The following is a 68,347-nucleotide window of genomic DNA, read 5'->3' as shown; positions in this document are numbered from 1 at the left end:
CTACAATTGATGAACTACAGCAGAAAAAGAAGCGATCTAATCGCCAAATCACCTGTACTGAAGGTTTCTCAGTCCAGGAAGCTCGGGAGTATATACAGCATGAAAATGAGGCTAAAGAAGCTCAAGATACTATACTTATAGATCAAGAGCCATCTCCAATTAGGCCGCGCGTACGAGCGCCCCCGCGCTGTAGTGATTGTCATATTCTAGGGCATACTCGCAGACAATGTCCTAATTAATATCCTAATTCGATTTTATATAGAAATATGATTGTTTTGTTGATAAAGGCCCTAATAGTTCAGCCACGGGCAGAATTTTATATGAGGTGCGGCGCTCGGTCGGGTGCGGCGCTCGGTTGGGAACTACGTTATCCCAGAAATACGCCCCTTAGTCAGCTGGCTAGCTGACAACGAATACCCTACAGGGTCAGATTATAAATTAATATTGTTTATGGAGCGGGACCTAGAAAATAGATTTATAGAAACTAGTAAATAAGTGACTGGATAGTAGATTTAAGGTCTTCAGGCAGATCCTGAGGCTCTGGATAAGGCCAGTTTGTTATGGAAAGCCCCAGCCGCGTGATAACCTACTCTATGAGATACCTGTAGTAGAGTAGAGGTGGAAGACGAAGCAATATGTCTTCAAAGTACCCTAACTTGGGTTTTTCATAAACACGCTAAGCCTAGGTGACCGCATTCTCCAAGCGATGGGGAGGGGGGGGGACCAGAGATTAAAGCTAGCCGCCAAGGATATACTAGAGCTAACCGAATATGGGGAAACAAGCCTAGAGGCAGATCAGGAGTTAAAAAAGCTCGAAATGGCTACCGTAATACTATTTATAAATCAAAGCGTGAATACTAGGAGGTCGTTTTAAGTAGATAAAAGAGGTTTAATAGAGCTTTAAATAAAGTCTAAAGAAAGATAGAAGCTAGACAATACCGCTTAATACTGGCAGGCTTTAAGATACAGCAAGCCCTAGTTACAGGGGATATACTGGTCCTTAAAGGGCTCTAAAGGGGGAAGTAACTATCCTGGAAGCTTGATTCTGAGAGATTTTATTCTCTACTCTCTAGAGGTAAAGCAATAGAGGTAATTCCTTAAGGAAGTATATATCCAGGGATTAACTAAAATAGAGTTTAAACTAGCTTTATTCAGTCAGATATTCTAAAAGATGCCTGGAATAGATCAGCTCAATTTCCGTGCACTGCGGCTACTATAGGAATAGCATAATCTGCGTCGTAACTTCTCTCCAGTTCGTTTCTCGAGAAAGCCGAGGGCCAATGACTACATCCTAAACCCTACCAATCATCACCTACTAATCTCTATGTTTCTCAACAGCAAGGACCTATCAATGACGTGGAGAGGCCAATTTGATTAGCTGGAGGATGTGACCTTTGCACATGTGGAGGCTCCTGGAGCGGATACGAATACTGGGCTTGGCATGTTTTACTTGGATCCTGTATACAAAATGTACTTCCCGGCCCTTGGATGAAAAAATGATGATGGACTTTCCCTATATAAAGGGTAGCTGTAGGAAAGTATGAAGTCTTCAAATCGCCTTCATTAATTCATTCTGCCCTGGTACCACTATGTCGACTACAAGCCAACCTCCCACGCCAAGCATCATCACCGTACCATGTACACTTCAGACATGTCCCCTTGACTGGGCCCTTATTCGATACATTCCGAGTCTACCAGGGAATGCCTTCTACCTCGCTCTGTTCATCCCAATGCTTTTAGCTCAGGTAATTTGCGGAATTCGTTATCGTACCTGGAGCTACCTGGCCGCCATGTCCGGTGGAATATTTCTCGAAATAATCGGTTACGGAGGACGAGTAATGCTCCACTCTAATCCATTCAATTTCTCCGCCTTCCTGCAGTAAGCCAAAGTACTGCAAGTAGACGTGTGCCATTGACTAACTCTAACAGATACCTCATCTGTCTTACCATTGGACCAGCTTTCATAACGGCGGCCATTTACATATGTTTCGGGCGAGTGATCATCCTCTACGGTGCTAGCATCTCGAGAATTAAACCGAAGACTTACGCCCGAGTCTTCATCACCTGTGACCTGATTTGTCTCGTCTTGCAGGCCGCCGGCGGCGCCATCACAGCCACGGCTGGCCAAAACCAGGACGGACTGCGCCACACAGGCATCAACATTATGATTGCCGGCTTAGCATTGCAGGTTGTAGCGCTAGGATCCTTTATGATCCTGTGCGGCGACTATGTATGGAGGCTGAAGCGCCATGCTCCGGTGGTTCTTCAACCGGTCGATGGTGATTGGAAATGGAAAGGCTTTCTCATAGGTACAGTCGACCGCAAAAGCCCTGGTGTGGTGCTCATAAATGACTAATGAATCTATTAGGTTTGGTCTTAGCAACGCTTACAATATTCATACGGTCCATCTTTCGCGTTGCGGAGCTAAATGGTGGGTTTAGCAGCGACCTGGCAAATGACGAAGTGGCTTTTATGATTCTCGAAGGCGCTATGATGGTTATTGCTTGTGCGTGCATGAGTGCGTTTCATCCGGGATACTGTCTTATTGGGCAGTGGAAGGACCTCGTCTCGCTTTCGGCTAAACAAAGGGAGAGCGACGACATGGCGTTAACTGCGATATCAGACTCGTACACGACTACAGCGCGTGGGCGGGTCCCTGTCTAATCAGATTTAGTTCTTATCCTTGTTAAGGCTTGTTTAATTTTGGAGGGTCAGGTTATGGTACTTTTACAACCAAATTAGTCTAATTGGTAACTCGGTATCCTTGGCTGATTTGGTTTTTCGAATGAGAAGTGGAGCAGCTTCGTATATACACCAATTTTAGCTGTAATGATCCTAAAGGTACATTTTTCGGCACTAGCCTCAGGCTAAAACCAGCCTAATCGAATTATAGAATGCCAAGTCCCCCCTCCGTTTTACCGATTGGCTAGATCGTATTCTGCTTCCAGAAAAGGTAAAGTCCATGGTGCTACAGCTGATGTAGGATGCCAAGAGTGTTGTTGCCAAAAGGCGTAGTGGTCCTTCAAGGAAGGGAACGAGGCTGGGAGTCAGCTGTGACATCTGTTAAGGTTGCTTTCTTGTATGTTCAGGCAGGTAGTTACAATAGAGGATAACGGCAAGGTGCAAAATCCGCTAGTCACACGGCGAGAATTGGAGATCAACCATACCTATTCCTTTTCTGTTAGCCGAAGTCAAACGAAATGGCACGAAAAACGCATACCAAATCCCGGACTGGTTGCCAGACCTGCAAGTACGGACCTCACCTAGATCAAGCTCTCAGATGGAGATGCTGACATGATTGAAGGGCTCGCCGAATCCGATGTGACGAATCCTGGCCGGCCTGTAAGCGGTGCACCTCCACTGGTCGTCGCTGCGACGGGCCCTCGAAAGCAGTGGCGGCTGTAACAGTCTCATTCGCCCACGTGTTGACTATTCCGACAATGCAAAAGCCACTGGCAAGGTTAGTCTATGAAAATGACCAAGAAGCTCGATATGTTGCATATTTTCTGGAGCGCATTGCAACCAGCCCTCGAGGTCAATCCATTATACCTCCTTGGCGGACACTAATGATTCAAGGAGTCCTTGGAGATACCGCTGTTCGACAATGTGCCTTGGCAATGAGTGTACTTATGCTGGAGGAGAATGCCGAACATCAATCCACGGCATGTCTCCTGCCTTCTCGGCGTGGGGATGCCAGATATAAGCTCGCGTTGAAGAAATACGGGAAAGCGTTGTCTTCTGTACGAGCGCTGCTGTCTCATAGCGACAGGCGATCGGTTGAAGCTGCTTTACTATGTGGAATCATCTGTATCTGGTTCGAAATCCTAATTAAGGATCATCTAAGTGCCTTAAGTCACCTCGACAGATGTCTGAATATTGTACAGATGTCACGATTCCTGGGTAGAGGTATGTTGGGACCCCTGGCCGGGAACGTCCTTCGTGCTGATGAATGTATTACCTGCTCAGGAGATATCGACGTTGATATCAAAGAGGCCTACGTAAAACTTGACATACAAGCGGCAATATATATTGGTGCACGGTCTCCTGTTCTTCTCGTCGAGGAGACAAAGCCAATCCCATACATATTCGACACGTTCAGACAAGCGGAGCAGATCTTCAATGCGGTATATGGTAATGTCATGTATCTTTCACGCAAGGTAGCTTCACAGTATCGCTACCATCAGCCGGGTCTGATTCCCCTAGAGCTCCTCGCGGATACGCAGTTATTGCAACAGCGCCTAGAGCAATGGAACTCTGCATTCAACTACTCTTACTCCTGCCAAAAGGCACAAGGAGACCCTCAGATGACCCCACAAGTATCCCTACTGTTGATCCAGTATCACATGGCCGTCATAACCGCCTCAACATGTCTTTACACCGAAGAAATGATCTACGATCGGTTCTTACCTGATTTTGATCATATGATACGACTTGCAGATAAGCTAGTGTCGTGGTGGCACAGTCAACCCGCAGGAAGCACACTGGGAGTCCCTTTGGACATGGGTGTCGTTCAGCCTCTGTACATGATTGCCACTAAGTGTCGGACCAGCTTGCTTCGTCAGAAGGCGATTGACATGCTGCTTTCAATGCCAAATAACGAGGGAATTCGGGAAGTTCCGCTCTTGGCTTCAGTGGCACGGAGAGCAAAGGATATCGAAGAGCTGGGGTTGGACGTTGAGATAGATGGTGTGCCTGAATTTCGCAGGATACATGCAATTGGATTTGATGTCACCCAGGGAACTAGCCGGGCCCATGTGGAATTCCGTAGACGTCCAAATGGAATGGACGGAGAATGGGAAGGGTGGAAAGAATTCGTATCTTATTAACGGTTGTCATGAGTGTGGTCTTGACGCAATGCCAATATTATCAACATTTATGTCTATCGGACTCGAAGATAGAAGACTAGTTCACTTTCAATTGGATCATGGTGATGCTTCTCTAAATGGAACTCGAACTGTGTAGTGCTTATTACAACTACAGGTACAGATGCTTCTGGTACTGCCATATTAAAGCCTTAGAAGAATTAGGTCTAACGTAAATTAATCACCGGGCCGGCCGCCTCGCGCGGGAAACGCGCTTTGTTTATTTTATATTGAGACCCACCACCTTGCCACTAAAATCGCACAAAAATATGAAAAGGATACCAGAGCAGGAGGGTAGGAACTTGTTAGTATATTCAGCTTTAAAAATTGGGAAATGGCCAATATTCTACTTTCTAGGCGTGGATCTACAATTGAACCTGTTGGCCAGAACTGGGTAAATAAATTGACTAAACGTCGAAATGAGCGGGAAACCTTCTATTCTAGGCGGCTTCATTATCAGCGTGCAAAATGTGTCAAGGATATCTACTATTCAGGGCAGAGGACCTGTCAACTAGGTAAGGATATGTAGGCCAAAGAAGATAGAAAGCTCAAAGGCAGGCAGCAGACACTATTCAGATAGGAGACTGATTCTTGACCTCCTACCACTACTAACAACTTTATAATTCATAGCTGGAGGCTTTATGCCTAAAGAATCAAAAATCCCGTTAAATCCCGTTGAGATCCTGACCATTGAGTTCTCCGCTATTTTCTCATCGGTGGCCCTTCGTGGGCCGATTGTCCATGCACCTGGGTCAGGGTATCCTGTACGGTCATCTGGCCGAATCGCTATCCGATCTGTGACGAAGTTAGTAAACAAGCGGACTGTAGGCCGTTCTCTAGTAAGCTCTTATATTTAGTTCTAGATATAGAAGACTACAGAATGATTGAAAAGTTTCTTAAATAGACTTACTGGTGTTTTTAACTTGCTGTACTATTGGTCTTGAGTTTATATACCACAGAGCTGGTTTTGTATTTAAATATTCTTTACACTTCACTCTTCTAGAAAGAAAATTAAAGGATCTGCTTATACAGGGCAGAACGCCTGTCGATTAGGTGAGAATCACTAAACCGAGCAGTAGAATTGATACAAGACTAATACTTACAAGAACCCTCCAGACTACGCCGGGGTTTCGGTACATTACGTCCATGAATAGTAAGTTACATCGCAGTAGTCATGATATTGTAGAAAGGGTCCCGACTCAGTTCCTTATAGTGCCAGAATCACCGCGCTCCCCGGAATTTTCCTTTATGCTATATAACTGTATTTAGTATGTATAATTTAATTATAGAAGCTTTTCTTCACTAGGGTTTCTCTTTTTATTCTGGAAAGCTATTTTAATGCTCTGGTAATAGAACCTAAGTAGACTGTTCCCTATAGGAAGTTAATATGTTATAGAATTTAATCTTTTAGTATTTTAGATAAGAAAGTTTTTAAAAAGGTCCTTAACTTGCTTGTTATTGAGAATATATTACTTTCTATACTGATTGTATTTTATGCCCTGTACGCCACGGTAATGTCTTGACAATGTTATTTGGTTGACACCATGAGCCTTAGCAACTTTAGTAAGATTAATCGATTCTTCTAGCTTTAAGAACTCTCTCTGCAAGCGCCGCGTCGATAGGGCCAATTATGAATAAGATATGATAGTTTAAAGCTATGTCGAAAAAGTCGGTGTATGTAGAAAATCAGGTGGCAGGTGGGGCCCGTCGACAGGTGATCAGGTTGGTACCTGAATCTATAATATATGTGCTGTCGCAGTGCCCCACCCGACGTTTGACCCATTCAAAACTTCAGGCTCGATTCAGCTGTATTAGTGAAGGCTCTGAACAACGGTCTGTATCAATCTAAACTTGAGCAATACTTCCATTCTCTCTCCCTACCGCGCCGTCGCGGTCGAAACTTTTTAGATCTGCCATACAATATCCGATGCCGGATTTACCGCCTCGCGGGCGTAGTTCGCAAATGCCCCATCTACTTGTATTGTGATCCACGAGTGTGTCTCTATGATCTTGATTATGATAAAAACCCTATCGGCTGCTTTACAGCTGGTGCTTCTGATCTTGATCGTGATTGCCATGAAGATATGAATTCCGGTTTTTATCGACCGATTTCAGACTCTCTTTTCTGCTGTGGCCGAGATGTCTCCCTGGAGGTCTCAGCGCTCTTCTACGGCGAGAATTGATTTTACATTCTATATACGGATCTAGGAAGCTTTTGATGCAATATTGAAGCTGCGTCCGACAACTCTTGCTATGATATGTTACCTGTATGTTGTGCTGCACCAGGCCAGCAAAGACTCAAGGCTTAGTGATTGCATTTGTGATGTTCGCAACAAACAACAGTGTCCCTTGCGGTACACGCCTCCTCGGCATTATCGAGACCTGATCAATGGATGGGAAGCTGTCTACATGCGACTCGCTGAGTCTATCGCTCTCATCTTGAGATGTATCTTATCTGCGACACCGATAGCACGAAGGTGGCAGCCTTCTCGGTGCGGTTTGCTCTACCGCGGAGAACCTGGTGTATTCTCATGGACAGAAGTCTCTACGTCGATCTCTACCACATGGCAAGTGATATGTCTATGCAGATACCAGGGCGCATGGGTAACACTCACCGACAAGTCTTCCGGTACGACCTCCTGTGCTGTCTCCCAATGCTTCCCAAGGGCGGAACGTGGGCGTCACAATGTAATAAGTGCTGGAAGCTTCCCGTGATCCTTCGAGAGGACTGTATGAGTACGAATACATGACATATATTAGCGAGGAGGAGAAAGACCAAGCTTGTTAGCAAGTATATGCACCGCCTGTGGTAGTATGTGGATTGCTGAATACTATGGTAAACAGGCCACATATTAAAGGCCTCACAATTCCCACCTAGGTAGGCCTTCTAGATAGTTGAATAGGGATCTTAAATATGATCGTTTTGATATCATGTCATACGAATATCATACCAGATATTCTACGTAGAAGAGTTATTTAACGTAATGGAGTTTAGCCTGTCTTATGATATAATAGACTCGCGGTACTGTTTTAAATGCTATCTACTACACTGGCATGTTGGTCAGCTAGTTATTTTGTAGATAAATATATTTTCGCTTCCTGAACCAAATCTGGCTAATGACTGTGAAGTTGATCTCTTAAATATATATTGGCTTTTAGAGCTGAAAGCCTACTGGTAAGCCGGCTAAGGGTGGTGTTCGCACAGAATAGTCTATCACTACTACGGACTGTTCGAGTGTTCTAGATAGCTTGCCGAGTAGTTATCACAAGAGCTAACTGATTCTTCTTACATAACATATCACCTATTAAAGGACCTTAAGCTAAGAAGTTCGCTGGTATAAGGATTATGTATAGCAGGCATTGTTTCGGTCCTATGCCCTGGGTCGATGGGATAGGATTAGGGGTGTTTAGCATCGCGAATCTAAAAATTGTTAATGATATATAACGCTAGACGGACTGATAAGAGAAGATAACCTTTAAAGATATTAGGGTGAACCAAGAGATAATTAGGCCCTGAGAAAAACTAAGAGAAGGAACCAGAAAGAGGAGTAAAAAAGCAATGGATAAAATACTCAGATAAAGAAATTATATTTACAGAAGATAGAATACTGTACGTTAGCGATTTTAAAGATAGTTACCCTAAAAACCATAGTGAGAAACCGAGATAGCCCGTAATCCGCCCGCAAATGACTATAGACCTTGGTGGCATCCTGTATATAAATGAGCATGTGGTGGGTCTATAGATGGCCTGGTAGGTTTTGAGAAGCACCTCTTTGGGTCCACTGACCGTTGCTCTATTGCTTATATATAAATGTCTCCGACAATAGTTATATGTAGTTATTATCATCGTTAGCCAAGGTGAACCTTCAATGTCTGAAAGGTGGGGTGCGGAGTAGCCGGTGCACACAACACGAACTAGTGCCAATGTAAATTACCCTAAAGTAGATATACATACTCAGCACGTGCCGCTTTATTATACAGGAACCAATACATACAATGGCTGCTATCGGCCATGTCCAGTAAACAAAAGTAGACATGACCCTCTAGGACAATATTTGCATGTCTGTAAAACAGCACAAACCAGCCAGTAGATCTGATCGCGGAAAAGTGAAAGGATTATTCAGTTAATAACTTATGTAGAACAGCCGACCTTCATATCGCTGTAGCAGGAGATCTAAAAGTTTATCAGAGAATAGCAGGTATGGTAGACAGTTATATCCCTGGGCACAGTACCAGCTATCATACTCTGTAGATAAAAGAGTGGCACTGCAGAAGATACAGGTCTTGGACTAACACTGGAAAAAAGAAGTCATGATTATGGCTACCAGCTAATTCTACCAGTAGAGAATCAGTCTGGGTATTGCGTGGGATAAGTCTCTCCTAACAACAGCGGCCCCTGGCACGGCAGTGATAGCACACCTGATGTGCTGCCGCTGCCAACAGCCATGGTTGCTCACACTGAGAGTAAATACCCTGCTGGACAGACTCAATCAGGGGTAGCTGTGGCAATGCTGCAGGCGCGCAGTCTCCTGCCGAGGAAGGGCCGGTTAAGTCTCTGGTACCAGAAGATTCAGCGGACGTTAACGCTGGGCCTAATCTGGCAAGAGCATCGTCTGCAGAGGCGGGAGTACTGTGAGGATCTGTAGCGCTGGTAGGGCGGCAGATATTGATGCTGGACCGGTGGTGGAGCAACAGGGGCTATTTGGGATGGACAGTGCTGGCAGGTTCCACGGGTCCTGTACCGCGCATGCTTCTACTAGCGCAGGCAGCCATAGCAGGCAGATATACAGGAAGAAGGAGTTATATCAGAGATATAGTAATATCTAGTATAGCTCTCTCAAGTCATGGAAGGTTTTGTAGAAGAGGCTAAAGAGAAGACTATTTTAATACAGTAAATAGAACTGACTATTATACTGAGATATATATTTATACATATAACCAGATTAATTATATAGTAAAGAGGTTATCTATAATAGATAAATTATCTACTCTCTCTTCCTCTTCCTCTTTCTCTCTTCCCCCTGGCGATATTTCTTCGCAGTAAAGTCAGTCAAGTATCCCTATTGGCAGCGGACACAGTAAATGACAGTTCAGAATGATGCCTGCAACACTGTAGGACGGACACAGATCGGTGGCAGGGAGGGCCTGAACCAGTGAGAGACGCAGCCGCAAGCCGGAGAGGTCATATTGCGTTTCTAGAGGGCCAACCAGCGAGGGCGCCAAGCGAGGCCACATGAGGGCGAAACACCTGTTATAAGTTTCTCATTATTTTAGCTAACGTATAGAATAGTAACGACGATTAGACTAGGATTGAGATCATTAGTGTAGCGCGACATTGCATCATGCTTGTAGAAAGGACCTAGATGGCTTATATGCACTAATCAGTTGCTAAGTTACTGTACTTATGCCTTCCCATATATGAAAGGCAAAACGAGCTGAGTGAATAAAATCCCCCCGAATTGGGATTTTGCAGAATTGCTAGAACGACAAAGTCTACGATATTCTTCTAGGAGACAAATACCAGGTCCTTTCCTAGCCCGTTATTGGTAACTGTATAGGATTTGGGGGCGATAAATGAGTGGACCCAGACGGAAACCAACAGTACAGTAAACTTTGCACCAGGTTCGTTAGAACTAGGCAACATTATTCCTTCCACTTAATTCAGCCCTACAGGGCACTACTCCACCTAAAGAGCGCACTTCATTGGCTTACCCTTTAAGAGTATTTATTACTTCGCAGGGCTGTATTTCCGCCTTGCCGATAAGCCGTTGGAGCAGTCCTAGGGTTTGCTCGGAAGCCAAAGCAAAATCCCGCGATCCATATCATTACGTGGCTTCTACCGACTAACCAATACTTAATTTAAGGAGGCATTGTCACTTATCTCACGTGTTTTGGCCTATCTAGCATCTCCGCCTAAACCTCGGCCAAGTGCGCTTTCTCTCTCCCCCTCAAGCGGCGGCCTCAGACTTAGCACTATATAGAGAGCAAGCAATCGGCTACATTACGAGATGCCGACTAGCCGATTGTAATCCCTTCAGTGGTCGTGAAAAATACACAATGATAGCATGCAGATCACTCTCAAATCGGAAAAGGATTAGTTATGAGACTCTCCAAACCCAATTGCCTTCGTGTTCTCAGCTAAAAATAATAGGAAGAGGGCCATCCCCTCATCCCCTCATTTCCCTCATTCCCCTCACTCACCATCACAGATTCCCTTCATTCATAGCGATAATACCCCGCAAGGCTAAGAGATGCTCTCCACATGTGTGACGGAGGAGCCTAAGTTGTGTCAAGTTGGCGCAAGCAGGGCAGCCTAAGCTTTTGCCGATCTGTAAAAGTGTGGAATAGTAGGTATCTATTTTCTCAAACTATGACGCCTTATTTCCGCTGTAGGCTGGGGCTCTAATAACCAGTGCTTGAAATAATGGGAGTGTAGTGTAGTAAGTGAGATCCAAATAGCTATATAAGGGCACTATCTCTCAGCCTTCAAGATGACATGGAAATATCTAAGCTAGATTTCCTGCTATAGTTATTGTCATCTGCTTACTAGTCCACTGATACGTCATGCATCGTCACTCAAGTATCCTTGATACTTTGGTTCAACTCCTAGTGCTTGCGAGCTATTTGCAAGTGGTATACGCGTTTCCCGCATCCGGGGCACCTTATGGATGGGCCAGTCGAGTTGGCGATGAAGAGTCGAACGCGGGCCCTCCCCTCCGTGGCAGCTCGTCGTTGCTAGGTGTTATTCCGGATGAGGTTAACCCGTCCAATAGCGCCCAGGTCCCGAAGTCCTCATATGAGCTCGCCCCAGGCCAGAGTGCCAACGCGGATATTGGCATCCCATTCACCTTCAAAGACACCACCAACCCCCAACCCATCCGTGGAGACCTCGGTTCCACCGATCCCGGCCCACGTACTTATGCCTATGACCGCCTCAACCCAGATACGCTCGCTCCCCCTGCCTCCGACAATGGTTACGTCAAACAAGCCAAATGGCCCATCGGCTTATCACACAACCGTATCCTCCCAGGAAATGCCGGATGGACGCGCCAAGAGAACACAGACAATCTTCCAATTGCCACCGCCATGGCAGGAGTAGACATGAAGCTCGCCCCTGGCGCATATCGCGAACTCCACTGGCACAAGGCCAATGAATGGAGTTTAGTCCTCAACGGAAGTGTCCGCATACAAACAATGGATGAAGACGGCCAAACTTTCATCGATGATGTCATGGCCGGCGACGTGTGGTACTTCCCCGCTGGCGTTCCACATTCCCTGCAGGCATTGGATGAAGGCGCAGAGTTTATGCTTGTCTTTGACCAGGGAGATTTTGACGATGGCGGTACAGGGCTTATTACTGAAATGTTCCTGCGCAACCCTAAAGAAGTGTTATCGAAGGACCTCCAAGCGCCACTCTCGGACTTTAATGAACTCCCCAAGGACCAGTTATATATCTTCAATGGAACGCCCGCACCCGCGAACCTCAGTGAACAGACTGTTATAGGTCCTGGGGGAGTCGCATCCGGTAACTCCAGCTACACATACCATTTGTCAAAACAGGAGGCATACGAAGTCCCCGGTGGGAGCATCAAGATCATTGACCCTCAGAGCTTCCCCATCGCGAGGATGTTCAGCGCTGCATTGGTAACCATCAAGCCTGGTGCAATGCGCGAAATCCACTGGTGAGCATAACTCCCCCTCCAAACTATCAGACATCCCACGCATGAACTAACCATTCACTTAAACCAACCCAGGCATGGCACAAGTGACGAGTGGGGCTTCTTCCTCTCCGGCAACGCCCGCGTCAGTGTATACCAGGCACCAACGGCGGGCGCGACATTTGATTTCTCGGCGGGCGATATCTCATATGTTCCTGCCACTGCGTCCCACTATATCGAGAATACGGGTGTCGAGGACGTTGTGTTCCTAGAAATGTTGCAGGCGCCACGGTTCACTGATATCTCAATCGGGCAGTGGTTGAAGCTAACGCCAAGGCAGATTATCAAGGATACGTTGCATTTGCCGGATAGTTTGTTAGATAATCTGTCGGCTAATAAGCAGTATGTTGTGCAGGGCGATTGCAATTATACGGGTGTGGAGGCGGGAAGCGGAACTGCGTAAGCAAGTGGCATGTTTTATAAGGGGCAGGGGCATGTAGCCTTTGTGCTTGTATAGCGAGGAGGTCTAGTTAGAGGAGCTGTTGTTGGTGGATGGAGGATTAGAAATCTAAATATATCATTATCTTGGAACATAGTATAGCAATATAGGTACCTCTGGGGATCATGCGTTAAGTGCTAGGAGTATGCTTTGACATAGGGATAGGCAGCAGACATATCCTTCTTCATGACAGCTATTGGGCAGGTCTATGTGAATGGCCGTGTCGATGCCTCCGTGGAGAAATGCCGTTATGATACCAGATATCCAACCGATCGATAAACCGGAATTATGGAAACTGAATTTCACTATTATGCGGATGATTATATGCTTCATAGTTAGAACAGGACAACTTGGAAACGCCAAGAATGTTAAAAAAAAAAAAGAAAGAAATGAAAAACATATGTATATACATATATTTATCTTAACTACTCTATACATACTTGCTAGGGGGCTACATGCGGCCTTCGTGGCGAAGAGCCCGAGAAATTCCACTACACTACTACCACTATGCATGGACTACGCATATGACTCCATGGCCACTTACCAGACCTGCTGTCGATCGTGAGATGCTCGAGACAGCAGGAGGTTCTGTCGAAGTCGCAAGGGTTAAGCACGTAAAGCTTAGCACGAGAGGGAAGCAACCCGGTAACCTCAAGAACGTATACACGCTCCGCGGGTCAGGATGAACCTAATCGGCGTGTCGAATCTCTTGAGGGACCCTATATAGTAGTGGCACAACCACGAGAAATTTCTGCGTCACATAGAGTACGTGTTGTGGGAAGCACCCAACATACCGAAGAGTATCTCTTTATCCTTTATTGCCATGCGGGCCGCTGACCTCTCGTTTATATATATCTGGCCAGATATGCCCATGGATTATGTTCCGCCTCGAGAGCCTTCAAATATCGCCATGGTCGATAGGTATCCTCTGGAGTTAAGTAGTTCGCAAAGCGCGGCAGCCATCTCTGAACTCACCAGTGGTGAAGTATCAATACTCGAAGAAGATACGAATATACGGGTAACCTAGGTAACGACAGAAAACTCTGTCTAAGTGTCTTTTCCACGCTTATCTTCAGGTTTTCTAGCTGTCTACGCAGAGTTTCATTCTCTGCTTTAGGGTATTTTGAATATCCTGTAATTTTCCGTGTTCGGTTTAACAGCAAGGAAGCTAGTCGGATTTAGGAGTCATGAATCCTATCTAGGTTAGCTATCGCTCCGCTGAGCGTTTCAACTTGCTCACGAAGCCCTATCGATCCATTTCTTCAGCACCCCCCGAGAAACAAGATGATATAAAGGTGCATAGATCAGATATCTAGCCCCAAATAAGACACCGGGGCTTGTAGTTCCCCTGAAAATCCTTCTCTTTCGCCGCATTTGTCGAATGTAGAATCATGGATGCCGTCGACATGTGAGCGGATCTCGGAAATGAGTTCATCTCGCCCATTTTGCATTGTTCCATTTTCTTTTATCAACCCTAGCTAACACAACAGACAGGTTTCACGACAAATCTCGCGCACAGCTATACATATCACCTTCCACTTGTTCCTCGCTGCAGGGCACATTCTACTCCATTGCCGGGACCGGTTTTATATTAGACAATCGAACAATACTGCTCGTTATATATCTCACTGAATCGACGGTTATACGTAACTATGGAGATTACCAAAGGGTGAGACCCGTTGCAACAATTAACTCTAGATATGTAACGCAAGCTACTAAATATATATGTGCACAAACTCCGTCCGTGATATTGCACTTAGCTCATGAAACTCCAAGAAAATGACCGGGGTTCGGGTCGGGCAATGGCTGGCCCGGTACTAGAGTAGCTCCAGGGAAATGCAGCGGTGACCCATGCAGGAAGGCTGCATTACGATCAATCCAAACTATGATCCGCCGGAGTAGGCCATCCAAACCAAGCCTGGACAGTCCGCCTCGTAATGCGATGGCGCGGGTGAGGGCATTCATATGCACGTTATAATTGTCGATATTCCCGTAAATTGCTTCGTAGCTTCCCATTTTCGCAATGGCGGCTATCAGGGCATCATTTATATAGCTAGGTTGCTGATATTTTAAGGCAGTATTGATGGCTTGGATGGCATCACATTGAAAACTGAGGAGATGCAACTTCATGGCCGACTTGTTGTGTACAGAGGCATAATTAGACGCGGCAAGCAACATGGTGATTAGGAACAGTGCGCGATCTGTCATCACTAGTGGAAACCAACTCGTTCTCAAAAGGCCTTTGTTCCCAGGCTGGTCGAGTTCCGGGATCTCAACAGCCATATGCGCGAGATCTTAGAGTACCGGTCAGTACAGCTACACTCGCGTAAACTATCAATATAGCTAACTTAATACATACAGTGGTCCACGAGAAGTGGTATGAAAGGCTTGATTTCAATCGGATATGACCAGAAAGGATCGACACGGAGTCCACCCAACTGAGGGGGTATTGAGATGGTGGACGATCGATCCTCCAGATCGTTCGGGTCGGCGTTTGGATCGCTTCGAGAACACACGTCCATGTCCACGCATATCGGCAAATACGCGTTCTTCTGCGACCTGGTAGTTGATGGGCGGTTCTCGGCTTGCTTCCATTGGTGCCGAGCCACATGGGATCGAATCTCCGGCTCCTTCGCGAGCCGAAGGGCATCTTTTGGCTCCTTGACATTTATGAAGACAAATTCCATCCCTATCTTGCCTTAGGCAATATACAAAGTCAATCGATTTGTGAGTGTGCTGTGGCATGCGAACGAACCCTACTGCGGAGACCGGCGGGTAATCATCATCTAACCACTCCCCTCCTCTCCTATTGCTCTTGGAAGGAGCAGATATTGGTGAATTCAAGTCGGAAAGCAGCTGCTACCTGAGACGCCTGCAGATGTGTTAAGTTTTACAAGAACCAGGGGAAGAGATCGCCTTCAGCTGTACATTTCAGCTCGGCGCTAATCAGCTGTGGAAAAAAAGTTAAGTGGGAAAAGCCCCACATCGAGTCTTTCTTACCTAGTATGTGGTCCATCGAGGGTTCACTACATCCATTCACCCACTGGTTGGTTGACGTTTGATGTTCCAGGGTGCGTGCTCCCGCCGCGCCTGGTGCGTGTTGGTATCTCTTACGGCAGACCCTTAAGACAAAACTACAACAACAAAAATTTCATGTAAGCGCTAGTATAGGACCGGCAGAAAAATAAATATGTACATACATAATGGCCTGCTTGGTTTCACCACGTAGCTAGTGGCTACTTGTCCTGAGCACCACGAAGAGGTGCAGGCCTTGCTCAGGGTATTGTACACAGGGTCCGTACAACTAGGAGTGCTGGTGCTGGGGATATACTTGTAAACAAAAGAAATCTTATATATATCTTAAAGACATATAGGGTTATTAGTCTCTCTTCTTTATCTTTATCCAGGTTAATTAAATTATCAGTCCTAAATCTATTCTTAACAGATTGTAGGGCCTTCTAATTCTTGTAAGTTTAATAATCTCCAGAAACTGTTAGAGTACACTAACTGCTATATAAGAGATAATACCAATATAGATCTAGATAATACAGTGTAATCCTATGTCGTACGTTAGCAATACGTGATAAGCTAGTACTTCGCCTACTGGGTGTAGCTGCCTCAGGCCTCCAAGCACGTGACCTGGGCAGCGAAGGGAACATCTACGTGTATATAAGGACGTAAAGGATCCCCTACCTTTCGTAGGAGATCTCACAAATCCAGTAGGCCTCTCTTAATGCCTCAGATACAGCAATATACTCAGCTTTGTTTGAGTTAGTTGCCACACATGTTTGATGTTTTGCTTGCCAGGCTATCGGTCCTCCGGCAAGCTTAGAGACATATCCACCTACTGATCTGCGGGCCTTGGTGTGTGGACCTCTCCAATCTGAATCGCTATATGTATCGGGGGGTTCTTTATTGAATGTTGATATTTAATTTTGATGGTATTTGATTCCTAGAGCGCGTGTGCCTTTCAGATATTTAAGCACATGTACCAGGGTGTTACAGACCCTTGTCTAGTGCACTTATCAGACGCGGAATCAGGCGGCAGAACCAGTGACACGACAGGACACTAGCACCAAGAAGGGAAAAGCACCAAGAAACACCTAATTATATGAGCAACTATCGCATACACATAATTAATGGATCATGTGACCAAAATATATCACTGATAAGCTATATCATGGCAGCGCTATAACCGAAACATGTTAGTAATATAATATAATATATCAGTAATATAATATATCATGGCAGTGATATAATAGATAGAAATATATAAGAATACTTATTTATATACTTAGAATAGTTCTTTATAATCAATCTAAATTATTACTTAGGATATATCTTTAGTATTAAGTTAGTAATTAACTTATTTACACTTCCTTAACTATTAAGTATATATACTTAATAGGCCTGGCCTTTTAGACTTAAGCTATATACAAAATCTGTTGTACCTACTGAACCTCAGATTAGGTCACTTGGAAGAATCCTAGATAGGATTATATTCAGAATAACTTATTATTTATAGTTACAGAGATATTAGGTCTCATTAATTAGGTTAGTTATAGCATAATATAAGACAGCTAATACTTAGGAGCTCTTAACTGAATCCCTAGATATAATATATTGATTACTAGTCTATATAAATCAAGTCTTGTATTGACTTAAAATATTATAGTATCTACTAATAAAGCAAGCACCAGAAGTCTAGTAGCTAGCCAGATAGATAGTAATCTAACTTCTAGAAAAATAATAGAAATGGTATTACAGCTTTAAGAGTAGATAGACCAACTAGAAAGTTGCCTAATAGCTAAGACTATTAAGATCAGACTATTAGAGTCTTTTAACAGATAGTAAAGCAAGCTTAAAGCCTTCTTAATATAACTGGATATATACTTTAATATTAATAGAAGTAAGATCTTTAGTGATATAGATAAGGTCTACTTTATATCTATATACCTGAAAAGACAGGCCTTCAATTAGTTTGAATCCTATATTAGGGATTACCAGGAGAATATCGCGGATAACTAAGACAGTATTATAAAATAAATTTTTGCCAGCTTTAATTAATTCAAGAAATAACTTAAGAATATCTTTAAAGATATTAATACAGTACAAAATGCGGAATAATAGCTTAATTAAATAAAATAAACTAAATCTATTAGTAAACTAGTATTAGAATTTATATAGATTATTATATATCTTAATTAAAGTAATGAAGCATACATTTACTATTTTAAAGAAATATTAAAACCAGAAATCCAGAAAAAACTTATCTAGATAGAGAGAGCTAAGACTCTTAATAGATTTATTAAATAAGTAATTAAAATTAATAATAAACTGTATGACTTCAATATTAAAAGACAAGGATAACAGAACTAGAATACAGTGATTCCATAACAAGATAATAACTACTGTATAAATAATTATAGAAATATATAATCATAAAGCTAAGGATATAATAATTCTTATAGCCTATAATCTATAGAACTTAACACTAATAAGAAATGATAACAGCGCCATAATATCCTATAAAAAGAAAGAAACAGATATAAAAAAGAATAAATATATTATAGCTATAGAAAGCTAGGACACTTTATAGAAAACTGTCCACAGAAGAAACAGTAATAAGGCAGGAAACTATAGTAATTAAGAGTAGTATATTTTAAGAAGCCAGCTTAGCTTAATATAATCTTAGAGAGAGGCATATATAATATTACTAGAGTACTAAAAGACCAGATAGAGTCTATATAACTCAGTACTATAAGGATAGCCAGCCCTGAAAATACTGAGCAAAGACCCCTAAATAGGGAAAACAGACTTAATAATAGAGTTTACTATAACAAGCCAGTTTCAAGATAAAGAAATATAAATTAAGCTTTATAAAAAATTAATTCTTTAAATAAAGAGTACAGTACTTAATAGAATAGCTATAATCTTAATATAGAGAAACTTTTTAAGATATCTAAGATATCAGAAAATCTCTATAAAGAAAATCTAATAAATAAAGAATACTGAAGAGTTATAGAACTTATTAATAGACTATAGACAGTAATCAGCAATCCTATAAGCTAATAAATAATAGAGCCATAATTAAGACAATAGCTTAAAAGAAGATAAAATAAACTTATATACTAAATAAATAATATAGTCTATAAAATTATAGAAAATCTAAGGAAATTCTTAAGATTATTAAAAAAACTATTTTAGTAATATCTATATTAGAACTATAAGTACTGGAATCTAAACTAAGAAAACTAAAAAGAATATCAGCAATATTATAATAATTATAAGAATAAGTATAGTATATATAAAGAAGATAAATAGAAATACTATCAAGCCCTTAATATAATATAATCTAGTAGAGTAGAAGAAGAATATAGAGAAATATATTCTATATAAATATATATATACTGCTACTTCTCTATATATTAAGACTATAAGAATCTTCTATAGATAGTTTACTTTAATAATCTATATCTTTATTACTATAACTGGAAAAAGATAGCTAAGTTCTGGCCTAGAAATAATATATATAACTATATTAAATTTAGGATTATAGTATAAAGAAGATATCTTACTATAATAGCTATAATTAATAGTATATCTACTAGAATCATAATTAATTTAGAAGCAATAAATAACTTTATAAATCCTGAATACTAGTAATAGATAAAGATTAAAGAATAACTAAAGAAAATTATTATATCTATTTTAGAACTAGACAGCCAGAAATTAGAAATTAGTTAGATTATAGTTAAAATAGAATCTATCTCTATAGTTATTGGAGCTTATACTGAATACTTAGCTTTTAATATAATATCTTTAGAAGACAAGTATAATATAGTATTAGGAATTTTCTGGCTTAAGAGACACAATTTAATAATAGATTAGAAATAAAAAATACTCTAACTAAATAATTACTATTGTCTAATAAAACTATATACAGGATATGGTATCTAGACCCTTACTAAAGATATAATAGAATATTCTATATATAGTAGAGAAAGGATTAAAAGGCATGATCAGAGTACTGTAAAGAGAAATTCTGTAAAGACTATAATAGTAACAGTAATCAGGCTCTTAGAGAAGAAGTAGTTAGCAGAAATAACTGAATAGATACTAGAAAATAAGAATAAATATCTTAAAATTATAATACTAGATAATAAATTAGAAAAGAAATGGTATTCTTTACTAGAGAATATAGAAGTATCTCAGAAAGAAGACTTTAAATTATAGAAATATATTAATTCTCAGGAACTAGTAGCTATCTCTACTGAGTAGATAAGACTATCTAAGAAGTATTAGAAATTCAGAGAACTGTTTAAATAATTATAAATACTAGAATTATTATTTTATAGACTATATAACTATACTATATCTATTCAGAAAGAAAAGAAAATAGTATATAAGAAATTATATACTATATCAGGAAAAGAGTTATAAATACTTAAGGATTATATTAATAAATAACTAGTAAAAGAATATATTAAATCTTTAAAATCTTTTATAGAATATGAAGTTCTATTTATTCTAAAAAAGAAAAGAGAGTTATAATTATATATTAATTACTGATTATTAAATATAATTATAATTAAGAACAGATATCTATTATCTCTTATATCAGAAATCCAGGACTAGATTAGAGAAGCAAAATAGTTTACTAAATTTAATATTACTAATATATATAATACCTTATATATTGCTATAGACAAAGAATAGAAAACAGTATTCTGAATATAATTCAGATATTTTAAATATCTGGTTATACTATTTAGATTAACCAATATACCAGTATTATTCCAATAATTTATTAATAAAGTGCTAGAAGAACTACTAGAAGTAATTATTATTATATACTTAGATAATCTCCTAATCTTTACAAGAGAAACCAAGAAAGAATATATATAGTATATATAAACTGTACTCAGGAAGCTATATAAAGTAGAACTGAAACTTAAGTTAAAAAAATATAAATTCTATATTTAAAAGACTAAGTTCTTAGAATATATAATATCTATTAAAGAAATCTAAGTTAAGGAAAGCAAGGTCAAAGCTATTAGAGAGTGGTCTATATCTATAAATCTTAAGAAATTATAGCAATATCTTAGACTGCTAAACTACTATAGAAAGTTTATTAATAGTTATACAGCTAAGATAGATCTACTATTCAAGCTACTTAAGAAGAGTAATAAGTAAAAATAGAAAGTAGAATAGAAAAAAGCTTTTAAAAGATCTAAATAAGCTATTACTACTGTATCTGTATTTATATAGTATAATCCTACTAAAAAAACAATTATCAAGACTAATATATCTGACTATATAGTTAATACTCAGATAGTCCAGATAGATAAAAACAGAAAACTTTAACTAATAGTATTTAAATTATAGAAGCTAGTTCAGGCAGAACTAAATTATAATATTTATAATAAGAAATTATTAGCTATTATTATAGTATTCAAAAAATAGAGAGTCTATCTAGAAGAAGCTCAGAAAATAATTATTATTAAATTAGATTATAAGAATTTAATATACTTTATAATAATAAAAGAGCTTATATAACAATAAGCTTAATAAACAGAAACACTATTACAGTATAATTTTAAGATAGTTCACTATAAGAAAACAGAAAACAGTCAAGTAGATATCTTAAATAGAAGACCAGACCATAAGATTAAAGAAAAAATAATCTTACTAGCAATACTTAAGATATATAAGAATAGAACTATTGGATATAATTATTAGATACTTACAGTAACAGTCAGTATTCAGGATTATATACTTATTAAAATTACTAAAGAAACAGCCAAGTATATAGAAATCCAGAATATTCTTAGAGAATTTAGAGATAATAACAGGAAGTTTACTATAGATAATTATAGACTTATTTACTATTAAGAGTTGATCTACATATCTTAAATTAAGAGACAAGACATTATCAGATAGTATTATAATAATCTAATAAGAGAATATTTCAGAATTAAGAAAACTATAGAATAAATTATAAGAAATTACTATTTCCTGAATATCTAAAAGAAAGTCTAACAATATATTAATAAATATAAAATCTGTATTAGAGATAAGTCAGCAAGATATAAGTTATATAGATATATATAGTTAGCAGATATACTATTATAATTATAGAAATAGATTATAATTAACTTTATAGAACCACTACCAGAGTCAGATAGATAAAATATAATTACAGTAATAACAGATAGGCTTATAAAGTATATATATCTGATATTTAACCATATTATTATTCTTCATGGAATACCAGAGAAGATAATATTGGACAGAAATAAGCTCTTTATATTAAAATTTTGGTAATTATTAACAGACTTAATAGACATTGATTATAGGCTTATCACAGTCTACCATCCTTAAGGAAATAGGCAAACAGAAAGAACAAATCAGACAGTTAAATAATATCTCTGATACTATATCAATTACTAATAAGATAATTAGGCAAACCTGTTATTTATAGTATAATTTATATATAATAATACAGTATACTTAATAACAGGAGTGATACTATTCTATATAAATTATAGATATCACTCTATCATAATTAGAGAACCCAGAGAAAAGAAACCTATTATAGAAGAAGCAGCCAGCTTAATAAAATTAATTAAAATACTTTATAAACAAATAGCTAAAGATATTAACTTCAGGAATTAATAAGCAGTAGCTTACTATAATAAATATCACAAGAAGAGATCTATCTTTAAAAAGAAAGAGAAAGTATTTCTACTCCACAGAAATATAAAGATAAAATAACCAAGTTCAAAACTTGACTATTAGAAAATCAGACTATTTATTATTGAAGAAAAAATCAGTAATATTAATTATTAACTAAGACTACTGGAATCTATATTATATATATATCCAGTATTTCATATCTCATTATTGGAACCCGCACCACCAAACGCTAAACCTGCTAAAAATATAGAAATTAAAAATAATACTTAAGAATATAAAGTTAAAAAAATTCTAAGCTACAGGAAAGTTAGTAAACAGATATAGTACCTGGTAAAATAGAAGGAATATAGTATCTCAGAAAATACTTGAAAGTCTATCAAGAATTTGATAGACTGTTACCAGCTGGTTTAATAATACCACTAACAGATTAGTTAAATATTACCCAGAACAAGGAGTTATTCATTATCTGAGTTAGACTAGAGTTAATCTCAGATACAGTAGCTAGTTAAGTACTATTATTTATAGCAGTACTAGTCTTAGTATTAGATACTGTAGTCTTTTAGTTATATAACTTCTTTTATACCTTATACTCTCTTTATTCTTGTTTCTTAAGCTTTTCCAGCTCTTTAATCTCTTTTATATTATAAGTAATAAAATTGCCAGTTTATTTCTATAATAATTATTTTTACTTCTGTAAATAAAGTAATTTTACCAATATAACTTCTTCTTCTTCTTTAATAGAATTTTAAGTCTTGACCAAACATTTCTACTCAGTGTCAGAAAATAAAGAATTAGGTATTTTATAATAAATACTGTTTATCTTAATATACTTACTATAATAATTAGAACTTTTGGATTTAATATATATCTTATACAAATGAATATAGTGCTTGTAAGGGAAAACTATAAGAAAATCTTTATTCTTAATATACTGACAGAGATTCTTCTTGTAAACAGAAGAGTTAAATAATATGATTAATTATAGATAAAAGAAAGAAAAATATTACTGGATAACTTATCTTAGAAAAAGAGTCTATAATTTATATACTTTTAGGAACAAAAGCTTAAAAGAGAAGAAGTAATATTATAGACCCTTATTTAATATACTTATCAGATATGGAATCAGGTGGCAGAACCAGTGACATAACAGGATACTAGTATCAAGAAGAAAAAAGTACTAAGAAACACCTAATTATATAAGTAACTATTATATATATATAATTAATAGATTATATAATCAAAACATGTCACTGATAAGCTATATTATAACAGCACTACAATCGGAACATGTCAGTAATATAATATAATATATCAGCAATATAATATATCATGGCAGTGATATAATAAATAGGAATATATAAGAATACTTATTCATATACTTAGAATAGTTCTTTATAATTAATCTAAATTATTACTTTGAATATATCTTTAATATTAAGTTAGTAATTAACTTATTTACATTTTCTTAACTATTAAGTATATATACTTAATAGGCCTGGCCTTTTGGACTTGAGCTACACACAAAACCTGTTGCACCTACTGGACCTCAGATTAGGTCACTTGGAAGGATCCTGGGTAGGATTATATTCAGAACAACTCGTTGTTCACAGTTGCAGGGACATTAGGTCTCATCGATTAGGTTAGTTATAGCGCAACACAAGGCAGCTAACACTTAGGAGCTCTTGACCGAATCCCCGGGCGTAACACAGGGCTGCCCAGGATTTAGCTGTAGATACTGTATTGAACTCTGCAAGAAAGCAAGCTATATGGCTGATATCAGGTCTAGTCTTTATAGCAAGGTATTGTAGGCTACCTGTACCACGTTGATATTCCTTGATATTTATTGTTAAATCCGGCACATTATCTATTACAGTTCCGGGATCAAGCAGTGAGTTAGTTAGGTAAGTATCATGTAGCCTAAATAAGTTGATTAACTTATTAATATAGTCCTCTTCTGACAGTTATATACCAGTAGATTCTGCCTTGATATTCATGCCTAGATATCTCTTAAATTCAGGTATTTCTTTAATCTTAAATCAAGATTTTAAGTTCTTAAGTGCTTTCTTAGTATCTTAAGTATTTTTACCAATAATTATAAAGTTATTAACATGAGTGGTGATATATAGCTTCTTAGTAGCATGTGTGAATAGACCTGAGTCATGTGGTGAAACTCTGAATTCTATAGATTTAAGATAAGCATATAGATCATTATACTATAGACATGCGGATAGGGTCAGGCTATAGAGAGACTAGTAAAGTAAGCATACCAGAGTACCTGGTTTCCCTTCTGCAAATCCGAGTGGTTAATTTATGTAGATAGGATGATCTTTTAACTTTATATTTAGGAATATAAGAACTATATCTGCTTATATAATATACTAATCTTTCTAAGTGCTGACAGCAAGCAAAATACATGATATAGTAGGGTTAATAACTAGGACATATGTAATCCCTTTAAATACTGATTTATTAAGAAAGTTACCCCGAATAACCTATCATGCCTTATAATAAATAGAATTATCAGGGTTGAGCTTCTTTTTATATATCCATCTGCCTGGAATAGTATATATTCTAACAGGCATATCAGATTTCCTAATTAGGTCCTAACAGTATTTCTTTTTCAATATATAATTCTCTTCTTTTATTGTATTGATTCATTTGTCTACTTCAGAGCCATTAACAGCCTCACAATAGGATTTGGGCTCAGAAAAAGGTGATTCAGTTAATTTAACTATTGCAAATCCTTTTGCTAATCGGTAGAGATCATCTCTAGGGGTGATCTCTGTAGTATCTTCAGCAGGCATGGCCTCATGAATCAATACATGTAGTTCTGCAGGTTCGGCCTTCTTTATGATAGGGTTGAATTCCTCATTGATTGAGATGTCACTTGTCTCACAAAGCTGATTAATTTCAGGATCCTAAACAATATAAATGTGGCTGCCTTAATAGCTAATAATATATACCTTCTTAGCACGTGGATCAAGCCTACTAGTAGGCTTGCCTATATATTTAGAAGCTCCATGTAGATGCATCCAAGCAGGTGAACCAAATTTAATAAGATACTTGATATCTGCATTGCCATTGGTCCAAGGTGAATATGGTGTGATATGGGGGCATGGTTGAATATCTGGATCACTAGTCGGTGCCATGGGCCTTCAGTTATTGTATAACGGGATTCTGGTAGGCGTTTGATTTAAATGATAGACAGCAGTATATAAGGCTTGTGGCCAGAGCTATTGAGATAATTCTGAGTTATATAATATTATATGTGTATACTGTAGAACTGTTTGAATTCCGCGTTCACTAACACTATCTTGCCAGGGCAAATCAGCTGTAGTAGATTCCCATACTAGGCCATATATTTAACATATCTTCTTTACTATATCTATAAGGAATTCGCGATCACTGCAGATAAAAGCAGGTGGTTTAAACCCTTGATTCTTGATATACTTAAGCTATTCTTGGAAGGTAGGGATAGCTTTATCTCTTATATATAGGGTATAAACCCATTAATATCAAGTGGCATTATTAGTGATCAGCATAAAATATTATATATTCTTGATACCTGGTAGTGATTCTTTATCCTTATAATCTAATGTTGTACCACTACCTGTGATATCAATATAAATTCACGCTAGGATCTTTGTAGTGCGTGAAGCAAGATTCTTAGTATTCTCCTTCTCTGTTTCGCTTGTCTGCATATATCACAGAAAGCTAGGGTTTTCGGGCCTTTTATTCTTAAGATCTTCTGCTATACAAGCTTCAAAATTGCGCGGAAATGAATATGGGATAGGTGTCATTACTATTCTTCTATAGTTGCTGATGGTATAGCAGTTTGACTGTTCTTTTGATCATTGATTTGATTATTCTTGTGATCATTTTTTTGATCATTCTTTTGATCATTCTTTTGATCATTTTGTTGATCATTTCATTGATTATTCTATTGATTATTCTGTTGATTATTCTGTTGATTATTCTGTGTGGAGTTCTTCATGCGCTGATTTGACATCACTGCGCAAGCAATTGGTCGGATCTTGTATAAATCTGAATACTTCTCTGCATAGGCATCAAGAGAAGCTTCTGTAGGTGATTTAATAAGGAAATACTTTTCATTTATATCACTAATTAGAGATATATCAAAATTCTGCTTATTTAACTGTCTGGAAGATAGCAAATTTGGTTGTATAGTTGGTGCATATTGAACATCAGGGATCTCTGTACCGTAGATAGATACTGACCCAATTCCTAGGATCTCATGTGGATGGCCACCGGCATCATCAATTAAGGCATGGAAAGGCTTAAAATTAATAAATAGATCATGTCTGTTTGCTACATGAAAGTCTGTAGCAGTATCTAGAAGCTATTAAGGGACTTTAGGCTGCGTGATCATGATTGAGTTGGCTTGTGCTTGGTTGCCTTGTAGGACTAATTCCGTGCTGGTTGATTAATCCTTATCATCGCTAGGTACAGCAGTTTGAGGATTCCTGTTGCGATTCCATCCTTTCGTTCCACCCTTTCGTTCGCTGTCGCTCCCGTTCCTTTCTGCCTACCTTGCTGTACCGCCCCCTTCACCGCTTTGTATGTAGAACTTAGCAACATCCTGCTCCTGCAGCTTGAAGAAATCGATCAATCCACACCATAATCAGAAGCACCCAACAATTCCTTAAGCATTTTGGTGCTTTTTCTGGATGCAGCTTCCAACAATTGTTAGGGGTATGAAATCCTTGACTACATGCTTGATATAATGTCTTTATATGGGTCAGCTTTTGATTATCACGCTTGCTTTTGTCTCTCGGGTCAGAAGAGCTCATTCGATATTTAGTCTTAAGCTTGAATTCTTGAGGGTTCTGGAGGACATATTTATTAGAGCTTGATGATGCTTGTATAACTAGCTAATCTGTAAGAGTTGCTATGTCCAGATTCTTCATCAGTCCTCTGCTGCAGGTGTAGAACTTATCTAACTGATTATAAACAAAATTCTGCTGCCATTGACCTAAGGAACAGATAAATATATCATGAATCATATTATCAAAAGATAGATTTATTCAGTGAAGCTTTACTGCAATGCGCTGAAAATCACAGATTATTGCTGGATAGTTACCTTAGGAATTGATATCTAATAAGGCTTTGACTGTTATAGGTCTCTTCTCTGCTGCAGATAGGCTATATGTTAATATGATTCTAGTCCATAGATCTGCTGCAATGGTGGAATCTTCTCAACTGATTGTTTCTTGTATATGGGATATAATTGTCTATAGAATTATTATATATAGGATCTCATTCTTTATTTATCAATGGGCAATTTTAATCTCATTATTGTTAGGCAGCTCAGTTTGACCAAGAACTTCTTTTGCCTTAATCATATATATATATATTAAAATAGAATTATGCTATATAGTGTAATTCGCTCGGCTATTAAGAATAGCTGGTTTTCGTGTTCTGAACTTAGACTTGGCTAATCATTAAATATATTCCTGCTCATGATATGCAAGATCTAACTGATAAATCACTGTATTTTATATATAGGAAGTATATTGACTTATTTTATTATATATAGACATGTCTTGCTGTGATTCTGCATATATTTTATATCTTATTTCTTCGTGTAATTGTTATGCCATTTCCTTATATAATTAGCAGAGCAATTCAGTACATATGTCCTCCATTATATCAGTCTGATAGTCTAAAGGATTCTTATCGGTTAAATTATTCAATATCTGATCTGTGGATATAGATGTCTCCGGTGCGTATGATTGATTATATATTATTATTTAAAAAGATACTTGACTTGATTTAGCGTCTCTTAAGGCTTTTGGCAGTATTCTATCTAAAGATACCTTCTGCGTGGTCCAGATTCAGGGATAAAACCACGATTTTGATGCAACCCCCCATATATTGGTATAGGGATGCGAAATATCGGTATAGCACGTTTCTCAGAGCATCAGGAATCAATTCTGCATATCTTTAACTAGCGAGAAGCCGTTTTTCTTGAGCAATAAGGGGTCATAACCTGTGGAAGCGAATGCATGCCTATTCTATTGGATGGCCGGAACGGCCAAACTATCTAAATAACTAGCTTACTAAATGATGACTAAGCGAGGTCTAACTATCAACCACCCATACCCCCACACGTGACCGCCAAGACCATTATTAAGCAGGTTTGTCCCGCGCGAGGTCATTAAAGACCAATACTTACACCTGAAATTCAATTTCTGTTTTTATTCTTCCACCTTAGAAGAGTATCTGAGTACTAAGCAGTTAAAAATCAGTTACTAGGTACTTACAATAATATCGATGCTCTGGACTCTCAGGATCTTTCAATCGACAATGATGATTAGTAAATCTCAAAAAGCAAGAAGAAGAAATCCGCCTGCAACAGCTTCAAAATGAGAAGTTAGAACTGGATCTTATGGAGAGAAGGGTACAATGTCAAGACAACCACTGCTGATCTTGTACAGATAGTATTAATTAGTTGGTAAGTGGTTTGAAAGAAACGGTGCGGGATAAAAATGTGTAAAGTTCAGTCGTCATTACATAGCCGGCTTGGCGCTTATGTAATCGATTTTGTCCCGCATGAGGAAAAAGTTGACCTCAGCTCATCTGCAACCACGCGGCGCAGGACGACCGTATGTTCCAACAATCTATACGAGGCACGTGATCGCCTAGCGGCTTGGCCGGATCTCCTACTCTTGAGCCCCTGAAGGCTTTACCCATTAGTAGAAGAGAAGAAGTAGTCAAGATAGTTGATATAGTCGTCCATAGAATTGAGCATCTATCCGAATGGCATCCGGTCCTCAGTAGGCTACGTACGTGTAGCTGATACAGCCTCATCCTGCCCATCTTTCCCCTGAGATCACAACAACAATAATAATAATATGTATCAAAGATCAGTTTAACTAAGTCAGGTAAAGAAGCTGAATAATTAGTTACTTAGTAATCAGTTGGTTATGTGGAAAGAAAGATTTGTTTGGCGTGGCAATTGAGTTTTCGCCAAGGTTTCCGGTAAAAAATCCATTTTGGCCAATTGCTCGATTCAGTCCGCCGTACTTCCATTTAGGTAAGGCAATCCAGAGCGACTGGCTAGGAATGCAAATCGTATAAGAGAACAGGTGTCAATGTAGGCGCTAAACCTGCATGCTTTCTCTTATGGCTCTTTCGGACCGGCTATTCCCTTTTCTCTGCCTCATATCTCTAGGATTCTTGCCCCTCCGCTTGTTGCAGACATCGTAGTTTGGCTATTCAACATCTTTCGCGGGCCACCCAGCCTAGTTGTATCAGGGAGTCATACTCTAAAATATTACCCATGCAGCCTGAAATGCATAGGACATGAACTTATGCGAGCTGGGAGGTAGCTAATTCACAGTATGAGGGGTAAGTTTAATCCCTAACCATCCGATAGGTCAGACAAGGCTCTGTAAAGCGCTCTCCAATGTTGTTCAGCCAGCCGTTGATAAATGCCGTGGACTAAACACGCTGATGGCTGGCTCGTGATGTCTCAGTCAGACGTTCGAGCACCTCTGTCAAAGACCTACTATTGCTAGATTCTAGATCATCGGCCCTTTAAGGCCCCGCGAGATTGATTACAGCGTGCCAGTAAAATTAATAGTCTTGGTAACGATATGTTTTGTTTGTTAGACAGCTGTGACCTACATTCGGAGATTTTACGCATGGCGTACTATTAATCAAGAACTCTAGGGAATATACAATAGCTGCAGCACCGATATTCACTGTCTGACCAGAGCTGGTTTATGTTCGCTTGCAGGCAGGGCTCGGAATCAGCTACCGCTAGTGGATAGCTAATTTAGGACCAAGTAATTCTCTCTTGGGCTACCCTTACCCGCGTCAGGCATCAAAGCAGCCCTGCGATAGAGTTGGACTTAACGAAAGAGTGTCAGAGAACCTTAGATCTACATTTATATTTTTCGAAGTTACAATCCAAGAGCACAACCCTGGTTTCTAGAGGTCCATCAGACGTGCACGGTATGTTCTTACTCGGCCAGTAGAAAAAGCACGTCGGTTAGAGTTAGTGTATAAGTCCCCGAGCAGTTCTAAATCTGAGATCTACCATTGTATCTCTGGAGAGTGAGCTCAACTACTGCACTAGCCATGCTGTTGGTGTAACGGCTCAGGCCAATGTAGATAGATTGATCTTATTGGGTAGCTCTAATACGAGAGAATTGCTTGAAGAAGAGAATATCCCACGAGCGAAGCTCTGAGATATTGTCTATCTTGAATACAAACAGAACAAACAAGAATCATGCACTACTTGCTGATATTCACTATGAACTCAGCAGCCTGTATAGTGACTGCGCTGTCACAGTTGGTGCCTCCTTGAAGGATGTATGAGCTCTACCCACTCGGGTAGTATTTGCATTATATTGTTTCTATCAAGGAAATAATATTGCAAGCTCTACTTCCAAATCTATTAAGAGTAAAGGACCAGCAATCTCTGCCCCTACGTTATAATAGGTTCACCAATCCATATTCTTTAAGAACAGCCTCTGCATTCGCATTCTAGATTGGGGAAAACCTAGGTAGTAAGGATACAAAAACCCAACCAAGGCATGTCAGAAATCAATAATACCGCAGGCACTAAGTGATGAACCATATATCTTTCCATAAGTCACCTAGCATTAGTGACATCCCTGCTGCTGGTGGAGGACTTCAGGCCAGGGTGAAGCTACAGCACTTGACGCACAGCCCCACTTGCAGTCACTGCATTCATCCTGTGCATCGCAGCATGCCGCAAACTCAAACATCGAGTTCTGGATGCTGCCAGCATGACACTAGAAATCTGTCAGCGCTAATAGTGATAAAAGGACTCCTGCATAAGGAACACCTTCGACTGTAAGGGTATTCTGCTTGTCAAGTACACTTACATCAGAGCCAGTCCAATCCCCACCAAGAATCTTGCAGCATAATCTTGAACTTTGGTAGTCTATGTCCCTACCCCCCCAGCACTTGCAAGCCTGCACCACGGCTAGGCTATCATAGCCTTCAGTACATATTGTGATTATGGATAGTTAGTGACTTACTTTGTTGCTAGAGCTATGGCAGCTGCAGTAAACTTCATGTTGGACTCTTGGTAGTGCCAATATGCGGATCTGGGACGGTTGAGATAGACTGTACTAGTGGATTGAGGAGGGAATTCTTGGAATGTCTGGACTTTGTTTAACGTGGGAAGATGGAGACCTTTATATCCTTACATCCGTCTACCTTCAAATGTTGATGGCTAGTATTAGAAGCTATCGTCCTAATTGATAGCAGGTAAGCCCACTTCGTCGAGTGGATGAAGCTGAGCGCAACAAGGTCAATGCTGAACTAATTAGACGCAGAGTAGTGGCGTTGTTGACTATAGCTGAGTATCGTTGTGGCCCTACGGAGATGGAAGTAGGTGAGCCAGTATTTACTCTCAGCAAGATATTCCACCTGACCCGACCCTGCAAGCCACATATGCATGTCATCAACCATTGGAAGTGGCACCTGCCATGCAAATCAAAATAGGCTAGACCTCATATTCAGCTTGTCGAACTTAAAAGAGTGGCTAGCTGAATGGTCAATGACTGTCAGAGCTAGGGTTCGCATTCTGGAAGGTAGAGTAAGATGCATTGTGCCCATAGTACTCCACAGCCACGGCTACGTCCGTCATATCTTCGAAGTTTATGGATGATTGTTCAGACGATGTCCGCCTGAAGTCTGCCACGGTTCGAACCAACTTTCCAATGATGATCCATTCCCCGCCGACGTATTCTGATAGTGCCTGTGTCTCGACAAACTGTCCATAGCGAACTTAATGCTTTAATTAAAAGAAAAGTAATTCTAAAGTTATATACTATGACAATTGAACGAAGCCTGCTTATAATAACAGACTATCTATTATATTCTTTTCTTGCCAACATTACTCACCTTCCATAACCTGAACACACTAACCACTAAATTCAGTATCTCAGGGCTCCTTTTATTAACAAATTATAATTATTAGTCAATAACTTAATTGGAGACTAATCCTACCTCCGAAGTAAGTCCAACCAACGCCACATCGTCCATACAATCCTTCCCAGCCGACACCTACATGAACAGTCCCATTGTAAAGAACACAAGACTATTATTTGCAGCCGAGAGACGAAGCGTGTGTCCCGAAGAGTAGCATCAATCCTATGGCAGTATCGATAAAGGGTGCGAAAATCGCCATGATTGAGCCGTCGTCCGCCGAATGATATTCCTGGAACGCATACCTTTCCCGGGTATATTTGCCATGCGCGAATTGGGAGAAGGCACCGGGAAGACGACAACCGAGAGGAGGTATATGTGTAGGGACCAAAGTGAGGACGACATTGGTGTAATTTTGAAAGTGTAAGATGTAGAAATTCTTATCGAGTGTGACTTGGCCTGTACAAGTGAATTGCTATCAAAAGGTTCCCATGTTCCTCCCACGAGAGGCTTGTGACGAATTCACTGGTGTGTGCGCTGTTTGTGTGGTTGCAGATGACGAGGCCTCGTTTTTTCGGTCATGCTCCACATTCCTGCTGACTAACTGGGTTGGCGGTCATGTGACCTTTAAATCCCACAAACCACTGTTGTACAAGTTTCATGGTACGCCACTAATTTCAACCTCTTTACAATACAACTCAGCTAGTCACCATGGCCTCCCTTGCTAAAAACGTGAGTTCTTGATTGATTCTGAAACAATAAACAGTCGATTAGTATCCAGGAATCTAATTAATTGATACAGAAGTGGTATGTCTAGTATTTACGTGAGGTAGCTAATGGCCGCCTGGAGCTGCCTCCTTACAAAGAGGCAAGTCTTAGTTATTCTACTCGGCTAACTTTTCAGCTGCTTGCTAACCACTTACTAACTGCTTAGAATAAGGACAGCTCCATCAAAATCTATTATAGGGAGCTTTTCTGTCGCGTTCCGGACTGTTTAAAAGCCCAGGTAAGAATTTATAAACTGGTTATAGAGTACTTGCTAACCGCTTATCGCTCACTTAAAAAAGTATACTACAACTAACAATTATCTAGAGGAGTTCCGACTCCTGATTTGCCACCGAAATATTATTATTAATTATTAATCATGTTTAACGTCTATATCGAGCCGTCAGCTATGACAGACACATGTGCTTAGCAGTGGCCTAAGCCACTGCCTCTAAATGGTCCCTAGGGGCTCAATCAGCCCCCTCCATCATTTGTATGCTCATTCTAATCCTTTTCCTCGCCCGAGCCGCATATCTGCGCTAGAGCCTTTGGGCTATGCCCTTCTCGGTGTTCATTATTTGCTGGGCATCATCTAGGCATGCCTAGATTGCCCTTTCTACTATCCTTCTCCTCTACTTTCTACTTCTTCTACCAGCTCTAGGCCCCAAAGGCCATCCCTAGAGGATCTATCCATCTGTCTGCTTCCCCTGGGAAGCAGCTAATATTTGTTGTTGCAAGGAAGGTCAATATGGCCTTTGTGGCCCTCTGATCCGCAAAGAGATGTCATTCTGGGGCTATTTCTTCCTATCCGGGTTGGTGATACTCCTGCCCTGACTAGGGCCCTGTACAGAGCTTGTCTCTGGTGGCACCATTGTCTGCATTCCTGTCAAGGGGTATCCGGTACAGTCATCATGTCGAATCACTATTCGATCTGTGACAATTCAACTAGTAGGTGGCCTATTGTTCCCTGTGGTGCCTGGCAGCTCTGGCATCTAGGTGAGTCTCTGATCCCTATCTGATTCAGGTAGGTTGGTATTGCTGCGTATCCAGCCTTGAGCTAATAGTATCGACGAGCAAGCTGTTTTGGTGCTTCTCTTGCTATTTGATCTAGTTTCCATCCTTTCTGGGGACGATACTGTTGTTGGGTCCTGTAGGATCGTTTCTCTAGGGCCTGTATAAGCTATTGCTGTCTCTGGGCCTGGTTTGCCTATGTGCATGTTCTGCGTAGATATGCTAAACTGAGGCTCCTGTCTATATCTCTGAGGGCCTTTTCTGCAGCTATCTTAGCAGTATAGTCAGCCTTCTCATTATCTAGGACCCATTGAATAGTGATTTGGCATCCTTGATTCTGAAGCTTTGGTCTGTATTTTGGGCCTGAATTGTCTAGTTTTGCCCTGGGCCGGTTCTATTGTCTCGCAGCCGGGTTATAGCTGCCTGAGAATCTAATAGGACCCTAATAGAGGCATTGTGTCCCAGCTGCTCAGTTATTTCAAGTGCTTTACAAGCACCTGATAGCTCTGCATCAAACACCTCTTTCCCCTGCCCTAGCGGCACCTGCCTAGTCTTCCACGTGCCTGAGGGCTCTAACCATGCAATGCCTGCACCGGTCCGTCCATTCTCTAGGTGTGATCCATTTGACCACATTGTTAGACCTTCATAGGGGGCTATTGCCTGCTTGAGGGCTTCTTCCTCTGGAGGCACTAGTGTAGTGCCTGAAAGAGGGAAGTGCCTTAGGAAAATCCTCTACTATTTTTCAAATCCTGCTGAGGGATCTATCATTAAGACACTAGCCATCCTGGCTGCTAGATACTGGCCTAGGGGCCATGTGCCTGGTGCCTTAGGGCATTCTGCCCACATTCGGTTGTCTATAGGCTGTTCTCCAGGCTGTGATCTAACAGCACTTTTCTGTAGTTGTCTTACACAGGAGCTTTTATTTTACATTCCTTCCATTTCCCATATATCCCTTTTTCCGCGGCATTCATCTACCTTGGAATCCTGCATCCCGACTTGTATCTCCTAGTTGTTTTCCCCTCCCTTTTAACTTTTTCCAATGGGATGACCTGTCTAATTTATTACTCTACGCGATGGGGCTGCCATCTTAAGCGCGTCTACGGGGCATTTTCAATACATAGTATTAGTTAGAATTAGACTCGCTTCTTTACATAATAATCTCCTATACTACTTTTAATCCAACTAAGTTAAGGTCAATACTACTCTCTCTATATATATATATTCATATTTCTCCGATCAATCTAGGGACCCTATCTCGATAGACCTCTTTGTCTTCAACGAGACGTGTTGTATCTGGATCTGTACCAGTTGTCATTACGCGGTCACACCACAGCATCTGGACCGTCATCTTCGCACTTATCATCGATGGCATTCATCAGCCAGAACCGCAGAGCTTTGCCGGGCAATGTGGTCGAGATGCTTAGAAAACGAAAGCCCTGGATTGAACCCCGGAAAGAACCCTGTCGGTTTCCCCCGTGAGACAGCCCCCGAATAGCGCATCTCCCGGTATATTCAGGGTTACGCTACTCCCTCTGTCCGTAGTTTGGCCGGTTCTAGACCCTAGTGCGTGGTGCACCGAGGGCTAGCTGTATTTCCCTTTCTCAAGCCTCCCCATGTTTCTTTATTTATATATACCCCTTCTCCTCTCTTTTCCGTCGTGTTAACGCAATGGATCACGAGTAAGATACGGTGAAATAAGGTTCCGTGTCGTGAACCGGTGGGGCTTTACCTTGTCCATATGTATCCTGCATTGAGATATGCCAACACTATTGCTGACTTCAGACAAATAAAATCAATACCTAAAACAACAGGCACCGGAGATGAAATGAGTTTATTGGCAGGTTCAGAGAAGTTTCGACGGCTACGAGAGCCGGAGCCCGAAGAATGGGGTGATGCTTCAAAGGCTAATAATAAGCAGCATTATTCAGAGTTGAACAAATTGTACAAAAAAACTAACTCACCTCAAATGACAATGGGGAAACCAGAATGTAGAGAGTTCATACGGCACTATCCAGAAATAAACCTGTACAACGACAGGAGATATAGTGTCGCAAGTGCCATGAATCTGAGTAGTCTTACTAAGCCTTGTTTTACCAGCTTCAAGAGTTCGAAAATTAATTGAACGCTCAAAATGATCAAAAAGCTCACTGTAAGTATTGATGTATGAATGTAGCATCCTTGGTTTGAGAAAGTGCAGTAGTGTAGTTGAAAAAGGGATATTTTTAGCAGAGAAGATAGCCGATTTGGCGCTGTTCCTCAGTACTTAACCTAAACTGGTTGTGTGAATTACCCAAGAAAAACAAGGAGGTATCTCTAGGGTAAGGAAAGCTTTTGATGCTGAGCTAGCAGAGATAGAGACATATAAAGCACTCAAAATAGTCAATCAGGGCCCAGGGCAGATATGGGCCATTCAAGTGAGAACCAGCAGAGCGACAATGCTATGTAGCGACTATTATATTACTGGCTAAGTCCTGTCTACAACTCCTTATTGAAAAAAAGTGAACGAAGCCCTGACTCCACTCATATTCTGAAACTCTTCTTCAGCGTAGTCAATGGTTGCACTGACTCTTGCTGTTTTGTCCGTCGATTCTGACCCAATAAAGCCGTCTGTATAGGTCTGAAATCCAAGTATATTGCATAAGCCATGGACTTGCAGTATTGGCTATAAATCAGTTAGAAAGTCAGTTAGCAGGGATAGGATACTTTATCCGGGACTGGCTTGTCAGAACTTGTATGGAAACAGCTTTCCATTATAAAACAATCAGCTATAGGGATAGATATTATTAAGATCTTTAGATATAATTGCTTGACTGCTTTCCTTGATATTCCTCTCGTCCGGTTGCAGGTTGAAATGGCAATGAAGAACAGTAACACTGAAGATTTTCTTAATATTATGCTTAAGAAAGTAGTCTCGGATTAAAGTATTGATAACTTTCTGTATATTAGATAAATCAAAAGTCTTTTTAGCAGATCTGAGTGACAGTTATATAGCAATATGGTATATATAATAATTATAGAGAGCTTCAATAACTGTCTCAACCATCTTTACTGCGTCCTATTGCAATTCTGCTATAGAAGCCTGAAGCGTATCCAATTAGTAAATGGCCACCCAGTATAAGGAGTAACAATATGTACTTGCAGATATTTCTTGTACTCAAGGTAGTTTTAGATTGTACACGAACACTTTTAAGGAAAGCTAACGGGGATAGAGTCTCAAGTCAAGTCTTAGATAGCCAGGGAATTCTATACTGTAGCCTTTGTTGAGTAAGAATTGGACACTCCATACTTTAACAGGGCTAGACTTGTTAGGCCCAGCCCACAAAAACCGGCCCAACCCGGCCCAACCCGCGGGCCTAACAAGTCTAAACAGGGCATATGTATCTATTATGTAAGGTTGACTCCTCTCCAGCTAGTTATAGTAAATATTAAGGAATAGATTAATGGCTTGTGTAATATTGTATAGGGGTTGCTTGCATTATAATAACAAGTACTTAGCTAGTTGCGGTAAATATATTAGAAGTGGAGCCCTAAAACTGTGTATTATTAAAATATATCCTTGGTAATGCCACCATGTTTCAGCTGCTTATAGTAGGTAATGTATAATAGATTGTAAGACCAAGTGATGTCATAGAAGACTGCTATTAGTCCACGAAAAAACAGAATATAAATTGAGATATTGTAGATGCATATAATGATTAATAATTTGTTGGGTGCTTCTGATTATGGTGTGGAATGATTGATTTCTTTAAGCTGCAGGAGCAGGATGCTGCTAAGTTCTACATACAAAGCGGTGAAAGGGGCGGTACAGCAAGGTAGGCAGAAAGGAACGGGAGCGACAGCGAACGGAACGCAACAGTTAATTCTAATCTAACTGTCGGTCTTTTAGAGATAAGATAGATATAAGGTTTGAATCAATGATAAGATTAGATTAAAAGATATAAATAGTAAAATAGAGAGTAGAGTAAGAAAGGAAGATATTGATAATAGATTGTTGTGATCTCAGTTGAAAGATGGGCAGAATGATGCTGTATCAGCTACACATACGTAGCCTATGGACGACTATATCAACTATCTTGAGCGCTTCTTATTCTCTACTAATGGGTGAAGCCTTCAGGGGCAGAAGAGTTGGTGATCCGGCCAAGCCGCTAAAGCGATCACGTGTCTCGTATAGATTCATATCAGTAATAACTCAAGAGCAACTTATTTTCTAGTCCTAATTAATACACGTGATGGGCCTGAACCTTCCGGTTGTGGTTTTATGTTTAACCAGGCCGCCTTGGCTATTGTACAGAGTACTATGTTAGGTTCACGACTGCGCCGCTCTCATGAGCTTATGATTGATAGTGCGAATGACATAAGATATTAAGTTATTTCTCTCCTATTCTTTGGTGGTAAAATAGCGTTTTCGCTTCGCGCGTTTTCAACGCCCCCAGCTGATAAGCATCTGACGAGCTCTTGATTTGAGCTTGGGTTGGGCGGTTCAACATAATACAACGGAGTGTGACTTGATTGAGTTGATGTAGATCTGGGTCCATATGATTACTAAGGCATTGGAGGAGCATCATGGGCTCCAGTAGAGAACCCCTTATTATCAAACTACCAGAAACCAGACCTATTGCTGACATTCTAACTAATCATACAGAAATAGCAGTGATATATTGCTGGGACTTTTGCTTCCAGGGCCCCGCCTGTTAAATTATTGGTGGAGAAAGAATCAGCGTGTTAAGCCTACCCTACCCCATGACACCAAGGGCAAGCAAACCTGCAGCAATTACAACCATTTCTAAATAGCACCACCCTCGCGCTGATACTGATACTTTTAGATCACTCTCTATGACATATTCTTGGACGTTAATCTTCTGCCTGTTGTTGTCCATCAGATTCACTGAATCTACAGAGCTCTATAGCCATTGATGATTTGGGCATCTTGAACCATGAACAGGGGAAAAGTGAAAAGAAAAAAGAAAAAAAATATCCCCAGATAATAGTTGCAATAATAGATTGAAGTGTTTTATCAATACTTGAGTGCTTTGTTAAATAGATAAAAATAACTAGCTCACATCTATACAAGGTTGTATATGCTGCGGCATTGAATTAATGAGGACCCCAGCATAATCAAATGCGTATATTTAATTGGACTGTTATGCATGTTCTGGATCCAAGGTAACATAAACTTGTAATCTTTAGTACTTAGCTGTTTGACCATGCTGTGAAAGCCATACTCATCCATTCTTCCACTTTAGCACAACCCACTCCCCATTCATCTCCCCCACCTCGGGCCCTAGATCATGGTATACGCGGGCTTGTAGCTTTAACAATCACTGAATTCCCAACCTTTCTGATCCTTGGCTTGTCGTACCGCTCGCAGACAGTTTTCTTGTCTCCCAATGTCTTGTTGAAGGCACCGAAAAACTTTACGCGAGAAAGTAGGTAGCTGGTTGCTGATGGATTTGTCGGCGTTGTTGAATCTTAGGGCAATTCAAGCTGCTGATGTTCCCGTGCTGCTTAACATGTTTAATAATTTCTTAGTAAGGATGAGGATAAATCCTCGCAAGCAGCGGCAGTGGTCACTGGTAATTGGTAGACTATTTGGAAGAAGTAAGTACTTCTGTACTAGGTTCGGGCTGGGGGGTGATTTTTTTCTTTTTTGTTTATTTCTTAAAGAAAAAAAAAAGAAAAAACACCCTGTCTCTTGCATGTTCTGACTGTCACAATCTTTGACACACCTCCGGTTTTTTAAAAGATGTCCTTTATTAGCCTCTGTAATTTTAACCCTCGATGACACCACTCAGTGCTGCAGCACTCACTACTATCACAGCCTGATTACCAGGTTACATCGCTGGAAAAGAGCTATCCACAACCCCCACCCTGTGATGAGGCCTGCTGCTGCTTTTATCTCCAATCCCTGCTTAAGCACCATGCCAAGATGACCATCACCCTACCTCCACAGGGTTCTTAACCATGATTGGCCTCCTCTTACACCAAGTTGACTGCGCCGCAGTCTCTAGACTTTACTTCATGTGGTGTCCACATGTGCCTGGTGCCAGCCTGGACTGAATATAGTAAATTCACTAACTGTTGTCTTGAATTTCTCTCTGTCTGTATGGGGCCTCAGCCTTCTCTATCCGGTAGGATAATTAATACTCTGCTTATTGTGTTGCTTGCAAACCATTGTGATCACTAAAATCAGTGCACTATCTGGCTTATCTCCTGGCGGAGCCTTCAAATTTCTCCCAGTAAACAAGACACAAGGAGGGTACTGAACCTGACTTCCCTTTTTCCACTATTTATTCCTATAATGTCTGTCCCCTCTACCTGTTAAGCTATTATCTTATAGAAAACTCTATTTTAGCTATGAGAAGGTTGTGTAAACTACCTAATAAGCATAACTAGAAATAAGGTATTATGTAGGGCCTGGTAAGCATAGTTTAAAGGAGAGCGCACAGATAATAATCAGGTTTCTAATAGCAGAAGGGCTGGAAACTCATAGCTTAACTAAAGGCACCTCTAATAGCATTCTATGTTTCTAATTCCACTGAGGTGGCGTAGCCTGTTATCTAACAGAGCTGATGGATTCCTTAATTAGAAGGAGATAGAATAGCTAGATTTGTACATCAGCATCGTTTTCAAAGCAAGATGTGCTGCAAATTTCTGTAAGCGCCTGTTTAGTTTAGGTACTGGGGAGGGTGGGAAATCAAAGTGATATTACTCGATAGTACAGAAGACAGAAGACGTCCTTCCCGGGGTGATAAAGCCTATAAATACCAAAATAATGGCATGATTCAACAAGGTATTTAATTATCACTTGTTTGACAGGGTTCAGACTCGCCACGACACCCTGTAAAGAACCCCTCACCTGCGGGGATTTCTTGCCTCGCATGTATTTGATCTCATATTTCGAGTCCCCGATTCTCGCGGGACTAGACTGCCTCCCGAGCTTAATCCAGCCAACAAGTGAAAAAGATGTTTGGCACAATCCGATACGACAAGAACACTGATAGTCGTGAGCATGTGGAGCTCCAAAGAGCAGATGGCATTGAGGCCAGAGGTTATACCCCGATTGCCTGTGACCGCTGTCGTTCGCGAAAGGTCAGTGAATCCACATCACCCTCCTTCTACCACTACAATCTACATCCACCCTGGGCAATGAGCAATTCTATAATTCTTCGCCGCAGCAGAATGCCTGCTGACATGTCTCCAGCTGAAATGCAGCGGCGACAAAGGTGGCTGTGGAAGATGCCGGACTGCCTCGGTCGCCTGCACCTATCGAGATGTCTTGTCGATCAAGGACAGCAGGAGAATGTCCAAACGGGTGTGCACTTCGAACAACCAGTTGCCAACTCCGAGCCCACGTCACACTTCCAGCCGCAGCCAACCACAGCCCTTGAGCACAGAGGTGGACCAAGAGCGTCCTCAAAGTACGTCAGACTCTGAGCCGTTAAATTGGCTATCCTCCTCCTCCTCCGAGGCATTTACTGAATCGCCCAACACGTGGGTGAGCTCGTTCTTGCCAATGCAACCTACGTTCTCTGCAATGATAGATGATCATGCAACTCGCGGACATGATATATCATGTGGGCTGTCTGGGGTTCCGGAAAGCAATGATCCCTCGTCGACAGACGTGGAGAATATCTTTGACGCAGTCCTCGATACGGAGACAACCTACCACCACACAAACGTCCCGCCTCAGCCAGCCCGGCTTAACCAAAATACTCAAGAGAGACGGGCAGGACGGGCCTCGCTACCAGGAGATAATCTGCCATCCGCTGTTGGCACTGACCAGGGAATTTCCTCAAAATGTGAATGCCTCAGCGACGTGGCTCGGTTCCTGGACGACATTGGCGTAGAATCGACAGAGGCGAGAGCTGACATGCTCCTAGTGTGCGTGAGTCGAGGGATGCGGATCTGTGGGGAGGCGCTTCGTTGTTCGGACTGTAGTGTCCGTGGGGACAATGGCATGTTTCTCGCTGTTGTCTTACAACAGCTCGTGACCCTGACGCGTACCGCGTCAGACAAACTTCTGGCTTGGACATGCGAAAATAGGAACTGTCAGGGATCCGCTGCCGACATCCACAGTCCCACCATTTGGCTCGACCAGTACAGAATCGAAATGCCGGATCTTAAGGTCCCGCTTATTCGCCACGTCGCCTTGTTGCACTTGTTCAGTTTGCGAGATCTATCGAACGGCATCAAGGATAAAGTTAGGCCAAACAGTCTGGCGGGGCACCTAATTACGGATTGCGAAAGCAATATTGTTGATGCCCTCCAGATGGTTCAAGACAAGGCATCAAATGCGATGCCTATGGCTTCTGCGTTTTAGATGGGAAAGAAGTACAGAGCGGAAAGATATATGCTCACTTGACACTGGCGTCCGCGCAGTTAGAGCGATGCCCATCATGAATAGAGCAGTATATAGAAGATACCAAACATGAGATCCCAAACTAATTCATTGTTTGTTGTATAAAATGGCGCAAGGAATAGAGAAGTACATCTTCACCATACAAGAACCGGAAGGGGGCTCGGGACATTGGCAACTCTTCGATAATTTGATTCTCAGGTTCGCATACCTCTATTCTGGAGCTCTGCTATAAACCGTCGCTTATGCTCAATGTAATTTTTATTCGGACGAGCAAGACTGCCAGTGGGATACAGTGCTGTTAGTGGCACGTCGCGAACAGCAATCTCCGGAGCCGCTTTTGTGCCAACCATCTGCGTCTCAACAATACTGCCACCACCCCATTGTGGCTCCTGAAGGACCCGCAAGATGACTGCAGCGCATTCAAAGGCAGATAACGATACGTCATCCACTGTCAACTTTCTATTCCACTCGGGCTCGAACATAGGGGTCTATGATTACGCGGTTAGTGATCGCTGTGGCCGAAAAAAAAAAAAAGGCTGATTCGAAGGGAAAGTCGCATACAAACACGGCCCCGGGGCACACAGCGGAAACTCGGATCCCAAATAAGCCTTGGAGATCGCCCAAGCATCTGACAAAGCTGACAATCGCCGCTTTGCTGGCCATGTATAAGGGCGTATCGATTGCATGGAGATAGCCGGCCATACTTGCCACACACAGAAGATTACCCTTCACGCCCGGATTTTGAGTCCAGTAATCCACGGCAATCTGGGACAGTCGAATGGGCGCCGCTTGATTGATGGCAAAAATCTGGTATTGACCGGGGGCCGCGTTGATGGGATCCGCAGACTCGGGCGAGAGACCGGGAGGTTTCCAGAAGGAGCTGAATGGCGATTCATATATGCCAGCTATATTGGCGACAATATCGATCCGCCCGAATGTGTTCAGAGCGAACTCCCACAAGGCACTAAGTTGAGCCCAGTCGGCCACATCTGTTTTGTGGAATACTGCAGTCGAAGCTCCGGGTGTGACCGCAGGATGAGGGTATGTGGCAACCTTCGATGCGGCCTCTGGGCGCATTTTCAGGTCGGCCAGAATAACAGACGATCCTGCCTCGAGCAGCATGCTGGCCACTGCGTGACCAATCCCTGAGCCAGCACCAGTCACTATAGCAAATTTTCCATTCAAATTATAAGTAGACATTCTTCAGAACAACTGCAAGACTTGGGGTTGTTGTTGAGCTTCAATAATACTGGTGAACACAACGAACGGGACTTCCGCGGAGATAGATGGACTAGAGCAATGAGAACAAATAATTGAGGCATGAGGCATCATGACATTCTCCACCGCAACCTGCTGGACTAAAGATGTCTTCGTATAGCGTCAGTGGCTTCTAGGTGATGCGTCGGAGCTTCCACAAGCGGTAACCGCCGTCTGGGCCCTAACTCGAAGCCCTAACTTCGTGCAAAACAGCAACCGCCGCGTTCGTGAGACCCTTGTCTTCGGCGCAACCCCAATTGGGGTCCAACTTCAAGATCCCGACGTGGGCGTTCTTGAGGATACATACAGAGGTTCACCTTAGACCCCAAATCGAGGCGGAATGGGGCAGGGTGGGGTGGGGCGAGGTACATCCCATCTCCAAAGTTCTTCCACCAATCGACCTACTCGATCAACACAATAGCTAATTCTAGGCGCAATATACGTGCATTCGGCGAAAAACCGAAGAGCAGGGGACAATTTGCCAGAATGGAAAACGCGTGTGGCAATAATCATAGCCATACAGTGTGGAAAGTCGCCATCTAAGAAAGTCGCCCGTATTTCCAAGGTGGACCGTAAACCTGTATACAACAATTTGCAGCGTTTCAATTAAATTAACAATGTAATTTTGAATCACCTTCTCGGAGTAGCCGGCCTAAGAAATATGATAATCGCATGACATCTATAGGTTTCTTCTACTGAATATAACGAACTAATCCCATGATCGGAGCATGACTTCAGGTATGATGCACTCCCATTTGTGACGCACGAACCGAAGTATGGATGGCACGATGGAGGGAATTGGGTACGAGTATTTGGGCCGCCATTAACATTATCTCTCACGCAAAGAACTCAGATGCGCTTCACTTCTACGGCCGGGAAAGACTGCAAAAATGTAGGATTTGCCTACCTTAGGAATGAAATACACCAGGTCAGACCAAATTCTCGTTGTTCATGGACAGCTGAACGCTTCCCTTTCGGCGGCGTACTCGTAGCTTAGCATTGGCTGATGGAATGCGCAGTATCCCAATCCATCTGTCACGGGGTCTCGAATCCATAATCTCCAGGTCGTAATACATCAACGCGTAGGCCAACATTAGTTTGAGCTCACTGGCCGCAAAGAATCGTCCGGGGCAGGCTTGACGGCCGTTGCCAAAAGCAAGGTAATCGTACCCAGTAGCGGGAAACGTCAAGCGTGCTCGCTGTACATGGTCCTTGTTGGGGTCATCGCTGCTGACATCACGGCGCAGTCCAACGAAGCGGAATGGCTTGAAGGTATCTGGCTGCTCATATACATTGGGATCGTGGACAACGCCAAGGTTATGGACAGCGCAGAAGTTACCGCAAGGTAAATGGACACCGGATGTCGTGGTGAATCCCTCCTTAGCTACGACTCTGCGACGAAGCCCGACAGCAACCAAAGTGTTGAGACGGGCACTTTCGCGAAGCACCGAGTCGAGCTTCTCCATCTTACCCAATGCCAGCTTCGTCCATTGTCCTCCACATGTATCCAGAACTTGTTTGACCTCGGCTCGCAGCTCCTCAAGGACTTCAGGTGTAGACGACGCCAAATCCAGCATGACGTTCACGATGGTCAAGGAGGATGTGTGGATAGAGACCAGGTTCATCAAAAGTATACGGCCTGCAAGGGTCCTGGGCTGCCACATGCGAGGGTCACCGCTTTCCTTGGCCTGCTCTATACACCACTGTAGAAAATCATTCTTCTTTTCCGCTTCGCCAGAGGTTTCCCCGGAACACAACGAGGGGGTAGGATTGAAAATGTCGTGTAGGCGATGTTCAATCTCTGGAATTAGTATTTGAGTGAACCGGTTTTCGTAATATCGACAAGGAAGCGTGAACAATAATGATGCCAAAGGACGTAGCGGCTTCCATGTAAAACTCAGTAACAGCTGGCTGAATGGCAGTGCTCGCGCAAAGCCAATACCGACATTCAGCAGCGCCGAGTCACGACAGTATGGAAGACCAACAAAGGCGTAATTTGTTGCTCTGCTCACAATAGCACCCATACTATCCCATATTGTAACGTCACGAAATGACTCCGTGTCGGTTCCCCATTGCTGCTCAAGACCCCTAATGGTCTCATTAGCCAAGCCAGGAAGGAGATTAGCGATCTGGTTGGTTAACGTCGTCGTAATGAGCTTCGTGTGTGTTGGGTTTGAGACGATAAAATTGTCGGATATAGTGTACTCGTAGAGAAGCCCCTGTACAATAACCTCGCGCAAGCTCAGCACAGTATTGGGCTGATCCGTCACTAGCTTCGTCTCAGACGCTGGAAGTAACACAAATGTTTGACCGCCGGGTCCTGCAATAGGCAGAATTGCGGCCTGGTCCTTGTGCTTCGCATAGGCTTCCAAGATATTCCCTCGGAGATTGAGAGCGTTGCGCCATGCTGCTTGAAGAAAGGGAAACCAGTCGCTGTCTTTGGTGCCAATTATGGGTAAACCCTTGGGGAGATGTGCGACAGAGGGAAACAAGAGTTTTCGGACAATGTAAACGCAAATCAACCCCGCGGCTATCTTCGCGATGATCGCCATATTTGCGTCTGCGCTGCCGATGCAGTTTAAAGGCTGGTGACCGGGAGTATAACCGGGGAGGGAATTAAACTGGGTGTCATTCGCAAGGAATTCAAGTTGACACGGCATTACGTCCACAGAGCTGTGGATGATATCTCGGGTTCTCTCAATGTGGAAAGAGCCGAGAGCGGGCGCCATGCAAACAAAAGGAAAGGATTATTACAGATAACTGGTATGTACGTGCGCTCCGTTTTACCGAGGTAGAGAGATGAAGGCTGCCGAAAATGAGGATCCTTGCTCTCCACGGTCTCGGCTCGTCATCCTCGCTGCTGAAAGAGCAACTGGCGCCCTTCGTGAGGGCATTGGGCAAAGAGTATCAGTTCAATTTTCTAGATGGAGCAATACCTTGCGGGAGAGGCCCAGGTACGGGTTTCTATCGTTCCAGTTCCAACCAATGCTGAAGCATCCAAGGCGTCCCGGCTTGGGCCTCAGGGCCTTTCTATTCATACGCAACAGGATTCACTCCAGCTGAGATGCGTCAAGCTCTCCGCCACTTAGATGATTTTATCAAAAAGCACGGTCCTTTCGACGGCGTGTTTGGCTTCAGCTTGGGTGCTGCCCTTGCGATAACTTATATGCTGGATCAGCAACAAAAGCAGGCTTCTTCGCCATTCTGTTTTGCTGTCATGTTCTCGCCCATATTTGTTGTTTCACCTGATGATAGCTATTGTGAGCAGCTTCTGCGGCGATGGCTAGCAGATGACCATGCAGGGTTTCGGTCCAAGTTCCCCGATGGCGATTTTATGACGGAGTTGGAAGATCCGTCCGAGCGAACGCTTGCCCAGTATCTGCAGCAGGTCTTGTCCATGCAGTCAATGGGCGTTGGAATGATTTTGCCAAACACGAATGTCGATTTCCTGGGCACCAAAAAGCCCGAGGAAGTACCGCGCTTGGTACATCCAGATTTGTTTCACGCCCGGATCAAAATACCAACGGTCCATGTGAGCGGGCAGAACGACTCACCCTACATTGGAAAGCAGTCGGGAGTTGCACGAGACCTATGCACACCTTCGATTCGGCGGGTGCATAGTCACGATGGCGGCCATGACGTACCCTTTAAGATATCCGACGTGGATGCCATTGTTCCATCGATCAAGGCGATGGCCGAGGAAGGTACTCAGATACGAGACTTTTATGGGGATTGATCTCGTGCTCGCGAACGGAAACGGGGCGGAAATTATATGTCATGGAAATGGCTATCTTCAAGTTGGACATTGCCCTCGTTGAACTTCCATTATCTGAGACATGTTTTCAATTTCGCAAGCTCAAGGATGTATTATGATATATACTGCCACTTCTCTCCTTCAGTTATTGTTACATGCGTAAACTATATTTCGTAAACTCCCCGTCCTTGTCGAGGAAATTCACTTCTTTGTCAGATAAAGTCATGACAAACTCGATTCCGCCATAAGTCTTTCGAGGCATGACGAAACAGGTGCGGAAACCACTGTTGCAATCTCCCATGAGTGGCCGAAAAGCCTCCGGTCGACCACCAGCACCGAATGTCTGGGCTCCAAAGCAGGTCTCATTGAACGGAAGCGTTGTTGGAGCCAGGATGCCCACTGAGGGTGATTTCATGCGAGATGCTCGCAGTTGCGGTAGTTTTTTGTAGTCTGGGACCGAATCGAGTAGTCGGTACGCACCCAGCAGGCTGGCGTGACCTGCGAAAGTTGCCGCATGGGTCCGTATCGTTTTCGCGAGCTGGGGTATGCTCGTATCCTTGGCCACAATATGGCTCAGGGAAAGTGCAAGTCTATTTTCAAAGTTGACATTGCCCAGATAACTGGTTGGTAGCAGATCCTGGAGCTGTGGCCGCGCATCGAAGGGGATGCTGACCTCGGAAATTGCTGTGCGAAGGTCGCCGATGTTGTGCTGCGCGTCCTGAGTTGCCATCCAAGCCCTGACAACACTTCTCCAGATCAAAGCACAGATAAGGTCGTTTCCAGAAACGTCCGTAGGACCAAGTTCAGCAATGCAGTCTTTGCGCAGGGCTGTATATGACCCTTGCGGCAGGTAAAACAACATGGGCTTCATCGTGTTGGGCACACCAGGAAGAGCGTCGGGAGCGGTGGAAGTCATCTCAAGAAAGGCGTCTTCGGAGTCAAGGCCCACGAGACGATAGATCCCTGCTGCCATGTGACTTGAAATCTCGTGTCGCTTGTCCCCTTTGCATGTCGCTCTCAATGCTGTCCGTTCAAACCCCGAGCCCAAGCCGCCGTAGGGTTGAACACCGTTGCCCGTCTCCGCGTTTGTCGTCCAAGAGTTGCAGTGGTGAGCCCAAACCTGAGTCACAGAGAGCATAGCGGTGCCGTCCGAGGCCGGGCTCGCGACAGAGAGAACCAGAGCACAGCCCCCAGGCAAAAAATTGGCCTGGGCCGTCAAAACATCAGCCCCTTTCTCGAAATTTGGCTGAAACGGGGTCGTCCATAACAATTTTTCCTCTTCGAATGTATCCAACGGGAAACCCTGATCGCTGAGGTCAGAGAATTTCAGATCGGTTTCTAACTCATTGAATCGCAGTTGGTGTGGTGGTTCTTTGGAAGAAAGAGATTCGAAACGAATTTCCAACTGGCCGGGACGCCACCCCGCGGTATCATCGCTCCGCCAGTGTACGCGACCATTGAGCCAAGGTATTTGAGCAAAGGTGCGACGCAGGCCTTCTTGGAGACGTCCAAAGGCATCCTGCACCGTGACATCCTGCTTCAAACTCAAGTAGATCACGCTCTGTGGAATATTCCACGCAGCTATGTGGTCGAGGGGGTCAAGCGCAATCTTCGAAGTCGGGGCCATGGTCAATCACAACACGATTCTGAGGATAATGAAAACACCTTGTTCATGATTTCCTGTTTTACATCTTGTCAAATTGGTAGTCTTAAACCCGGAGCATAGTCAGTAGCTGAGAGCCATATTGGTAAGCAATACTCAAGTCACTTGAACGTCGGATATTACTAGATTCGGTCATTCCAGATTATGAGTAATGCATAGGCATTGTTACTAGTGGTTTTGAGATAGATGAGCTAAACAAAAAAATATCTTCCCGAATATCTCAGCCAGACCTATTTTTGGTCGAATCTGCCGGGATTGCTGGCCAAGTGTTAGCCTGCTAGATAACCAGACCTCAATTTTACCCTGCTTTATCTTGTGTAATCCTCACGCGGATTCCCTGCCCTTCAGGGCTCGGGAGCCCAATGATACAATCACGCTTTACATCGACGTCCCGCTCCCTGATTGTTTCATGCAAACGCATGTCAAAACGAGTCAGGAGGCGGGCTATAGTGAGATAAAGTTCGGCATATACAAGACTGTTAGGTGGTCAGACGGCAGAGGAAAAAGACCGATAGCTGATGAAAACTGACTTGATACCAAGGCATATCCGAGAGCCTTTGCCAAAGCCCATGAAATAATTTTGTTTCAACTCAGGATTGTCAAGCCAGCGATGCGGATTGAACGTGTAGGGATCCGGGAAGATGTCGGGATTCATATGATGCAGATAATGAGATTGCATCACACGTGCCTACACCCAAGAATTAGTGAGAAGTCGATTTAGCCTTGCGAAATGCACTCACCCCCGCGGGTATAATCCATTTGCTGTAGCGTAGTGTCTCCTCTGGTGCATATCGAGGCATTCGGCTTGAAACCACATGAGAGAGCCTGATTCCCTCCGTAATTACTGCGGGCTGTTTGAGCCAACATGATTAGCTTTTATCTTACGTTGATGGAGGTTGACTTGTTCTCAATGACTCACAAAGAACCTCAAGGCTTCGAGAGCAGCCACGGACACCCGTGAATCAGGATGGGGCATGAGGGGCCTCAGTTCTTCCCTCAGTTGCAATAAGGTCTGAGGATTGTCCAAGATATGAAAGAGGACAAGTGACAGAGCCCTGGCAGTAGTCTCAGTGCCTGCAATAACCAAGAGATTGGCCTCTGCCGCTAAACGGGCGGGTGCTTTCTCGCTGGGCGGAAGATTGCTCCGTAGAATATCCTGGAAGATAGACTTGTTCTTTTGAGACTCCTTCTCTGCCTCAAGTAAACCCTCACTTTTGGTTCTCTTCCCTTCTTCCTGTTGACGAACAGATTCCTCAATCATACCGCGAAAGAAAAGTCTATTCCTTGGAATGAGGGCAGCGGCAGGGCTGATTCGATGCATGAGGCTCGACGGAATCAGCGTAAGACATGCCTTGGCAAGCCAAGGGAACTGACGACCGACAGGGCCAAATTGACTCAGTTTGCTGTATGCCTCGAGATACTCCGCGCCGAAGTCCTGGCGCGTCAAATTGTCCGTCTCCGCGCCGAAAGCGTAGGCCGAGATGACGTCCATTGTCAGCGCACCGCAAGCGAAGGTTAGAGAAACAATATCACCTGTGCGATAAGCCTCTGCAAAGCGACCACACAGAATTTCAATCTTGTCGATTATCATCTCCTCGTGCTCTTGGACGGAACGCTTGCTGAAGAAACGATTGAGTGCGGCCCTTCGCATCCGGTGGACATCGTGATCGACAGTCTGAAAAACCGACCATCCCAGAGGGCCATTTGACTCTGAGCGGTAGTACCAGGGATCCCGATTGCGCTTACGCTTGCCTCCGGCATATATTTCATCGAGGTAGTTGGGGTCGTTGATATGTAAGTGAATTGGGTTGATGCGAACAATTGGCCCGTATTTCTTGTGCATTTCCTCAATCTTCCACAGGTAGCGCAATTTGTGTGGGAAAAGGTCATAATAAAACTCGTACCAAAATGTCGCTGCTGCAAGCTTAGGGCCTGGGAACTGGGCCAATGGGTGAATTGTTAAGCGATAAATACAGAGAAGAATCCCGTAAACGAGGTACAGAGATATTCCACCGAGTAGGACATCCTTGAATGTGTAGTGGATTAGAAAGCCGGAGAGCTCTGAGGACATCATTTTGGCAAATGGTTCGTCGTAGATAGAACGCTGGGGTTGCTGTAGTTGTTTTATTTCAAATCTTAAAGGGCGGTATACGCCGGATATAACCAAGAATGGAAGGTCCCGGCAGCCATCATGACAGAAAGAAAAGGCTGCCTTTGCGACGCGCTCATGGCCTTTTGTTTCAATGCCCTCACAGAAACTAGACTACGAGACGGCATGGACTTATGATACGGACTGATAACGAACAAGGGCCAATAACATTAGTACTATCTAGTGATAGAGAAGAAATAATCAAAGGTAAAGATCACAGGATGACCATAGGCACCGAAAAAAAGAAAAGAAAAGAAAGAGCATCAATTTGATAGTCACTATCCGACCGGATGTTTTCTCAGACCCGCCAAATATTCGGGATCCCCAGGTAGAAGATTCACATTTCACCCAAATTCTGCAAGCTGACAAGCTCAAAGTATGCTGACCGCTTCTGCATCAGCTCAGCATGAGTTCCACTCTCAATGATGCGGCCTTGGTTGAAGACATAGATCATGTGTGCCTTTTGCACCGTACTGAGACGATGCGCCACGGCGATCGTCGTGCGGCCTTGAGCTGCGTTATCCAGAGCAGCTTGCACGAGCTTTTCAGACTCCGAATCCAGAGCGGAAGTGGCCTCATCCAGCAAAAGGATTCTGGGGTTGCGGAGCAATGCTCTAGCTATTGCAAGACGTTGCTTCTGGCCACCTGACAGCATGCTGCCCTTACTACCAACGAGGGTATCGAAACCGTTTGGCAGACTGATGATGAAATCGTAGATGTTTGCGTTCTTGCAGCATAGCACCATTTCGTCTTCCGAAACGTCATTTCGGTCCGTACCCAGCATAATATTCTCACGGATGGTACCTTGATAGAGCGTTGGCTCTTGGCTCACAAGCGCGAGATGGGAGCGGTAATTGTTGATGTTGAATGACGAGATTTCCTTGCCGTCAACATAGACACCGCCGAGGACTGGATCGTAGAATCTCTCCAGGAGGGCAATTGCGGTGGACTTGCCACATCCACTAGCTCCGACGAACGCAACGTACTGCCCGGGCTTGACGTGCAGATTGAGACCTCGCAGAACGAGCTGATTTGGTCGCGTTGGGTACCTGAAGTACACGTTTCTGAACTCGACATGGCCTTCTATACTCTGGACCATCTCGCCATCATGGCTCCAGGTATCGATATCCGGCGTCCGGTCGAAGAGAGCCTTGAGACTGGCAGCAGCGTGCCCGGCTTTGGCAATATCCGGTGCAAAGCTGAAGATGGTCCCTGCAGACTGCGCCCCGAAGATGACTGCGCTGAAGCACAGGAAGAATTGGAACCTGAACATAACGGTTAGAACTAATATGACGTCTGTTCCGGGAATTGTCATCTACCCACATGGAATATTCGTGTCTGCCGAACAAGGTACCTCCATACCAAAAGCCGAGAGCCATGCAAAGGAATTGAAATGACTGAGATGCCGCGTAAAGAACGGATGACTTGAGAACCGACCACACTAACTTACGGCCTTGCGAGAGGAGCTGTTCGTGGTAGTGATTGCAAACGTCCGCCTCGCGGGTCAAGGAAGCCACGGTTCGGATGGCTGCTATGGCCTCGCAGGCATAGCTTGCAGAATTTTCGTAGGCTTTCTTCTTCTCCTTCTCGAGTCGGACCAGCATGGCCAAACGGAAGTACCCACAAGCGAGAAGGAGGGGGATGGTGGACATGCACACCAGACTAAGCTTCCACCCTACGGCCAGACCAATGGCGCAGGCGGCAACTAGGGTGGTGACCAGCAAGAGAATCGTCATAAGAGTAATCCCAGACAGCCCAGCCAGGTGGGAGGTCTCAGTGGACAGGAAAGAAGTGAGAGCACCCGAGGAACGTTTGTCGAAAAAGGCGATGTCTTGCCGGAGGATATATCGAAATGCTCGGTCGCGAACCCGGTGGGTAAGTCGCTCTGCGCAGTAAGAGAACGCAATACCCTGAGATATGAGAGCGAGCAGCTGTACAAAGGCGAGCATCAAATACATCAGCGACCAGAAATTGGCTTGTCGCCGTATCTCAGAGCTCTCTGAAATAGGAAGTGAAAGGGCTGTAATGCACTTGGCGAAGAAGACAGACTGTGTTGGATTACCTCCACCACAAACGGCCGAGAGCAAAAGTCCAAAGACCATATATTTCCATTCTTTTTTGTTCAAACCAGCGACAAACCGTATCAGCGTGAACAAGGTATAGTTGTCGGCAATGTCCTCTTGTCCCTTCTTCGCACTGTCTGAGCGTGTCTTGTCCACCTGAATGTCCTCAGGGTCTTCTCCTTGAACCTCTTTGTCCGAGATGTAGCGATTCTCCTTGAATTCGGGTCGCCGTAAATCGTTATCAGTTTCAGGCAGTATGGGATCTTCATCTTGGTTTCTAGACTCTTGCTTTGTCGCGATTCGCTGAGCCTCGGCCAAGTTGTAGTAAGCCCCTTTCCTCTGGAGAAGGTCATCGTGGGTGCCCTGTTCAACAATACGTCCGTGGGACATAACCACAATATTGTCCGCATTCTTGATAGTAGACAGTCGGTGAGCAATGATCACGGTAGTTCGTCCCTGGGCAGCTTTGTCGAGTGCGGCTTGCACAACTCCCTCGCTTTTCGTGTCGAGTGCAGATGTTGCTTCGTCAAGTAGCAGGATCTTAGGATTGCTAACCATGGCCCTAGCAATGGCAATGCGTTGTTTCTGACCTCCTGAGAGAAGGAACCCTCGTTCGCCAATGTCGGTTTCGTAGCCCTCAGGAAGGGAGGTGATGAAGTCGTGGGCCTGAAACGCAACGAAGTCAGAATATCGTATCGTATATGGTACGAGCAGAGAGGCGGTGTCTGAGGCAGGGCATCATAGCATTTGCCTTACTTACGTTTGCCATCCGGGCAGCATGTTCGACCAGCTCACGAATTCCCTTTTCGGACTCGTGCTCGTTCGCTGTTCCGATCAAACCGTGCTTGATATTGCCAAATATCGTAGTAGCGAATAAGGCAGGCTCCTGGCTCACCAGAGAAATTTGTTGTCGCAACCAGCGTAGATTCAAGTCTTTGATATCATGGCCGTCGATGTGTACGCATCCACCGACAGGATCGTAGAAACGCTCAACCAGCCCGATTATAGTGCTTTTCCCAGAGCCTGAAGCCCCAACAAGCGCAGTAGTCTTGCCCGCAGGGATCAGTAAGCTCACATCATCCATCACAACAACTTCGGGGCGGGAAGGGTATATGTGTCTGATATTCTTGAGTTCCACATTTCCTTGCAGTTCCTCCAGCTTCTGCCCCTCGGTCGATAAAGGGTCGAGAGGAGAGACACGATCAATGGTTGCGTAGATCTTGTTGGCTGCAGCAACCGCTGTGGTGATGGCCTGGATATTCGGTGTAATATTCCCGAGGGCAAAAGCCCCCATCATGATGGCCATTTGAATAGTGAGGATTTGCGCTAATCCAACGGAACCATCCACCAGGAGGCGGGAGCCCATCCAGAAAGACAGTCCGTAGTTGAGGTAGATGAATCTAAAAGAAGAAAGAAAAAAGGTAAGGTCAGGCCACCGGGCTGTTTGAGGTAATTCAAGAGACCGCCATTTGGACGGCAAGATGTTGTGCCACTCGCTGTACTTACAGAAAGAGAAAACCAATCATTGAGCTGGTGGTGGACTTGAGCTTGAACCCGGACTTCTCTGCTTCGACGAGATATCCATCGTATCGTCGAGCCAGCTTCTCTTGGGTATTGAACGCAGCCGCATTTCGGATCGAGCTGATGACCTCTTCCGCAACCGTTCCTCCTTCAGCAAAATGGCCGAGGTATGTCTTGCTGAGCTTGGCGACGAACGAGCCCACGGCGCCCAATGTAACAACAATGGCAGCGACAGTGGAACACAGAATCAGCGTGAGCTTCCAGTACCTGACGAAACCAATCACAAACGCAGCCACAAAGGTGGCGACGGCTGTCAGGGTCAATCCCACTTTCTCTGAGATACCTTCCTGGACAAGATTGGTGTCTGCCGTGATGCGTGTGGTGATCTCACCCGCTCCGAGCTCGTCGAAAAAAGCAATATTCTGCCTCAGAATGGCGGCCAAGAACTGCTGTCTGATTTTTGCTGTGATGTGTTGACCAGCGTACACGAAACCGACCGTGGCCAAGTACACCATCACAAACCCGCCAATAGCGAGGTAGAGGAAGTACAGAGAGAATCTGGCAAGCTCGCTGGTGAATTGGCTGTCAGGTATGTTGCCCAGTAGGAAGCTGCGGAAGGTGCCTGCAAGTCCTCCAAACAGGACGGTCATCAGAGGCATGAGTGCACCGCCGATGATTGCTGCGAGCGAGGCGATGACGAGGACAACCTTGTCATTCCGTGTCGCATAACGATACAGCGTCATGTAATTGACCTTGGTGGCGGGCAGATCCAACTGTCTCTTGAGGATGACCCTCTCGTGCTCAGGCAGATGCTTGAACGGATCATTATCTTCTTCATTTCTGTCTGCATCTGCCGGCGCTGAGCCGACTGCGTTCAAGGGAGGGTTGGTAGGCGCGGCATCTTGGCCTGCCTGGACAGGCGCTTGCTGGTCTCCAAGGTCGCGGCTCGGCATGGTGAGATAGTCCAGCAATCATTCAAGGGGGCAGTGGCAGTCAGTTATGGTGGTCAAATCCAGAAATGGAGTGAGGATCGTTGAGACGAGGCTGAGCTGAATGCTCGCGTTTTGTTTACGCCCCTGAGTGTGTCCCTGAGTACTCCTTGCCGACGCGTTTTCTTTGCTTGGTATCAGTGGGGAGCGACAAGGATATGGATGGGTACAGTAACCTGTGTATGATTGCTGTATTGCAAGGATGTTGTTAGATTACTCAGCTCTTCAGCAGCGAGTCAGCTTTAGATACATGGCCCCCTGACTCAGAACAAACAAGAAAACATCTCTTTTCATCTAGCGAATCTGACAGATGTCTGTGTACTATGTGGGCCACGACCTAGTCCAGTTCTTTACAGGGGCCCAGACATTGGAAGACATCCAAGACTTAGTCGCAAATCGCTAAGCCCTAGCCGGCGAATCAACGTGAGGGCTCGGAACTTACTGAATCGGGTAATGCCTGATTCTTCCCTTCACCCTATGCGGACTCATTAATAACAGCCAGTATCATTGGCGACAAAAAAAAAGCTATGTAGCTATCCATATTCCGAATCTCCGATCTCGCGTCTGTTCTGGCTTCTACTCCTTTGTTTGAATTCTTCGATTTCCAAAGACCTCACAGCCTCAATGCGGGTAATCATCGTTGGCGGGGGCCTGGCGGGCCTCACGCTTGCAAGTGCATTGGAAAAAGCAAATATTGATTTTGTATTGCTAGAGGCCCGAGGTCGATTTGACCCCCAAGTCGGAGCATCAATTGGGCTGAATGCCGCCGCAATGCGCATCCTGGATCAGCTAGGGGCGGCCAAAGAGATCATGAATCATACAGCACCAATCAAAATGTCCAAAGTTCATCGCAGCGACGGTACACTGGTCATGCCACCAGCGTTCACTTTCCCGATCTTGAAAGCCAGGTATGAGCTAATTGAGTGTCTAGTCAGTTTTTGAGGCAGTTTCATTGAAGAATATGCTAGGTTTGGCTACGGAGCATGCTTTCTGGACCGACAGCGCGCTCTCCAGGCGTTGATAGGCTCAATTGCACTGAAAGACAATATGCTGCCCAACAAGGCCGTGTTGCGGATCGACCAATCGGATTCTGGTGTCAGTGTATATTGTGAAGACGGCTCTTCCTACCATGGCGATGTAGTGGTTGGCTGTGATGGCGTCAACAGCAAAGCATCGACTCGTAGCGAGATGTGCCGTCTTGCTAAGGAGGATCCAGACCATTTCCGAGCGCTGAAGGAGCCAAGTATGTGCGCAAAGCTGCGGGTCAAGAACTGCGACTAATGCCTTTCTCCAGGAATGAGTGCTGGATTCAACTGTCTCTTCGGCATATCTGACCCCGTAGATGGTCTCGTCGAGGGAACCGTCGACACCGTTTTTGACCACGGCAGGTCCATGCTCGTGATCACCGGGAAAGATGGACGAGTGTTCTGGTTTTACCATGAGAAGTTGGACAAGGTCTATTATACCGATGCCAAAGACTTCCCACGATACTCTCAAGCAGATGTGGATAGTCTCGCGCTCAAAAATGCCTGGCGACCCATCACCGAGACGGTGACGCTGGGAGATCTCTGGAAAAAGCGTGTGACCTGCACGCTGGTACCGTTGGAGGAGGCCCTGTTTAACATGTGGAGCTGGGGACGTATAGCGACTGTTGGGGATAACTCCCATAAAATGACCCCTAATACTGGCCAAGCTGGGAACAATGCAATCGAGTCTGCTGCTGCGCTAGCAAATCAACTCCAAAGGATCCATGATGAGGGGCTGATTACCTCTCAGACGATCAAATCAGCGTTCCGCAAGTGGCAGGAGAAGCGCCAGGCCCGAGTCAACGCGACAGTGAAAGAAGCGGCGATGGTTTGCCGATTGCAGGCACTGGATAGTCGCATGGCCCCCTTCGTCATGAACTATGTTGTGCCAAATGCCACCGAGTCGCTGCTGAGTCTAGTCACCAGTACGCTCATCGGCGCTGAGATCATTGAGTACCTACCAGTACCAGCCCAGTCTTTCGAAGGCTCCTGTCCATTCAACCCAAGCCAAGGTATCGGCAAACGCGAAAGTTTGCTCAAACGTACGGCCCTTGCGTTGCCATTGCTCGTTCTCTCTTCTTGGGTGGCGACAATGATGCCCATTGATAGTGTGGATAGTTCTAGAGCCCAATTCCTGCAGCCAAGACAACTCACGGGATTCGGTGAACGAGCGCAATTGCTTCAAAATTTACGCGCCCTTGCTGAGGAGAGTGTCATCTATGCCATATGGCTCATTGAGTCGAACCGTCGTGCCAATGTGATGACGTTCGCGCAGTTTCCAACCATCTTTTGGCTCCTTGGCCTTAGGTTTGGACCAGGGGTTGTTACCCCTTGTTACTATGCGCTGCACTTTGTATTCTCAGGCATCGAAAAATTCGCGGCAGCTGATGCAAGGCTCACCAATGTGGCCTACACCCGGTTGATCTTGCCCTCAGTAGTGCTCTTCATGGGTGCACCGGCTTTCCTCACCCTGAGCGGCTACTCCATCAAGGTCGATACAGCGTGGTGGCACTGGCGATGGATGCTCCAGCCACAGATTTTGATTGCGATAATGCAGTGGATAATGGTCAAAACTCGGATGAGCAAAGTCAGCATGCACGAGGACACAATGAGCAACCAGCTGCGGGATCTCCCCTACATCCGATGGTGCTTATGTGTCCTCAGTGCCGTATCTGCAGCGAATTACATAGCTACGCGGCAGAGCCTACTCTTGGACGCTTTTTCGCCTGCTTTCTTGCGTGGAGCAGGTGGAGATTTGTCCGAGTTCAGCCGACACGGGACCCTCCTCCTGGCGAGTCTCTTCTGGGTCGGCCTCTTGATACATGACATCAAGAGTGCCGGGATGGCTAAAGAAAGTTGGGCGAAGATACTCACAATAGGCTTTGTGTCTGGCGCACTTGCCGGCCCTGCGATTTCCGTGGCGCTGGGGTGGATTTGGCGAGAGGAGATATTGGCGTCTAGGAGAGAAAAACACGCGGTCACTAGGGACAAGTATTCAGGAAAGTCGATCCTTGACGTCCAAAAAGAGATGCTCCTGCCCAAGGGAAAGGCGGCGAAGTGAGAAAGTCGCAGGCTTGCTGATTCTTCGACCCTGTACAGGATGTGCTACCGGTATATTCAGACATGGTTTATATTCTGACTAATTCTCACTGGGACAAAAAAGTCGCATTTTTCTCTGCAAGGACTCGCCGCGGTAGAATACATGCTCATACATATAGTGGATCACGATGGCTGATGAGCTGATCTTGCTGCCTTTAAAATCATTTGATACCGTACTTGATCACCTGACGCACGTCCCCACCTGCCGCACGGATTTCTATATACACCGACTTTTTGGCTTCAATTTCAAACCACCACAACTCCGTCAATATGGGTTCAATTGATGAGGCGCTTGCCTTTTTAGAATCCCTAGATCCAGGAGAATTGTTTAAATATGCAGATATTGCAAAAAGGTTTAGTATTGATTATATAACTCTCTTAAGGCGTCACCGCAGTGTTATATATTCAAAAGAGAACCAATACAAAAACCAGTAATTACTTAATAACCAGCAGGCCAAAACTCTTATAAGTTATATTAATAAACTCTCTGAGAGAGGTCTATATCCTATCTCTAAAATACTTCAAAATTTTACTAAAGAGATCTTAAGAATAAAGTCTGGAAAGCACTGGCCAAGCTATTTTCTAAAGAAATATTAAAATAAGCTGATCTCTCGCTATACTACTGGAATTAATTCTATATATAAGAGAGCTGATTCTGTATTTAAATATACTCTATACTTTAAGTTACTTACTAGAAAGATTAAGGAATATGATATATAGCCTGAAAATATATATAATATAGATAAAAAAGAATTTTTTATTAGAGTACTATTTAAAAGTAAAAGAATCTTTTCCAGGCACTGCTATAAGCAGAATAGAATAAAGCAATATCTATAAGATAGTAATCAAGAATAGATTACTATAATTACTTATATTTATGCGGATAGAACAGCTCTATTACTAGAGCTTTGTCACAGATTGAATAGCGATTCGGCCTGATGGCCGTACAGGATACCCTGACCCAGGTGCATGGACAATCGGCCACCGATGAGGGACATCAGGCTGTCAACGGTTTGGTTTTTAACGGGAAATCTGAATCCTTTATATACAGAATCCTCAGCTATAAATTAGTGAATAGTTAGTAGTAGTAGGAGATCAAGAATCAGTCTTCTATTTAATTAGTATCTACTGCCTGTCTTTAATCTCTCTTTCTTCTAGTCTATATATCCTTACCTAGTTGACAGGTCTTCTACCCTGAATAGTAGATATCCTTAACAATTCTGATTCTTCTTTTATTAACTATCTAAGAATATTAATAGCTTTTTTATTATAATTCTCTAATAGTAATATATTGTCTCTTTTAAGAATCTATAAGAAAGAGATATAATCTTTATCTTAGACTATTCCAGAAACAAGTTCTGGAATCTGCAATTAGAACAATAGTAAAACTATCTAGAATCTTTAAGAAATAATCTAATAATTAAAAACTAGACTAGAAAATAGAGAACTATTAAGAAGTTATTAATAATCTAGTTTAACTTTATTAAAGAATAGCTATATTACTAAGCTATTTAAAAATCTTTCTGAATTTATTCTTAATTTTAAATTACAGTAAAGTCAGGAATAGATTCTTAATCTAGAATATTCTTTTAAAGCAGCTAAAAAATATCTTAAAAAAGATAATTAAAAGATTCTTATAGTTCTTTCTTATATATTCCTGATTTACAGATAGAGATAGTATTGTTATCTTGCTAAAAAGTTATAAGAACAGTAACAAGATACTAAGAAATTATAGTTCTATTTTACTAAATAGATTCTTATTCTAATCAGGAATATAGTAACACTGTAACCTAATATAATAGATTAACTTTAATAAACTTAGTAATAAAATAATTAAGACTTCTAAAAGTTTTATATTTATCTTAATATCTTAGAATAATATTTTCTAAGATAATCTAAAAAAGAATAAGCTCTCACTTTCTTTATAAAGCTTTTTCTAGATTTAATTAAGTATATTCAGAAATATTATTTAAATCTTTCTAAAACTTATAATAAGATAATAATATTAGCTATATATTACTAAAGCCTTCTTTAACTATACCAGAAGCAAAAATATAACAAAATTATAATAGAAATCTTAAAGAAAATAGAGAATACTAGTAAAGATAAGCAATCCTGAAATCTAAAAAATAATCTAAAGAAAACCTATAAGAACTTTACTGATAAAAAAGAGAATATATTATAATACTATTAATATAATAATAATTTATACTTTACTAATTAATATTCTTAGAAAGATAAGAAAATATCAGTTTAATAAATCTAGATTAGAAATAGTAAATTAGAAAATAATTAGAAGTTAAAATAGACTTTATAAATCTAGCTCTTTATTTCTTAATAGAGACTACTATTTAATTTTATATTTCTATTTAAATATAAAATAATATTAAAATATTTACTGATCTTAATAGCTATACTGAGATTAATATTACTAGCTACTAATTTACTAAAATCTATTAATTTAAGTAAGCCTGACTTACTGTATCTATTATTAGAGTAATTAATAAAATTAATATCTCTATATATAGTATATAGAAACTTCTGCTGTTGCGTTCCGTTCGCTATCGCTTCGCTGTCGCTCCCGTTCCTTTCTGCCTGCCTTGCTGTACCGCCCCTTTCACTGCTTTGTATGTAGAACTTAGCAGCATCCTGCTCCTGCAGCTTAAAGAAATCATTATTCTATACCATATTCAGAAGTACCCAACAATTAGTAGTATGTCTTTGTTTCTTTCCTGAGGGTTATCTTAAGGGTCATTTACTATATTCCTGATAAAAGCTTGATAAAAACAGCTGTTTTGAAGCTGTACTGCACTGACCTGTATGAGGCCTCCATATACCTTATAGTCGGATTGTCTGTTGACCAATCACATTACGAATTACGGGATCTATAAATCTCTGGATTTGCCTAAGTCCAGTACTTACCTATAATCTGTCTTTATTAACTAATTATTATTCTCTCTATTCTCTTAGTCCTACACCTATTGTTATTATATCTGATTATTAAAGCCATTATTAAATAAGCTCTCCTGGTCTTATAATAGATTAATACCTTAATGTCTAGGCTGAACTAATATATTATTAAGCTAGGTTATCAGATATCAAGATTTAAAGAGATCTATTAAATATCTATTAATCTACTTAATAAATAGACCTCTCTACTTATACAGTTCTACTAAGAGAACTGGTTATCTCCTTATTCTGCTACTTACTGTATTTATCTGCCTGATTGGTTGCTTGACTATACTATATTAAATTAAGTAATTACTGAATTTATTAATCTTATCAAGACCCTTACTATAATAGACCTATCTGAATATTATAAGTAGTTAATAACCTGTAATAATATAGTATAATCTACCAAGTAGTTAGCCAGAACTCAGTCTTAGTTATAAGTCTAAATATAATCAAGATTCCAGTCTGTAGTAAGTATACTGTTATTAATAGATCTATTATCTACTAAAAACTCTTCTACAGTATAAAGGAACTTAAGAAACTATAAGAGGATTAAGTTATTTAATTCTATTATAAAGAAACTATTTAATAATAATCTATCTTATACTAATAATTCTATTACTATTAATACTATAGCTAATTCTGGATTATTATCTAGTTATTATATTTAGAACCTGTCTAATATATTAACTAGTTAAAATCTATAAAAGATTTTTAATCTATTAATAAGTATAGTAGAATAACTTAAGTAATACTTAGGTTATCTTAAAGATTAATAAAGCCAAGTTACTTCTTAACCAGAACTATAAGAATTACTAGAATTTCTAGGGTCTCCTGGTAATAATACTATAAATAATTTATTAAAAATTAAGGAAATTAGCTACTTCTAGCCTGACTTAAAAGATAATATTACTATTAAGTAATTAAATAACTAGATATACTATAAGAATATTAATATCTTTACTGACTGTATATATAATATTATCTAGTACTGAGATAAGAAAGAAGTCTAGTTAAGTATTCAAGATTATCTATATAATACTATCCTTAACTAATTTATATTCTAGCTTAGTAAAATAGAAAAGAGATATCTTTATTAATCTCTAATAGCTAAAGACTGGTTAGATTAGCTTATTAAAAGATTTAAACCTAATCCTGCAGTGGCTCTTAATAAGCTGAATACTATATTATTTAGATATAATAATATCTTAGCTAGTTATATATCTTAGATATTTACTAAGAAAGTTATTTATTATATCTATAATATAGAGATATATAATCTATTTAATTAAATAAGTATAATTTAGAATTAATTAGATCTCTAATTACAGTAATATATTCTTTAATTATAATCTGATACTACCATAACATAGTTTCTTTAATAATTAGAATATTAGGAATATATATAGTAGAATCTAGCACTATCCTATCAGTCCTATACTAATCAAAAGCTAAATAATCAGTATTATAGTAAATTATATTAATCTAATTCCTAAAAAGCCTAACTTTCCAGTTACTACTCTAATAGATCCTATGCTGATTAATACAGATCTAATCAGTATTATTGACTATTCTCTATTAATAACTGGTATTCTAATTAATATCCTAATCAGTATTAGTATAGTCAATAACTGCACTACTAACACTAATCTACATGGCTGAATTAATACTAAGTCAATCTGCAAAGGCAAGTACTGAATAATAACAGTAACCAGAATAACTAAATATAAATCTTAAGATCTAGTTAATTACTGCTAACTAATAAATCTACTAACTATAGTAATCTATATTTATCTATTTAGAATACCTGAGAATATTAGTAATAGAACCAGTTATAAGTATAGTTTAATTATCTATAAATATCTTATTAATCTTAATTATCTTAATAATCTTTATAGAATCTAGCTTATGCTACTGATATCTCTGAATCTGGTTCTTAATTAAGTAGCAAGCTTACTGAACCTGGAATTAATATCTAGCAGTTCCTGTAAGAGCCTAATAATCTAGATTCTTAATTATTTAACAAGTACTATAAACCTGATAATCTATTATACTATATCCAGGGAAACCTGATTAACTATAATAATATAGATAGTTAAGATAATAACTATAAAGCCTATTTAGCTTATATTAATCTAGTTACTGATAATCTAATTATCTCTATCTATTACTAGTATAGTAAGGAGTTTATATCTAATAATAGTCTTTATAAATATTTATCTATCTATTTAAAGAATAATAGTAATCTGTCTTCAGTTACTTCTACTGTTATTATCTTATATATCTAAATTATCAAGTCAGATTATAGTCTAAATAATAATTTACTAACTAAGTAAGACCTTAAATTATAGTATTATACTACTGCTTATATTAGACTTAATATTATTAAGAAGTATTAAGAAGTCTATCTTAATACTGGTTATTTATTAATTATAATTAATACTAAGTTTGCTAGATAGATCCCTGATTCTGATATTAGTAATAATAATCTAATTACTATTAGTAGTATTAGTTCTTACTATACTATATCTAAATATATATTATTTAATATATATATTCCTGGTTATCTAGATAATAATAGTAGTAATATTTTTATTAAGATTAGAATTTATATTTATCTAGTTAATAATCTCTATACTAATTTACTGATTAGTATAGATATTCTTAGCTAAAAAGAATTTATTCTTAACTTTAATAATTATATTAGTACTATATATACCTGTCAGAATCTATACTTCTCTATTATAATCTAATTAAAGTCTAATTATCTTTAATTAATATTTATATATACTAATTATCAGGTAGTTATATCTAGATATTCTAAGAATTATCTATCTATAAAGATTAGAGCTAAATTACTAACTAATTATAATCTTATTTTTAAATTCTTTAATTATCTGGAACTTACTATCTATACTTATCTAGTTAATTTAGACTTCTTATTTATTAAGGCTATTAATAAATCTAGTTAATCTGTTACTATTAGCTGTTATGCTTATATCAGATATCTAGCTAATACTGATTTTATAATAGCTTACTAAGTCAAGAAATAAGTTACTAAACTAGCCTAATCTATACTTATTAGCCCTATAGCTAAATTACCTATAGATATATTGACTAATATATCTAGATTAATAAGCAGTTCCTATCCTTACTAATCCTAATTCTAGTCTTATAATTATACTAAGTATTGTTATATATACCTGGTCCAGTATTAATATTAACTATTATATTTCTATTATTATTATATTAAATAAGAGTTTGCCAGAGTAATAAAAGCCACTATTAAATATAAAGACTTAATAGTTTCACTGGATAAGAACTTAGTAATTTTACTAGATAAAAGTAATATTCTGAATCTATTAGATTAAATATCTGATAATAATATAGTATTGTCTAATAATATTACTATCTATAGCACTAATTCTACTACAGTTACTAAATTCATAAAGTTTCTTAATTAATTTAATATATAGAATATTAAGAATTATATAGATACTATTAATATATCTTCTGACTAATAGCTTAAAGTCTCTTTAAAAGAAGGATAGAAAACTTGATTTTCTAAGTCTAAACTATATTATATAGGCCTGAAAAACTGTTAATTTATTAACTAAATTCTTAATCTACTTTAGTAATAGAATAAGTTAATTTAAGCTATTAATTATATATTATCTATCTATCCAGTATTTATAGTATAAAGAATAGTCTGTGATATTAAGAAAAACTAAGTTATTATTAATCTAAGAGATACTAATAAAGAGATTATACTGGACTTATATTCTATATCTATACAGGAGAATATAGTGAATATAGTATAAGACTATTAATTTATATTAATTATAGATATCTATAAGTTCTTTTATTAATAGTCTATTAAACTAGAGCACTATAACTGGCTTGCTATTATTAGTTATTAAAAATAGAAAGTATTTAATATTACTATTATAGATTTTATTAACTTAATTTCTTATATATAATATTAGATAGATATATATCTCAAGAAGTTTAAATAGTTTTATTAAATATATATAGATAATATAATTATTATCTTATATACTCTTAATAAATATCTATACTATCTTAAGCTAGTATTTCAGAAACTTAAGTTATTAAATATCTATCTTAAATTATCTAAAGTATTTCTTAGTTTTTTCTTAGTTTAACTACTTAAGTAATAAGTTAATATATTAGATCTATCAATACTAGAGAAAAAGATTAAAGCTATATATAATCTTATTTTTCTATAGATACTAAAAAATCTGGAAATCTATTTAGGACTTACTGGATACTTTTACTACTATATTAAGCAGTATATATAGAAAGTTAAAATACTCCAGAAATATAAAATATTACTACTGAAAGATAGTTCTAAATCTGATTAATTATACTATTATTAGTTAGAGACTATATCTCTTCTAGAATTAATTATTAAAAAGCTTAAAATATTTAATAAGCTCTAGTCTAAATTTACTAGTTTAAAGTTTCTAGTCTACTTTAATCCTGATATTCAGCTATATATTAATCTTGATATATTAAAGTATAGATATAGTACTATAGTATTTTATCTAGCTAATTATTAATAATATATAGATCTAATTAAATTACTTTCTTAGACTATAGTTAGATCTATACTATTTCTTAGCTAATTACTTATCTTAATAAAGAAGAACTACTAGCTAATAGAACTTAAAATATCTTATTTTATATAGATACTATATAAAATATACTATTTAGTATAGGCTTCCAAGCTCTCTATTATTATATATACTAATTATTTAGTAACTGTTACTATTGTTTAATAAAGTTTATTAAATACTGTTATACTTGAATAGCTTAACCTTTAGTTAATCAAAGCTTTACAGTATATTCAATAATACTGACTAAAGGTATTCTATAAGCCAGAATTATCTAATACTATTATAGATATATTATCCTGACTTTCTAGCTGTTTAATAAAAGCATTACCTAACTCTGATAAGCTAGATCTTAATAAGCTTATAGTTACTGGCTATACTTTTGCTGGTTCTACTATTAAGTTATTAGATAAGTTTAAACAGCAAGTCTGTGATGGCTACAAGGATTAGACTTGTTAGGCCCAGCCCAAGAAACCCGGCCCAACCCGGCCCAACCCGCCAAGAAATGGGCTGGGTTTGTGTATACAAAAGTCCATGCCAGGCCGGGTTATTGGCTACTCCAGCCCACAGGCTGACAGTTTAACCCACAGGTTATATATAGCAAGCCAGTGCAGTTAATTATATAAATTATAGAGATATATTAGACTATATCTAATTCTTAATACTAAAGTAGTTTAGTATAAATATAGATATTAAAGCAGAAGCTATTAAAGATATAAGTAAATAAAATTCTAATTAAATTAGAATATATAACTTTAAAGAAAAAATACTAAGTTTAATTAAAAGTCTAATATTAGATATTATATATCTAATAACTAATAAAAGTATAATAATTTATAGTTCTAGCTCTATATCTTAACTATTATTAATAGTTTAAAGTCTCTAGTTTCTATATATTATCTTTATTATTATCTTTATAGAACTATATATATTCCTTCTCTATTAATATTAAAAGCTAAATATCAGATATTTCAGAAATATCTTTATCTTTAATATAATTCTTATCCAGTAGATTAAATAGATTCTTCTTAGAATTCCTAGAATTATTACTATTACTAATATATTTAAAGTAATCCTTATTATCTAATTATTTAAGATAATTATAGATATCTAATATATTATTATTCTTTTTCTTTTTAATTTAATAATCTTTTTTTAACTAAAAATAATCTGCTATAAAAAATATTATAAGTCTATAAATAGTTTTTAGATTAAAATAGCTTTAGTAATAGTAATAGATATTATAACTAATATTAAAAAGAGATTTAATATTAACTTCTGATACTATAATTAATAAGAAGTTATAGACTATAATTAAGAATATTAAAAACTATTACTAATTTAAATATTAATACTTTAAAATATCTTAAGAGACAGTATCTATTCTAACTTAATTAGAATTTAATATAGTAGTAAACTAAGAATATACTCTTATTTAAGTAAATCTTAACTTT

The 68,347-nt window shown here is 40.8% G+C and overlaps 14 protein-coding genes across 14 annotated transcripts; 7 read left to right on the top strand and 7 right to left on the bottom strand.

Annotated features, from left to right (window-relative positions):
* Window positions 1–1,589: 1,589 nt before the first annotated feature.
* BDW43DRAFT_317047 (RTA1 domain-containing protein) lies at window positions 1,590–2,664 on the top strand (the record flags this gene model as incomplete). Its single annotated transcript, XM_032048446.1, has 3 exons — window positions 1,590–1,879; window positions 1,930–2,309; window positions 2,369–2,664. 3 exons carry the CDS (start codon window positions 1,590–1,592, stop codon window positions 2,662–2,664), a joined length of 966 nt encoding a protein of 321 aa, XP_031894053.1.
* A 389-nt stretch (window positions 2,665–3,053) lies between these two features.
* BDW43DRAFT_294685 (Zn(II)2Cys6 transcription factor) lies at window positions 3,054–4,860 on the top strand. Its single transcript, XM_032043980.1, has 3 exons — window positions 3,054–3,250; window positions 3,305–3,906; window positions 3,967–4,860. Exons 1-3 carry the CDS (start codon window positions 3,201–3,203, stop codon window positions 4,824–4,826), a joined length of 1,512 nt encoding a protein of 503 aa, XP_031894052.1. The 5' UTR covers window positions 3,054–3,200; the 3' UTR covers window positions 4,827–4,860.
* Window positions 4,861–6,658: 1,798 nt separating this feature from the next.
* Window positions 6,659–7,720, top strand: BDW43DRAFT_294684 (uncharacterized protein). The gene has a single exon (XM_032043979.1). It carries the CDS (start codon window positions 7,116–7,118, stop codon window positions 7,575–7,577), a length of 462 nt encoding a protein of 153 aa, XP_031894051.1. The 5' UTR covers window positions 6,659–7,115; the 3' UTR covers window positions 7,578–7,720.
* A 3,706-nt stretch (window positions 7,721–11,426) lies between these two features.
* On the top strand, window positions 11,427–12,983 carry BDW43DRAFT_317045 (oxalate decarboxylase; the record flags this gene model as incomplete). Its single annotated transcript, XM_032048445.1, has 2 exons — window positions 11,427–12,544; window positions 12,617–12,983. The coding sequence occupies 2 exons, from the start codon at window positions 11,427–11,429 to the stop codon at window positions 12,981–12,983; spliced, it is 1,485 nt and encodes a 494-aa protein (XP_031894050.1).
* A 1,785-nt stretch (window positions 12,984–14,768) lies between these two features.
* BDW43DRAFT_294680 (uncharacterized protein) lies at window positions 14,769–15,921 on the bottom strand. Its single transcript, XM_032043978.1, has 2 exons — window positions 15,379–15,921; window positions 14,769–15,313 (listed from the first exon to the last, which is right to left on the bottom strand). Exons 1-2 carry the CDS (start codon window positions 15,704–15,706, stop codon window positions 14,781–14,783), a joined length of 861 nt encoding a protein of 286 aa, XP_031894049.1. The 5' UTR covers window positions 15,707–15,921; the 3' UTR covers window positions 14,769–14,780.
* Window positions 15,922–31,351: 15,430 nt separating this feature from the next.
* On the bottom strand, window positions 31,352–31,791 carry BDW43DRAFT_317042 (uncharacterized protein; the record flags this gene model as incomplete). Its single annotated transcript, XM_032048444.1, has 3 exons — window positions 31,352–31,504; window positions 31,598–31,703; window positions 31,754–31,791. The coding sequence occupies 3 exons, from the start codon at window positions 31,789–31,791 to the stop codon at window positions 31,352–31,354; spliced, it is 297 nt and encodes a 98-aa protein (XP_031894048.1).
* Window positions 31,792–41,387: 9,596 nt separating this feature from the next.
* BDW43DRAFT_324127 (Zn(II)2Cys6 transcription factor domain-containing protein) lies at window positions 41,388–42,744 on the top strand (the record flags this gene model as incomplete). The annotated part of the gene is made up of 2 exons (XM_032049892.1): window positions 41,388–41,513; window positions 41,626–42,744. The coding sequence occupies 2 exons, from the start codon at window positions 41,388–41,390 to the stop codon at window positions 42,742–42,744; spliced, it is 1,245 nt and encodes a 414-aa protein (XP_031894047.1).
* A 233-nt stretch (window positions 42,745–42,977) lies between these two features.
* Window positions 42,978–43,983, bottom strand: BDW43DRAFT_304785 (uncharacterized protein; the record flags this gene model as incomplete). Its single annotated transcript, XM_032045669.1, has 2 exons — window positions 42,978–43,271; window positions 43,345–43,983. 2 exons carry the CDS (start codon window positions 43,981–43,983, stop codon window positions 42,978–42,980), a joined length of 933 nt encoding a protein of 310 aa, XP_031894046.1.
* Window positions 43,984–44,630: 647 nt separating this feature from the next.
* BDW43DRAFT_324125 (cytochrome P450) lies at window positions 44,631–46,592 on the bottom strand (the record flags this gene model as incomplete). Its single annotated transcript, XM_032049891.1, has 1 exon — window positions 44,631–46,592. One exon carries the CDS (start codon window positions 46,590–46,592, stop codon window positions 44,970–44,972), a length of 1,623 nt encoding a protein of 540 aa, XP_031894045.1. The 3' UTR covers window positions 44,631–44,969.
* Window positions 46,593–46,855: 263 nt separating this feature from the next.
* BDW43DRAFT_324122 (serine hydrolase FSH) lies at window positions 46,856–47,851 on the top strand (the record flags this gene model as incomplete). Its single annotated transcript, XM_032049890.1, has 2 exons — window positions 46,856–46,994; window positions 47,043–47,851. 2 exons carry the CDS (start codon window positions 46,856–46,858, stop codon window positions 47,774–47,776), a joined length of 873 nt encoding a protein of 290 aa, XP_031894044.1. The 3' UTR covers window positions 47,777–47,851.
* Window positions 47,852–47,945: 94 nt separating this feature from the next.
* Window positions 47,946–49,421, bottom strand: BDW43DRAFT_324121 (transferase family protein; the record flags this gene model as incomplete). Its single annotated transcript, XM_032049889.1, has 1 exon — window positions 47,946–49,421. One exon carries the CDS (start codon window positions 49,419–49,421, stop codon window positions 47,946–47,948), a length of 1,476 nt encoding a protein of 491 aa, XP_031894043.1.
* A 193-nt stretch (window positions 49,422–49,614) lies between these two features.
* On the bottom strand, window positions 49,615–51,531 carry BDW43DRAFT_324119 (cytochrome P450; the record flags this gene model as incomplete). The annotated part of the gene is made up of 4 exons (XM_032049888.1): window positions 49,615–49,933; window positions 49,988–50,145; window positions 50,198–50,308; window positions 50,377–51,531. The coding sequence occupies 4 exons, from the start codon at window positions 51,529–51,531 to the stop codon at window positions 49,756–49,758; spliced, it is 1,602 nt and encodes a 533-aa protein (XP_031894042.1). The 3' UTR covers window positions 49,615–49,755.
* Window positions 51,532–51,768: 237 nt separating this feature from the next.
* Window positions 51,769–56,473, bottom strand: BDW43DRAFT_324116 (ABC transporter ATP-binding protein). The gene is made up of 4 exons (XM_032049887.1): window positions 55,176–56,473; window positions 54,430–55,069; window positions 52,930–54,335; window positions 51,769–52,871 (listed from the first exon to the last, which is right to left on the bottom strand). Exons 1-4 carry the CDS (start codon window positions 56,141–56,143, stop codon window positions 51,944–51,946), a joined length of 3,942 nt encoding a protein of 1,313 aa, XP_031894041.1. The 5' UTR covers window positions 56,144–56,473; the 3' UTR covers window positions 51,769–51,943.
* A 330-nt stretch (window positions 56,474–56,803) lies between these two features.
* On the top strand, window positions 56,804–59,266 carry BDW43DRAFT_304779 (FAD-dependent oxidoreductase; the record flags this gene model as incomplete). The annotated part of the gene is made up of 3 exons (XM_032045668.1): window positions 56,804–57,087; window positions 57,148–57,422; window positions 57,474–59,266. 3 exons carry the CDS (start codon window positions 56,804–56,806, stop codon window positions 59,264–59,266), a joined length of 2,352 nt encoding a protein of 783 aa, XP_031894040.1.
* Between the last annotated feature and the right edge of the window lie 9,081 nt (window positions 59,267–68,347).

Source organism: Aspergillus alliaceus (assembly GCF_009176365.1).
Source record: "Aspergillus alliaceus strain CBS 536.65 unplaced genomic scaffold BDW43scaffold_95, whole genome shotgun sequence".
NCBI classification, from domain to species: Eukaryota; Fungi; Ascomycota; class Eurotiomycetes; order Eurotiales; family Aspergillaceae; genus Aspergillus; species Aspergillus alliaceus.
Note: the sequence above shows the minus strand (reverse complement) of the source record. Positions and strands in the feature narration are given on the sequence as shown.

Coding starts and splice junctions, on each gene's coding strand:
- BDW43DRAFT_324116 (XM_032049887.1), bottom strand. CDS start 56,143: ATGCCGAGCCGCGACCTTGGAGACCAGCAAGCGCCTGTCCAGGCAGGC. Junction 55,070..55,175: donor ATGATTGGTTTTCTCTTTCT/GTAAGTACAGCG, acceptor TTCTTCTTTTAG/ATTCATCTACCTCAACTACG. Junction 54,336..54,429: donor ATGCTGCCCGGATGGCAAAC/GTAAGTAAGGCA, acceptor GTTGCGTTTCAG/GCCCACGACTTCATCACCTC.
- BDW43DRAFT_294680 (XM_032043978.1), bottom strand. CDS start 15,706: ATGGAATTTGTCTTCATAAATGTCAAGGAGCCAAAAGATGCCCTTCGG. Junction 15,314..15,378: donor ACCACTTCTCGTGGACCACT/GTATGTATTAAG, acceptor CGGTACTCTAAG/ATCTCGCGCATATGGCTGTT.
- BDW43DRAFT_294685 (XM_032043980.1), top strand. CDS start 3,201: ATGGCACGAAAAACGCATACCAAATCCCGGACTGGTTGCCAGACCTGC. Junction 3,251..3,304: donor ACTGGTTGCCAGACCTGCAA/GTACGGACCTCA, acceptor ACATGATTGAAG/GGCTCGCCGAATCCGATGTG. Junction 3,907..3,966: donor GTCACGATTCCTGGGTAGAG/GTATGTTGGGAC, acceptor TTACCTGCTCAG/GAGATATCGACGTTGATATC.
- BDW43DRAFT_294684 (XM_032043979.1), top strand. CDS start 7,116: ATGATATGTTACCTGTATGTTGTGCTGCACCAGGCCAGCAAAGACTCA.